This window comes from Gasterosteus aculeatus, chromosome 12 (assembly GCF_964276395.1).
Source record: "Gasterosteus aculeatus chromosome 12, fGasAcu3.hap1.1, whole genome shotgun sequence".
NCBI lineage: Eukaryota > Metazoa > Chordata > Actinopteri > Perciformes > Gasterosteidae > Gasterosteus > Gasterosteus aculeatus.
Window position 1 is genome coordinate 17575885 of NC_135700.1, and position 72089 is coordinate 17647973.

General features: G+C 41.9%; 1 protein-coding gene across 5 annotated transcripts; it reads left to right on the top strand.

Annotated features, from left to right (window-relative positions):
• The first annotated feature begins 23510 nt into the window (after positions 1–23510).
• insyn1 (inhibitory synaptic factor 1) lies at positions 23511–59070 on the top strand. Of its 5 annotated transcripts, none has more exons than XM_078085618.1 (4): positions 23511–23690; positions 23997–24088; positions 24568–26225; positions 58118–59070. In XM_078085618.1, exons 3-4 carry the CDS (start codon positions 26082–26084, stop codon positions 58940–58942), a joined length of 969 nt encoding a protein of 322 aa, XP_077941744.1. In that variant the 5' UTR covers positions 23511–23690; positions 23997–24088; positions 24568–26081; the 3' UTR covers positions 58943–59070. The 5 variants fall into 5 exon arrangements, with proteins under 5 accessions (XP_077941744.1, XP_077941743.1, XP_040020583.2 ...); XM_078085617.1 differs by having other exon boundaries at positions 23997–24060; XM_040164649.2 differs by lacking the exon at positions 23997–24088.
• Positions 59071–72089: the final 13019 nt, after the last annotated feature.

Sequence of the window (72089 nt, forward strand, 5' to 3'; positions counted from 1 at the left end):
CTGGAGGATGAAGCGGAGGGGGTCCGTGAGGGTTTTCAGGTGGGACAGGACTAGCCGTTCAAAAGACTTCATGACTACAGAGGTAAGGGCGACGGGCCTGTGATGCTGGGTTTCTTAGGAACAGAGATGATTATGGAGGTCTTGAAGCAGGCTGGTCAGTGGCATGTCTCCAAGGAGGTGTTGAAGATGTCTGAACACCGGAGACAGCTGATCAGCACAATGCTTCAGGGTGTGGGGGGAGACTGATTCTGGGACAGCTGCTTTGTGAGGGTTTTGCCTTTTAAAGAGCATGTTACCGTCTCTTTCCAGAATAGAGATGTTTCGTTGCTGGCGAGGGGGGTGAGGGAGGGGAGGGTGATGCCGAGGCCAGAGCCCCTGACGGGCTGGGAGAGGGATGGGTGGGGGTCGGAGTCGTGACATTGACTATTCATTCATACCTCAAATTCAGTCTGTAAAGTGAATGTATACTTGCATAATTAAGAACCGTGACCACTGTCACACATCAGAAGACCACTGAGTGCACTGGTTGATTTTAGCACGTGCAACGTTTCATGGGGAGGACCCTCATGACTCCAAACTCTACAGAACTGCTGTCAACTCTATGCTACAAATGAGTTACTTCATTTGTTTGCCCTCGAAGAAAATGTTGTATAAAATATGCCATCGGTCGAGGTTTAGCTCACTCTGGAATTGAAAACACATTGGACTGTATATCAGTCGAGACTTTTCATATTAAACATGATTTGTCATGGGGCCAAGGGAAAATAAAGTCAACAAAATAGTAAACAAATACTGCATGAATTAGGTATGGCAGTCTGGACCATAAGCTTGAGACGTGTCACATTTTCTGTCTACACCAGTAGGAGGAGATATCGCCTGAGAGGAGGGATTAGGGTTGTGAATCACTGATGGAATAAAAGCCCCTTGTTGTTGCTTTGTAATTGTCTCTGCCATATTTACATGTTAAAAAATGGAAATCTTTTGTTGGGTGCTGGCATGAAAAACATTCTCCTATGAGTCACTAGGGACATTAAATATTCATGACTTTATGTGGAAAGCAGCATTTAGGTCCAGGATTCCAATGAGAAGTGAGCAAAGGCGCGGATTAGGCGAGGTGACAGGGCTGATGGATACAAACATTTAGGAGATTATGTTTTTGATTGGAATAATGCTTTCCAGGCAGATTTATTTGGAGCATCGGGGAATGATTAAATTTCCACCCACCATCATCCATACGGAATTTTGACACGCTGTGTACGCCGGCTGCGCAGAAGTCGGTTGGCATTCAGTTTCCTACCATGGTGGAGGAATTGATCCACAAGGTGACACCCAGTTTAAGACCTGTCAATAGAAGTCAGGAGCTTTTTACTGCCAAGCATACAGATTGTGCACATACTAACCCTTCGGAAGATAACAAAAGAAACGCACACAACAGACACATCAAATAAGCAGTGTCCTCTTGTATAAAATGTAAAAGTTGGTAAATTATCCTCAGGTCTAACTCTGGATCCCTTAAGTCTGATACGCACTCAATAGTTTGACTGACTGTTTTGAATAACAATTAATTAACAAATTAACAAAACACAGCATGGCCAGATGTCATGCTTTATTCTTTATATTATGCTATGATGCTACCATGTGCATCATTCTGTAATGTATGTCTGTATGTTTTGAATGCAAAGCAAATCATCAATGTTATTATTTTTTCAAATGAACAGCTGGCCACAGCAATAAAGGCATCACTATGATATTGCAGCTCTTTGGAGCAATTGAAATAAGCAAGTAGTAAGACACAAAATACCTGCAATCATTGCGAGCATGTTCACAGAGTAACACCTTTTGACAGTAGTCTAGCCCTTTTGTGTTCACAGTGTACACGTTGTGCTTTTGTGGGCAAGTCTGCTGCTAATGCTGCTGTCAAGTTGCATTCCCTGGTCCAGCTGCTGTGGTCATTGTGTAGATCACAGGTGGTTTCCCAGCCCTGCATTTGCTACTGGTACATTCAATAATTTACCTCAGTGTTACCTTGAAGGCAAAGTGAACAGTTTGCTTTTAAGTTTAGGGTAGAGGAATAGTGTAATGGAGTACTATATCAATATTAAAATAAATGAAATTAAGAAGATTCAATTCCAGCGGACTATTCACAGCCAAGTCCACCAACAAAAGTCACCTTATCATGACAAAAAAGGAAAACAAACTCATGAATAAATGCAAATGGTTTTAAACATGCACATACATCAGCCAGTCCCTGCTAGTCTGAGGAGAAGAGGTGGTTGCATACAGAGCCTCAGTCTTGATCCATTGCTGATGCACTGTTGAGCAGGACATCCCTGCTGGCCCTCAAAATCACCCAGCTGAACATCAGCTCCATCACCAAGAAGGCTCAGCAGAGGCTGTTCTTCCTGAGGCAGCTGAAGCAATTCAACCTGACTAGGACGATGATGGTGCACTTCTACACGGCTATTATTGAGTCCATCCTCTGCTCCTCCATCACCGTCTGGTACGCTGCAGCCACAACCAAGGACAAGGGCAGGCTGCAGCGTGTCATCCGCTCTGCATAGGGATCGGCTGCAATCTGCCGTCCCTCCAGGACTTGTTCGCTTCCAGGACCCTGAAGCAAGCTAGAAAGATCGTAGCAGACCCCTCTCACCCCGGACATAAACTGTTTGTGCCCCTTTTATCTGGCAGGAGGCTAAGGTCCATCAGGACTAAGACCTCCCGCCTAACAAACAGGTTCTTCCTGTCGGCAGTCAGGCTCATCAACAGAGCCCTGCTCATCAACAGAGCCCGGGTCCCGGTAATAAATGTGCCTGATTCCTGAAAAAGACTCAACTACAACCTTGGTAATCTAAATGCACTCAAGGAACATTTGCATCTCCCTTTCTCTGCTTGCATTGCAGTGGTAAAAGGCACCTCTGTATTCTGACAGTAGCAGGGCAATGTTTTGAACTGTACACCTTGTCTTTTAGACTGACAGCGTTGTTTGTATGCAGAACACTAAGACATCAGATGGGGAGTATCTGGGCCACAGAGCAGAATATGAAAGTTCAAACTCGCTAAACTACAACTTGATGAACAAAGAGGGCTTCGTAGGAATAAACACAAATGTCCCTGTATTGCACTTACTTATGGGGATAACAACATAGGGTAATTTATGTCTAAGAGCAGTCTCCTCAAACTGTTTAAGATCAATTGAAGTAAGGCATATATATTAAGAAAAGAGAAATGTAATGTCATTAAAACGACAAGTTCAATGTGTGAAGATTACCGACACGCATGAAGGACACAAGAGCTTGGCTTCATCTTCAAAAGCAACAAGGACTGTCATAGTAATGAGAATGGAAACTAACAGAATTATTTGGGAAAGTGGCTGCCAGGCTCTCGGCCAGCGCTCCAACCACAGAATGAGGGGAAGAGTGAGGTTGTGTTGGCTGCTGCTTCGTACACTATCATTTTGTGTCTGTGGGGCATCAAAAAGGCCACCGTCAGAGTGCCAGACAGGGCACCGACATCTGTTTAGAGGGCATCTCACTTTTGGTGCCTTTCACTTTAGCATGGGGTAAAACATCCCAACAAATACTGCTCGGTGTGAGAACTGAATACCTTATTTTCAGTCAATTAAGGAGCCTTAATGTGGTTTCAAAAATCTGATCCAGTTGTTGCACTCATTTGCAGTGAGTAACTTTCCTGTTGATTTCTTATTGGGTAATCTTTGTGCTATTTGCAAAAGTACAAAAGACAAATACAACATACAAACTGTAATCCTTCATCCATTAACAGTCTCTTGTTTGCGTTAAATGAAGTATAAAAGTTCTGCTTACGGTATGTGTTTATAATTCCTCTTATTGTATCACGCAAATGGGTCATATGTTCTGGCTTTTCCTAATTGTGTATCATAACTTTGTGGCCAGAATAAGAGGTGCACAAATCAGACTTTTTCAGTCCTCATACCCATATGGATAACCTGGCTGTTACTGAGTGTCGACCCGATAGCTCTCCTCATAACCTCAATTACCTTGCTGTGTGGATGCTAGTGGAATCTTTCTTTGAGGCATAAGGCAACATCGTGCTTGACTCAAACATTGCTCTTCGGTGTAACAGGCTCCAAACCACCCAATTGAGAGTAACAACAATTTCCTATTGACTTTGCCCGGATTTCCAAGGTCCTGAACCTGTGTGGTCAGATACACAGCAGAGGAAATTCAACAATTCAGAAGTATAACTGTTGGGGAGATTGAAACACCAATCATCCTGTCAATTGCACACTCCTCTTACGCTCACTTACAATTACAGTGAACAAGACATACTACAATTCACTTCAGGCAGCGACTCACCCGAACCCAGTGCTGTGGACCGGACTTATGTCATTTGTATTTTATTTGTATATCAGTTTCCAATTAGATACAGCTATGTGTAAAAATGGTCCTGCTGCAACGCCCCTGCAATTATAGATACACTTACAGCATGATCAACGTGGGTTGATTTGTTTTGCATTCAAACAGCAATTTAGGAATTACTTTGGAATTGTTTTTAGACTGTGTCTGGATTCTTATTGTCATTTCTTTAAGATGGCTCACCTAATCAGATTACTTAGGCACAGGTTTGCCCTGTTAACAGGTTTGATACAATGCAAATTATTTTCATTTCACCCGGCCAGCCTGTTAGACAGCTCTAGCCTTGCCTTGCTGATTGGTGAAGTGCTCTTTAATTAGTTTAAACTTTGCTCTTGCGGCTCAGGGATCTACACATTTAATTTCAGGAAAAGGTCAATATCAATAAATCCGATGCTAGAAAGGGGAGGAAGGCACAAGAATAGAAAAAAATAAATCTTCTGGCTTGTGCTGACCACTGGGAGGGGGAAGCGAGCTGACCCTGGTAACACGCCGAACCAACACGGTGCTCAGAGAAGATTAGAATTTGAAGCTCCATCGGCCCACCCTCTTGTCAGGTGTTTATTGCCCACGACCTCTGCAAGATGAGGTCAGATTTTCATATTATCGCAAACCAACTCCTTTGGCACAATTGGTTGCAGTATATTCAACAACAGAATAATGAAATGGCCCAACAGGAAGAGGAGGGGCTGCATCAGCGAGTGAGGAGAGACGTACCGGGATAGGTAGTGAGTCTTAAGGGGCAAAGTAGTAGAGACACTGGGCAAGATTGTTTGCAGTGCGGAGCAGATGCAGAAAGAAGGAGAATGATATGAAAGAAAATCGACACTGTAGGGGCTTTCTTGTTGCATCAGCTCCTCTCCAGTGCTTCACTAGGCCCTGCAGTGGCAGGCATGAGAGGCTGCCGTGCTTTGCACCCTCAGGGAGGGGGGTACCCACGCTATATACTTGCCCCTCAGGATTTCACTCACCCAAATGGATAGATGAGCAGTCCCACTGATTAAATGTCTAATACGTTCTACGGCTCATCACTCTCTGAAACCCAAGTGGAGCGCTTGCAGAACACAAAAAACCCACACTTTCTCACACACAAGTATACAGACAAAGCCATAATCACCATCACCCTGCCCTATCCATCAAGAGATTATGTCACCTGTCAATCTAAGGGATGGTTAAGTATTTCAGTGGACACTCACACAGATGCACAATGAGCCGTGATTGTCCAGATAAGAAAGAAATGAATTGCCACTGCTGACATTTAGCTTTTCCTAATCTGTCAGAATTAGGTGGTGGTGGTCATGGCTTCAACAACGCCACAGCCGGAATCTTATAAATATTCAGTCAGGTCAACATGTTTCACTGCTCACGTGAACTGGGAGAAAGGCAACACCAGCCAGAGGGGAAGAAAAAAGGACAAGAAAGTAAAAACTAAATGTATTCTACCACTGTAAGAAAATCAGGAAAAAAGAGAATGGATTTTCTGGCCATACTCAGTTATCTGCTGGCAAACTAAATAATATATTTGTTTATAAATCACCTGTCTGCCTCAATATATATTCGGCCTACGATGCCATCATGCAGTAAAATATTGTGCAATGGATAATTCATGATCCTTGAGTAAAGTCACCCCTGGTATCAACCCTATGAAAATTTGTGCACGTTTTTCTCTCAAAGTCGACACTGTAATGAATGGATCATGATAGCAAGTATTTTATCATGTAAATGTAATATAATATACAAGGAGTTGTAAAATAACTATCTGCCCCAAAAATAGGATAACAAAACTGCACAACTTGGTTTGCATTAAACACCCCAGCTGGACCGCTCCACCAACAGGTGATTCCTTTTGAGACAAAAAAATAATAATTTCATCATGGGGTGCTTTGTTAGCTTGCAGTGCCGACCAAGTATTTTGTTGCTGAAGCAATGAGGAGGATCAAGAGACAGCTGTGTACCACGTTTTCTACAGCTGACCGGACATGGCTTTCCAAACCATCTGCAGTTGTTCTTCAAAACTAATGACTCTAGGAGAAACACCCAGACTGCTACCCTCTGAGCCTTACTTGATGAACGCTTCATGAAGGCGTGAAGGAGACTGGGGATTGGGTTTTGTTGAAACCATGCCCTTCCTCCTCCATCACCATAATGTAACACAGGATGGGACCGAGGTGCACAGATTTTAGCTGCCAGAAAGAGGGACTTAGCGTCGTCTCAAGCAGCGATGATAATCCATGCTCACCTATCCCCGATCAGGAGATGAGAATCTGTAATGACAGGCCCCAATAAGCTTGAACCTCGGTAGCTAGGGGCTAATAGCATTTCATGTACAATTATGATAGTTGGTGCATCTCCCTGACACAGCCTCTTTTCTGTGATAGGCAGACTCTGATGGAGAGGGAGGAGAAATGCCGCTCACTCGTTTGACAGGCTCGGTCAAAATCAGCTCTTTGGTGGGTTAAGTTAGGCTGACAGTGTGTCTGCCTTCCTGTGGAACCGAGCTGAGCCCAAAGATACAGTGCACGGAATCACAAAACAATTGAAAGTGATATTCTACTTTTGAAACAATAGCCGAAGCATCGTTTTCACCACTGGAGTCCATCTTAAAGCTTAAATGCCGAGGTGCATTTCGAACCAGGCTGGGAAAAGTCAGTAGGTGGGATGCCACTGAAAATGCTTTGATAAAATGGGAGAGTTGACCGGTGAGGCGTATGATGCAAATTAAATTCCTCTAACGGAGAATCGGATTGAAGTCAGAGAGGAACTGACCATGCTGAACACAGACCTCACAAGCTCATCATCCCAGCCTCTGGCTGCTTGGCATGTAGCAAGATCTACCCCCTGTAGCCAAGCAAACACAGATGTGGCGGCCTCATTTAAATACCTTGCTCATGGGGCTGATATCTCAAACATGTTTCCACAGCTGGCAACTAAAATCTCCAAAGAAACGGAAATTTCAGCTTTTAGAGTGATTGCCTATTGTTTCCAGTTGCTGATTTTGATGGTTTCATTGTACACAAATATGCTTGAGTGACTGTCAAGTCCGTTTTGATTTGTTTTTAGAAGGGAGAAGAAGTTGGAGTTGGAGAAGCAAATGTATACAGTGGCTGAGCTGAGGCATTGCTTTGTTCAGAAGTAGAGAACCCCAGTGATTGTCCAAGTATCCAGCACAGTTATACAGATTCCGTTGCCCTGTTCTCTATGAATAAAAAAACAGTAGGGTATATAACTAAAAATCAGTACGCTTCTGCCTGATGGAGCCGTGTTTGGTAGATAATGCCCATCGCCAAGCCCCTCAGGTACATTAGCAATGCTTACTTAAACAGCTGGGCTGAATATTTCCCTTTTAAAATGGAATGACGTGGTCCCATTAGCGGGCCATGAACTCCTTGCACTTATTGTTTCCTACTGCAGTAAAACTCTCTCAACATTAAAGGAAAGTTGATTGATAGTAAGTGAAGCTGAATGGGTGGTACGGAGGCAGCAGAACAAAGTAATAATGCTTGAAGCTGGATGGAAAAGACAACCTCTACTGCAGTCATACGGAACACATTGAAACCTCAACCTGTCTGCCCTGTCAATGCACACCTTTAGATTTGTTGACTTATGTTTTAGTTATTGATGTTTTCCGTCATTTTAAAAGAAGGGACATTTTGCTTTCTTGCATTCACTATCCATATTATAAAATGAACAACGTATCTCTATTGCTTTAGCTCTATTGACCATATATGAGAACATAGTACACAATTACTTTTTGTGTTTATAATTCTATTTTGAGTTACAAGTACAAAGCTTGAAACCAGACATTACAACAACTCTTAACTTAATAGTATAGTAAGCTACTTTGATTTTATAGTATAGGTGGATTGAAGATCATACCTTGAGACATACTGTAAGCTCGATCAACAGGGTTCTTGATTGGACTGTAGGCTCGACTATTTTCCATTTTAAAGCAATAAACTAGATCATCATATCGTAGAAAGAAATCTGGTCATTTTTAAACTCTGTTATTGGCAACGAGAAGAACTGCTGCTACTGGATAAGTAAGGCAAGGAGGACACTGACTCACTGAGCTGCAGGCAGAGACATGGTTCTTTATAGAACACGGCTTTGTTATCTTGATGCCTTGTCCGTCGGCACTAAAGAAAAATTCTGACATCCGGCAAAATATTTTAACTCATTTTGATGGCCGACAAAGTGTGTACTGCCCAACTTTAGTATAGTGCACAACAGAGGACAGCGGCTAAAATATCAGCCCTACAAACCAATATGTTTACATAAAGAAAGCCAAAAATGATTTTATTTAGGTACAAAAGAAATAAACCCCCAACTGTAAATTGACATAGCAACATACTTTTTTTTACATGAATACTATGCAGAGGTTGGAGAATGTGTCTCTCTGAAGCATGGATGGTTTGCCAGCTGAACATTTCCTAGACCTTTGCTGTCAGTCTTTCCAGGGAACTATTCTTTTTTCAGGTCTGATTAGGTTGACAGTTCTCTATACCGAAATGGTCATTTCCTGGAACAATTGCATGGCTTCCTGCAGAGAACCCTTTTATATCCTTCCCTGCCTCTACTTTAAATTAATGGGGTGTTTTTGGACAGGAAATATAGCAGTGGGGCATTGTGGGTGTCAAGTTGGAGCCAATACTCCTTCTGGCAATCACATGTCAAGTATGAGGTGTACATGAGAAAGACAAGTGAGAACATGAATGGATATAGGTGGTATGCAGACATGGGCTTGTGTGATGAGGAGTTCATCCAGGACAGCACTGTTGTGTTTATGTGAGGTGGATGTAAGGAGAAAGGTTATTAAGAAAAGGCCAGACAGAGAGGAAGTGCAGATTTTCATTTTTGTCTCCTCTTGAGATCAGAAAATTGTTAACAAAGCACACTGGTTTTGCTTTCCCCTTTGAGCTCTCAAAGCAGCATGCAAAGGAACAAAAGACCAGGGGACTGCTGCATTTCTTTCAGTTTTATAAACAATTTCCAGATAGATACATCAGCCAGGCATGCAAACATACAGAGAGTCTGACAATAGATAAACAAAATAGATGGGAGGGACAGAAAGCTATCATTGCATATTAGCTATGAGGAAATATAAAAACCAAATGACAACCTTTCCAGAAAAAAAGGACATGGTTTAAAATATTTTTTAATAAATTATTTGGACTTTTCTTTTAGCAATAGTTGTCTGACTGTTATTTAATGGTATAATATAATTCATAATAATAAGAATAATTGGAATTACATTTTCTTTTACATTCATATCTTAAATCACAAAAACATTCTAAGCAGCAGATTGCACAACTATAGCATTAGCTATGAATAAAGTAGTCTGACATAATTTTTTCAATATCTTTAGTTTAGTTCATCATAATTTACATCTATGTTGGTAAATATAAATCGTAGAGCAGACATCGATGTTGCTTTAACCACTTACTATAATTCCCCTATTCAATGTGGTGATTAGAATAACAAAGTTAGAAGGCAAATCGGTATTATCACTAAATGTGAGATAATGGCCTGACTTGGACACAAAATCAACACACAGATTGAATGTTAACTTCTAAATGCTAATGTATAATATTTGTTAGTTGCAGCAGTTAGCACTAGTGAAACTATGGGGTGTAGTGGAGTACTCTTTAAAGAGTGATTTAACCCCCCCTTCCCAGCCTTTTCAAAGTCGAACACTGCACAGTGATGCAAATTTTCCTAAACTTCATTGCTCGCCATCCAATCGTCACCCAACCCTCAGAGCTCTGCCAGTTCATGTCTGGAGGTTTGGCTGACAAAAAGCTGTCTCCAGATGGATACGGATGATATACTCCCTTCTATGCCCCCCAGAGTACTCCAATCGGCTTTGAGAAGAGCGAACGATAGAGGACATCGTTGTCTGTTGCTTGGCGTTTCAGCCCTGAAGGCCTCAGCGCCTGTGTACCAAGGCCAAGCGTCTCGCTGGCCTCACGCGATCCGGCTTGTGTGAGGCGCGATCCGTTTTTGGTGCCCCAGGGAGCTAGCCACTGCTGGAGCTCCACAAAGTTTGTGAAGTCATCCCAGACCCACTTCTTTCATGTCTAGATGTGTCAGCGTCTCAGCAGGATTCCAGGACAGCCATCTGTAGAGGGGAACCCTTCTCAAGGCGGTTGTCTTTCTTCACAACAACTTTTTTTTCCTCTGACTTTACCTGTCTGTGCAAAATGGAACCATTGAATTAATGCGCCATTCGTCTACCGTAAAAAGCTCTGTTCTTTTTATTGAAACTTCCGAACTGCCTACGCTGCTCAAATTAAGTGTCTCATAAACCTTCCACTTAAATTGTCCTCTAAAGTGTATGCAAATGTATTGCAGATTCTTCCATTAAAAACTGTATCAACAATTCTCTTGGCTTTTAAAATCTACACTGACTTTTAGAAATACACAATCCCACTTTAATGAGGAAGTGGAAATACAGAGTCAAAGTCCAATTCTACCACCAGCAACCTGTATCCAATATTCATTTTAGAATTAGACTGCATTTTATTCACACATAGTGTTACTTCGTGTTATATTTACCATTAACAACACTAAAAATTGCACCAATGAGAGGTTTGCACTTCATCCACTGGCTAGATGTGGGTTGTTTATTTAAATAATTCCTATTTTGCCAGTTCGCCAATGCACCATGCTTAAATGTAGGCATGGTTATTCTGAATGAGGATTTCTCAACGTATCTTTCCTCACAGTAAATTGTAAGCATTGCACTTATGATTATGATAAGATGGAGTTGCATTAATTTTCCTTTGGCACCTGGGAGACTCAATAGATTCAACTCATCTCATGTTTTGGCCGCACATAACGAGAGGGATGTATCTGATCAATAATCACTGAGGTAAATGCACATCATCATTCTGTGAATACAAAGGCTTTCACTTTAAATTGCCATATTAGGTTTAGCCAAATTATCTTTCCATATATGGATGTACATACATTTCACCAGGGGGCAAAGCGTAGTTCCCGTTCTTAAAATACTCAAATAAAAATGCACATGTTATCAATTTAAGGCACTTTAAAAGAGACTGCGGGAAACCGAGGCCTGGCAAAGTACATTTATGTTACTGTTGTCAAGAAAATATGTAGATATGAGAACTTAAAATGATCATTTGAATATCAACTACTCATCTTAATTAAAGATTCTGGGTTTTTGGCATCCCTCCACTATGAATGGAAAATCCCACAACTGGGAAAATTCTTGATAAACAAATGCCAAAGGAGGCCAGAACATCCATTTACAGACTCCCTGAAGCATAATCTTCATAAGTCTCGTTTTTCTGGTCATCGGCTTGGCGTGAGCGTGAGACTGTGGTGGCGTAGTTTTTTTTTCCGTTTATTATTTTATAACCTGACCTGAATATACTTTTTTCTTGGAACTTGAGGTGCGAGGAGGGCGGTGGGGGACGACGACACTTTAACACACCTCCAGTTAACTACAAGGTTTTCTAAGTTGTGTGTTTTTAGCTGGCTTCCTCATGTTGGTGTTAAACACACACAGTAGGAGGGTGTGCCTGAATTTGAGGACTGGACCGCTATTTATCAAAACCACACATGTACCTTAACCCAAAACAAGGTGGACATTGAAAATGATTGTTTGATTTAAACTTGAAATGCAAAAGGTTTGTCATTTCATCCCAGGGGTGGTGGGTAGAAACCGTCTGGCCTACAAATTGCCACAGTCGCTCGGCACGACTTGAGAAGCTGATGGATGTGAACCTGCATTTTATTGTTTATTTTCTCATTGACAGGTCAATGTGAGTGGTGGAGTATCAAGATGAGGGACTTTCTACTCCCATCCATGGCTACCTGTGGGAGTGAAGATGAGGCTCAGGCAAAAAACAATTAGTCACATATTCACTTTAATGTGTTAACTTAAATGTGTTCCGCTCCTTAAACGCTGTTTGTGTTTCAGGGCTCTGATACTACTTTGCGTGGTGACTCAATTCCAAGGCTGTGGCTTAGCGCGGGGCTGTCCTTGGCTGTCACTTCTAATCATTTGCCGGTCGGGGAGACAGCTGAGCAGAGGGCAGCGTGTGAGCAGTGAAGGGGGGGGGGGGTGGGGGGAGGACTGCTGAGTGACAGACTGTGGCATTGAGTGACTAGGACCCCGGTTGTCTTCATGGGGAACCCGACCCTTAAGTGAGTGCATGAAGACTGGACAATAATGTTGCACGTCTTTGGCGCGCATCAACGCACTCGCACACAGGTGCAGCAGATGCAGAGGTATTTGTATTCATCTGTCGAACTAGGTTTGCATGCCTGCAGAGACCAACGCAGCCACAGATGCAAAGGCAAAGACAGAAATGAATGTATCTCAGGAGTACTCACACATAAACGCCCATCTTCAATTACAAACACACAGAAAATCAAACTGCTGTGCCCCCGCTATTGATATTCCCCACAGCCTTCATGCACTTACAAGTCATTATAGGTTTCCTTCAACCACCACGTATAATAAAAAACACAGTGGCACTTCAATCCTTTTTTTCCCCCCTCCTTGGAATCAATCTGAATGCCATTTATGCATATATTCATGCACTTGGGAACGCAGTGATAATAACGTATAACTACGTTTAAAAATGCAAAACTATTCCAAGAAATACAGACAGAAATACACGCCCATGCATTTAGCACATCAGCGATACAATAAAGCTCCTTTAAACTAAGGACCTTCAGCCAGAGAGGTCTATGATTAATGCAAAGCATACATAAAATGTGCAGGGCGCTGTAATTAATGGTTTTACCCGTTGTATCACCATGATAGCCCATATAGCCCAAAAAACATCAGCATCATCTGTGAGCGAGACGTGATACACAGAGGACTGTGAATGGGAAAGGCAGCAGTGCCTGTCAGAGATTCATCTGTTAGTTTGGAACACCAACAGCAAGAATATTGAGTATTTCATATTCACTGCACTATCCAGTATGTGATTGGTAAGCTAAATTCAATGAGCCAATGCAATGGCTTTTTCAGATATTTAAAAAAAGAAAAAAAAAAAAAGGTGTCACACATAAAACACACACCAAAAGGAAACTTAAGCCTAGTTTATGCTTCTGCGTTTTCAGAGCGACGCAGACGCAAGACCCCCTTGCGTGTCCCTTGCGTCGCTTTTCACACCTCCTTGCGTCCTTGCGTGTGTCGAGACATTTTTCTAGGCTTGCGTCGAAAGCGACGCAAGCAACACAAGCCTCCCGCAGCGCACAAGGCTGCGATTGGTCGGCTAACTACATCCTTTACGGAGTCTCACATTTCCGCTTTCATAGCCCGATACCGCCATTATTAAAACGAAGAATGTTTACGAGAGAATGGAGCAGATTGAAGAACTTTTGTCGGAAGAAATGCGTAAATATGACCGCTTATACAAGCCGTCATTGGCGGGTTGAAACGAGTGCGTTGACGCAACGACGTAGAAGCATGCGCCAGCCTTAAATCGACAGTGACAATTACCACACCCACTAAGATAAGGTAACATTGCTATACATTAGTGGGGAAATATATAGGTATATATTGACTCGTGTGTGTATATCTGTGATTAGACATACATTTTTGGTACAAGAGTTCATTTTTTGGAGGCTGAGACCGTGTTGGTGAGCCTTGCAAAACCCTCTTAATAAGTAATTACATTTTAAATTCTGCCTTGAAATATGATTTATAATTGAGGGAGTACATTCTCAGTGGAACGAGGTAATGTCACCTTCCCCCCTACCAGTTACTTTGGTAGTTTAAGAAAATTCCCTTTTAAAATAAGTCAAGGCTTCAAGATTAATTTTGAGGAGAACACTGATAAGGGTTTGAGTGTTAATGTTGTCATTTTGCAAGCGGCGTGAAAAAATTCTCCCCTTCCCTCATGTTTCTAAACCCTATCCGTTTATCTTTATTCAAAATCTGTTAGGCACAGGCTAATCAAATTGTGACACATTTCAAAAAGACGTTACTTTGTCAAGACAAAATTAAACATGCCTTTTTCACCCTAATAAAACGCAGCCCTCATAGTGTGCACCTTTTTCACCACACATGCTTCCAAATAGACTTTTGGCTGAAATTGGCACAAAATACCAGATTCCCTGGTCTGTTCATTGCAAATTAATTGATAACGGCCAAGGATTGGCAATGCTTCCGCATGCACCGGTTATCAAAAAAGATAAAAGAGTGGCTGCCTGACTACAGATTCAGAAGCTGGTAAAAATCTCTCAAATAAGTGAGCAGAATAACAAAGTAAACAATGTTTCTCTAATATACTTCTGGCTTCATCAGTGGCATTCATTTGCATGCTGTTTGCTGCTCAGCGGACTTTAAGAAGAAGTCCCACGGTCCAGTGTCCTATAATATTTAACACTCCACGTTATCCACGCTCTCAGTAGCACTGTGGTTTGAGGCATTAATGTCGGTTCCATGCATTTTATATATTTTACATCTCAAACCCCAAAAGACAACACACAGTGGGTGCTACGGTTTTAGTCTTTTTTTTTTCACTCCGGTTACCTGCTGAGACAGTGTGTGCGCAGGTTTTGCATGAGTGTGACAGAGACAGAGAAGGTGCATCAGAGGAAGCGGGTAGTGCACGACATGAGAGCGCTTTCTTTTTTTGTCCTAAATCTGCCAGCTGTGAGTTTCTCAAAACAAGATAAGTGTTTAAACACGAGTGCTTTTAAGTAGATTTAACTCGCTGCCAAGATAAAGCGTGGGTGCGTGACGTTTATTGTCAGGACAACTAATACTCTTAACAAACAGCCAACCGGGTGTGTCAAGACAGGAAGAGAGCAAGCCGCCACCTGAAACCAGAGAGCCTTTTAGTGCACAGGCACACAAAAGCCAGGTGTTGCCAGCGCTGCTGATTACCTCAGGTGTTTCCACTCTCTTGATGACCCTCTGCCACACCCGCCTGTAACACCCTGATGACCCTCTGCCACGCCCGCCTGTAACACCCTGATGACCCTCTGCCACGCCCGCTTGTAACACCCTGATGACCCTCTGCCACGCCCGCCTGTAACACCCTGATGACCCTCTGCCACGCCCGCCTGTAACACCCGGTGAACCTCTGCCTCGCCCGCCTGTAACACCCTGATGACCCTCTGCCTCGCCCGCCTGTAACACCTACTGGTCACACCGTTGCCTCATTGTACCTTGAATTACCTTAATAATTAAGTTTGTACTCGTGGCTTGGGGCTCGTGGGTAAAAAATTATATCTAAATTTAGTCCAGAAAAGCAAACCTATGATATAGCAAACATGTGACGCACAAATGTTAGATTTATTTATTTAAAGAACCCAACATCACGTCGGCACGTGACTCAGGATGACAAATCTCCTCTCGCTATCTACGGCCACACAGCTCTCCGCGGTGTGTTTCCCTGCCTCTGTGACACACAGCCGAGCAGCCTCCCTGCTAAACTACCCTCGCTCCTCAAATAGAGTTCTCATTTTCAAGGGGAACGGCTGCATGGCATAACGCACTTTGTCTTGGGAATTACTTTTTTCTCTGCCTGTGTGTCTCTTCGGGATGGACATGGCTTGCTGGCTCCGGGGGGAGACAGATGGAGGCCGCTGGCTAGCCTGACACGTGTTGAGAAGTCGTGATGAGTCAGTGAGGGGGGGGGCAGTGCACTCCATCTATGTGATGTGTTGATGAGAGTGGGGAGAATCGGAGGGCAGAGGCCTCACTTGACCTGAAATGTGCTGCACCAATGCGCCGAATTGTATTTGCACTAACCCGAATAGCGAAAGTTATTACAAATGACATGAAGTGCTGATAATATTAAAATAACAATGGTCTTTTTTTTCAAAATTTCAATCCCTAAAACACACCAGAAATATCTTTTATAATTATATTTCATGTGTGCCTTGATAAGTCCACAGGCATACCAGCGGCTCTGTTAGGCTGCATTTTGGTCGAGCAATCAGTGGTCTAAATGTTCTCAGTCACAATCTTTGTTAAAGGGTTAGCATGCTAATATTAGCAACTAATGCTAAACACCAAACCATGGTTAATAGATAGTCATTCGTTAAACTAAACTACTTCATAATTGTGGATTTTTAAAGCCCAAACCAAATGTTAACCGAATATACAGTGGTACTACAGAAACAAGCAGAGACTTCCCAAAGTCACTATGATCTATCTTGTGCAAACCATGAATCTCTGTCACTAACATTGTGTCAATCCATCTAATAGCTGTTGACCTATTTCCCTAAAAGCCAAAATGTAAACCTGTTGGTGCGGCCTGAGGAAAAATTGAGGGGGCTGTCAGTGGGCTTCCAATATGTTTTGAAGGGTTGTATTGCAGACCAATTAACAATAATCCAGAAGTGGGCAGTTTGCATCATCTTCAGTGATTTTAACTGATATCACTGATATGCTTCCACTACATAAGCCTTCAAGATCACTTCTGACACCAATCTGTGATTCCCAGAGTAAATACAAATCATGGGAAAGCATCATTTAGTTACCACGCAACAAACAGCTGGAATAAACTTCCTGAAGATTTAAGACTTGCCCCAAATCTGACCACGTTTAAAACAAGACTGAAAACTTTTATGTTCAGCTTGGCCTTCTGCTAAATTGTATCTACATTGCACTTTTAACCTCTGCCTTTAATTAAACAATTTAAATAAGATTTTAATTTATAATTTTATTTGCTGTTTTTAATTGTCTTTTAATTCCTGCATTTTTTTCACTTTATTGTATGAAATGTTATGAAGCACTTTGAGTCTGCCTTGTGTATGAAACACGCTATACAAATAAAATTGCCTTGCCTTGCCTTAACTAAACAGATATTTCCATGGGCAGCAACTTTAACTTAAATGACATGAGCTTGAGATCACGGAGAGCCATGCCGTTGGTTCATTTGTAGCTGGCAGCATTCTTCTTCTCGAAGGCGATAGCAGTAGTCCTTAATTTTCTTCTGCTAGATTCAAAACCAAAGCATTGAGAGAAGATCTCTGGCGGTCTTTAGTGGCATCAGGGTCGAGTTAAATTATGGATCACAGAACATTTTCATATTCACATTTTCACAGGCACATTTATCGCCTCCATTGCCTGAATGTATCTTTCTCTTCAGACCCCCTAAATATCCAAATCAACTAATGACCTTCTTGAGAATCTTGAGAGATTAAAAAAGCATCATTAGGATTTTGTTGATGCTATAAAACCTTCTCAGGGGTTGAATGTGAATCACAGAAAGGTTGTCTGCAGTAAGGACACCAGGCGTACATTAAATGTGCAGCATTTCTCTTATGATGACACTATTGTACTACACTACACGGATTAAAGATGATTACAATACTTCTCGCAGTTGGCATTCCATTAAAAACACCACACAATGCAAGAACAGCCAAAAGATGACGGACATTTATATTACTAGAGCTGCACGACAATAACACACATAACAAGTATAAATAATGCTTTTCATAAGTCCATCAAATAAGAGGCAAAACATAGTAATAATACATCACTTTTTTTCATTTGTCGCAACCTTTGCATTGAAGTTCTAAAAGTAATATATGCCCAGAGCACACAAAGGATTTGGAATATTGCACAAAGAATCACAGCTTTGACTCAAGAAAAATGGCAGCAAATCTTAAAAGCTTTCTTTCAACATTTCTTCCCCACAAATCTCATACTTTGAGTGCTCAATTCTAATTAAGCTGTTTGTTGTACAAATGACAAGCACATTAGTGAGGGTTTTACCTTCTCTTTGAGTGACTTGCGGGAGAATACGTGTTGTACGCTTTAATCACTCGCACAGCTGAGGCCAATAACGCTCGTCAAACGGGCAACAGGTGTGCAAAACAAAATAAGGGAGAGCAGGAGGAGGAAGATGTGCAGGCAGCGGATATGACCCACATCGGTGCTGCTCGTTATGAATTCGCAATGATGCTGCTGGGCTTGTTAGCTCACGGGGGAGCCAGTGGGTGATGGCAGATGCACAGATGTCGGCTATCTCGGCCCTTTCTATCACACTTGTTTATAGCTTTTGGCAAACGGCACACCACTACTACCAATAGTTTAGCTTCTGAGGAAAGGGCGGGGTCAAAGGGGGACGACGACTTACCGTTTTCACAAGGAGACAGCGAGGGGATCCAGAGTTAAGTGAGCATGCGGGGGAAGTGAGGATAGAGGACATTGAGAGATACGGATACAACTTTTATTGATGCGTGGTAAAAGGACAAAAACAGGACAAAATCACTAACGGATTAAATGTCATGGATTATGTTTGTTTTTTGTTATCTTTCTGTGAGTTTGAACCTGGATGGCCTTTCCCGAGCACAATTTGAGAGGATTTGCCAAAATCCCCCTGGCCTGCATGAATATTGAGATCATTTTTGAGTGACATTCACATTTGGTGCCAGTTTTACATGAGCAGTGACAGTGGGCACCTCTCAATGCAGAGTTGGGTACACTGTGCTTTTTGTTGAGCAGAGTGGGGATGATAGTTGCACCTGCAAATTAGCAACTGTTTTCGAACCCACAAACCAGCAAAAAGTGTTTTTGTGTATTATTATTATTATTATTATCATCTTGTGACCTGAGCTGCAAAATGGACTCAAATATAATTTACGTGTTTCAAAATGGTAGACCTTGTTTGGCTGTTATCCACATGACTGCTGACCCACAGGAGTTAACAAGGTCTCCATAGAAGCGATGGAGATGTCTATGAATAATCTAAACTTTGGCTATCGGCATGATGTTGAACAAACTCTTGATTGAACTAAGTTTACACTTTACCAAAATAAAACTATGGGGCTACCATCTGCACTTATTGTAAGTCCCCTTTTGTCTATCTGATTAAAATATGGATCTTGCTTTAACATAATGTATAATGGATGTTGCACAAGTTCTATCACCTTTCATACTGCGAGGACAAGCACTTTTCTGCTTTAAAAAAAATAAGAATAAGTACTTAGCAGCTCTTACAGAACCATAATCATTGCTAATAAGTCTATCAATGGAGCCTAAAATGAATGCAACAAAACGATAATCATTTTTCTTTCATTCTCGTCATAGTTTAATATCCAGGTCTAAAGTTTACTTTTTAGACCATCATGAAAAACCTGAAAGTGTTTTTTCACCTTTTTGTTGAACAATTTATCAAGCAAAATAACCCAACTAAAATGGATTGCCGATATTAATCACGGTAAGCAACGTGTACCATTTATTAGCCAACTTCTTTTCTCTGCTTGGGTGCATATCCTAAAAAGTGGCACAGCACCCTGAAACTTCAATATTGGGGAAAAATCGTAAAATACTACATTGCTACAATGTCTTTGTTATGTGTCCCCTGCCAGAATGTCCTAATATGACCACACTGGTCAGATAATTTAGATCCCCCAGCCCTGCCGAAAGCATTTTTAAATTAGCCTTAATTAATCACTCTGCGCTACATTTCCAAATTTTGTTTTGCAAAGCCAACTGCCCTGAAGCATCTCGCACCTCCCTCCCATCTACGCAGTTAGAGATTTATCAGTTATGAGTTTCATTATACATGTACAAAACTGCAGCAAACTTTTATCGTTAGCTTTTAGCTACAGGGTAGCCAAGCACGTCATACTCTAATTAAAGAGGCGAGCATTGATCCGCAATAAGGAGACTGAGAACTATTGAGTCATTTTCCGCTCAAAAACATGTCTTGAATATGACACAGGACCACTCTTCACAATGGGACCACAGTCCCTCTGTGACTTGGGGCTCCAGTTCAGCTCTAAGCACTGCCCATATTTCTACCACTGGTGAGGAAAGTAAATGAGAAATCAATCAAACACTTAGGCTTCATTTCATTGTGTAAGAGCACTGATCCATCACGGGGTGCTATGGTCTAAAACAGCCGCCGCTCCTCTGCTTGACTGCAGAAAGAAAGAAAAAAAACACAGACAAATACAAGCACAAGACTGAAATATCAAAAGGTCAGTAGACAGGCAAGAGAAGAGACTGGTGTTATTGTGAGACCGGCTGGGCCTCTGGGATCTCTGTCCCTTAGTGTTTGTGTGATATCAAGCACAACTGGGAATTGTAAACCAGGCATGATATCTACATTTGGCTGAGCATATTGCACATGCCAGATGTGTCTTTCAAATCCTTTGGTCCATAAACCATCGTCATAAATCCAAACATCCAAGCATGGAATTATGATGGGAGAGATTACGTATAAAAATACTTAAGCCTTTCAGTGGGAATGAATTTTATCAGTGGACATAATTTCGCCACACATACTTATAAATACATGATGCCAGACATGAATTTACAATCCAAAGATCTCTTGGTTTAATACTGAATATTTGTTGAATGTGCCTTTTGGTTCTGCACCATGTTATTGTGCGATTTCAAACACACAATTGTCATGTCAAGAAAGACGTAATATTTCAGTGGATTAGTAGAAAAACAAAGAAGATGAAACTTTTAGGCCTGTCCACCATTTTATCCTCAGTCAGAGCAGAGGGAAAGCATCACATCACAACTGCACCACAGTGCCACGCAATGGCCAGGAGAGGAGACGCATAATGAAAGGAACAATCCTGGAATGGTAATTTGTTTCTCAACAAAGTGGGAAAAATGTTGTGCCTCCTTTTTTTGTCTGTTCACAAAATATCTATGTACTCCAGGGAAATTACCTTTTGGATCTAAACAATTCAGGATTACTGTTGTTTATTTGACAATGAAAGCTTTAATTGTCAAAACAATTTAAATCTAATTTAAATTTGTAACCGTTTTTTTTTTTTAGGTGCAAAACCTGCAAATGGAGCATTGCTTCTTTGTCTGTTTCGCCTTCCTCTAAGTCACGTTCAAATCAGTCACTGACCTCTTGTCCGAAGGGAAGAGGACATTAAGTAATAAGTACGGCTAAATCAATTATGCACACTGTATGAATATCTGTAAGACATTTAGGCAAATGATTTCAACCTTGAAGTTGACTAATCTAGGTCAGCTGATGAACGTGGTTTTGTTTTGAGAGCAAAATCCCCCATAAAAACCAGCGAAAGTGTGTTCGCAGCTTTTTAAATCCGGGGTATTGAGGGCTCATCAGTGGAGAGGAGAGGGTGATGTATTGCTGCTGAAGGGGTGTTATTTACTCTTCAAGGTGGAAGGAAATATTGTCCGGCACAGATTCTTCACTACAAAATGAAAAACTTACCTGTAGGTGGAAAGACAACTTCTGAAATTAAACAATTGAAACCATTCACACTTTAAATTGAAAACATTTTAAAATAGTTATAATATTTAATAACTTATTTAAATAATTTTCTTCAAATATGTCATTGGGGATTGGCTCCATCCTTTTTATAAGACAAACTACAAGAGATCTTCTAGAGATGTCAAAGACATCCAGAATCAAAGGCCAGTCATTACATTGGCATAACATGGCCCACCATGTCTACTTTTTCAACGTTAACTGTAACTTCCATTGAAAGGAGCTGATTCTTAAATATGTTTCAGACAAAATTCAGTTTTGTATTGAAAAGCTAAATGGAGTTTTAACTTAATTCTACACTTGAAATTATTTGTATTTTTAAGGTTGAGCAACCACTTTGAGCGCAGACTTGCTGCTTTAAAAAATGCCTTTAAATGTTCTTTTTTTTGTCTGTGTAATGTAATCTAGCGTTTGCAACAGCCAGGTCTAGTCTATTAGATATCCAATTGACAGTGTGGGAAAGGTTGACAAGAAAATAAATGATAATAAGACAGATCCCTACTGTTTGAAGTAAAGAGTATAAATCGCTTATTGGGAAACCAATTCAAGTCAAATAAAAGCTTTGTTCTTTAGTTCCAAGTAAAAATCACTGGTTGGAATAGCATTAAAGAAATATATATTTTAGAGGGAGAAATAATCCAATTCCCTTTCAATGAAGGCATCACTGACAAGCCGCTATCTGTGCTATGCACCTGGGCCTTTCTGCCAAGAGGTCACTTAATATACATTCCCTATTTTAGGGACAGCTCTATAAAACACCATAAATCTCCAAGCAAAACGGTATTTTGCAATGTGAAGAAAAAAGGAAACAATGGCAAGAACGAAAAATGTGCCGGGAGCTGTCGCTGTGTTCTAAGAAGGTAGCCTCCCATATGTGCAGATAGTGGAAGCAGCGAGGCTACAAAGCAAACTGCTCAAGGACACCTGTTTCTTGCAGGGAGCCGTTTCTGAGCAGCATCTCGGCTGTGCAAACTGGAGCAGCCATGTGTAGATACAAGGAAAGGCACAAAATCCCATTGCAGTTCGGCATGTGCTCACAGAGCCACCACGTGCTTTGGAATGTGACAGCATATTGAACATTTCAATTATTTATTTATTTATTAGTCCCAACAGTGACTGTGTACTTAGAAATGGTTACTATTGAAAATGAAGCATATCATTCATATATTCCTTAATAGCCAAGCTTGACTATTCATCATACTGGATAACATAAACTGCAGCATGCTCACTCAAAGAGCATTAACATAATTATTGTGATGCTAGTGGCAAAAACCATAGAGGACCACAGAAAAAAAATCATCTGTATGGAGGATTCACCTGACCTGAATCCACTCTGCATTTTTCGTAAAACAATTATGTTAAGGAATGCATGCAGCCTCTGGCTTTTCAGTACAGTTATCTGCCAAAACCCGGCATTGCTCAAGAAGTTGCTTCTATGAATTTGCTTCGCTGTTACATTATTTCCTTCGGAGAGCTAATTTCATATTAGGGTAACTGCCTCTGGTGGGGTTTCGCAGGGCTTTTTAGTGTTGAGAAAAAAAAAACGCTGATGAGGACTGGGGAAAGAAAAAGTCAAGCTGGTTCTCCCTCCCTATTTCTGTCCCTCAGTCAGATGAGGTCATCAAACCCCAACCTGCCTTGGATATTAATGATGTAACAGCCAGCGATTGTTGGACACCTCTTCCCAGGAGACTGCTCGGCTGGAGGCAGAGGAAGACTTCATCTTGATTTAAGAGCGATGCAACACCCTCGATAGAACTGTGACAAAGGCTAGATGGACAGCGTGAGAGGAGATAGCGTGGGGTGGTGGGAGGGAGGAGGGGTTGTAGACGCCAGCAGAGAGGAGACGGCAGGAGAGCAGCGAAGCTGAGGAGGGGGACTGTGTGATGCACTGTGCCTTTAAAAGCACCAAGCTCCTCCTGCACAGAGCGGAGCAGAACAGCCGAGTGGTGCTGGTCGGAGCGCGAACCCCCACGATAAACTCTGGCATCAGCTTCCCTTCACCCAACAGTCAGTGAGGACACAGTGAGGGGCGCAGGGGCAGAGAGACGGGGACGGAGGAAGAGAGAGCCAGAGTTACAGAAAGGTGAGGGAGGGAGGGGGAGAGAGAGAGAGAGAGGGTGACGAACAGGCAGAGAGGGAGAGGCTCTAGTCACACAGCTTCTTTTTCACATCTGCTGCCATCCCGGCGCAGGCGAACGCTGACGGGTGGCGTGTTATCCGAGTAACGGTAACAGCGGCGGCAGCATCACAAACGGAAGCAGGACCTCTCCTCTCCGCTCTGGCTCTTAGTCATCCTCAGCGTCCTCTCTCCATTCTCAGAGTGCTGTTAGGGCCATTAATCGTTCCCATCTCATGCCTCCTGCCTCCACCTCCTCCTCCTCCTCCACAGCTTCATCCTCCACTTCTACTCCTCCTCTGATGAGCCACAGCTTTAGAGTGAAATAACCCTGCTGGTAGGAGCTTTTTTTCTCTGTCAAGACAGTAAGTAGGAGAGAGGGCGATAAGTGCAAGTGTGTGTGTGTGAGTGAGAGTGTGGAACAAGGAGAAAAAGAGCGAAGAGGGGACAGTGAAGATGTTAGTGGGTGCGACAGAGGGACTGCTGAAGAACCAGCAGGTTTGTGTGTGGCTTAAATGATCCTGCTGTGCGTGGACAGTAAGCTCTGGGCATAGCAACAGCAAAGTGATGCACTGGAAAGGTGTGTAGGTGTGTATCCTGGTGCGCGTGCGTGTGTGTGTGTGTGTGTGGGGAGGTGAGACAAGTGCTGCTGAAGCAGGAGATTCATTTTGACAGCAGCTAAAAATCCCCATTTCAGTTAATTCCTTTCCCGCTCTGAGTCTCCTTCACTCTATTGTCGGTTGCCTTTTCACACTGACGTGACTTGGAGGGAGATCGACGAATGTGGAGAAAGGTGTGATAAGACTATGAGAATAAGTGATTGGTTTTCTTTTCCTCTGTCCAGGTGCCATGTGCGATTGGCCAGCGCACCCCGTGGACGTGGCATCGCCCTGGATTTGGCGAGAAGCTCTCCCCGCTGCTTGTTCTCCAGCGCTCCTCCGGGAAGCATTCGTGGGATTTATCTCTTTTCCTGCTGGATGGCACTGAGCTCTCTGCCTCTCTGAGGAAAAAAGTCCAGAGAGAAGATACACACTACACGGAGAAGAAGTAAAATAATTATCCAATCGCAGCACAAGAAGGCAGACCAGGTTCCCTTAGCAACAACTGAAGGAGAGAAGAGAATCCTTCTCTGTTTGTGCTCCCTTGGTTTTTGGGCACACCCCGGAGGACTGCTGTGGGTCAGTGTGTTCTGAGAGGACTTAGAGAGCGCCGTTGCATAAGACAAGCTGCCACCCAAATTCCAGGAAAAAAAGGTGCTCGCTTCTCCTTCCAGCCTCCTTTTTAAACTGTGTCTCATCGACACCATGATTTTTTTGTTATCCCTCCACAAATTCTCATCAGGGGTCACGTTTCGCCGGCTTGGAAATCAATTCATCCTGATCCCGAGCCACCTGGAATAAGCCCTGCTTTGGGGTGGGGGGGGGGCGCTGAGGTGGGGATTGGACGCTCTTTGAAAAGACCCACACCTGCCGTCCTCCCTTTCACGGACAGGAAAACGAAGGAAAACATGATTAAGTCATCATCTGCAAAGAAAAGGGATGTGAAGCCAAGTTTATTTTGACGCGAGTTTCTACAGAAATTCTTTTATATATTTTTTCCCCTCGAGGGGGAAACGCCACACGGCAGAGAGGAATATCCCCTTTTTCCAAATAGGATCTGTCCGTTCCCTGTCTAAAAGACAGAAGCCCTCACTGAAGGACTATATTTAGATCAAATCTTGTCCCCGCCGGCCAACAAAAATATGTAGAACACGATCATTTGGAAAATCAAGCCAAGTTCTATTTTTCTACAGACGTTGAATAGCTTTCTCTATAGAAAAGTCTTAATATGGACCCCTTTGATGATTTTCTTTTGTATGTTGGCCTGCCATTATGTCTGTGTTTCACAAGTAAGAAAGGTTGTACAGGACAAGTGGAAGAGGGGAAAAAGTGTATTCCCTGTATAGACAGCCGTTTTAAATAGCATCTCCTTGGGAACACTTTCAAACGTACACACTGACACATGCGATGAGTTGGCTCAACACGATTATGTAAGAGTTTCATAGCCCATGTATTTTGCCTCTTCCTTTTCCATGGATATACAGTGTTTGACTTTTCCCGTGCTGGTTCTCTCTCCGTTCCTGGAAGCATCTACCAGAGGGCATGGATGTCAGAGTGTGACCCTGGGCCGAGTGTGCGAGCGAGGCGAGGTGTTTTTGCTGCCCGGGTGCTTTTAAGATGTTGAGGTCTCCCTGCGTGGCCGGGGCCCCTGTTCGGATCAGTAGCACTGAGGCTCCTTGCAGCCAAAGACATGGACCCCGACTCGGCTCCCCCACGCCCTCAGCCTGTTGGCCACTGGCCCCACGCCGCCCTGTAAAGGATGTCCCTCAGCAGAGCTCCGGCCCGGGACACCTCTGAGACCCCCAGCCCGAGAGAACGCATCCGCAGCCACATGAAGATGGTGATCGACCAGTTGGACGGCATACTCAAAGAGCTCAAGGATGTGGCCAAGGAACTCCGGGAGGTGAGGTTCAAAAGCTTACACGTATCAGGCTTCTAAGGGTGGGTGTAGAAGGGAGAAAGGGGCAGGGGGGGTGGAGAGACGGAGAAAAGGAGAGCATGTGGGTGCCAGGTGGGTGTGCTTTTCAAGTAGGCTGCGTTTAATGAGTCTAAAATGATTTCGTGCAGCGTGGAGATTTTGATTAAGATTTGAAAGTGATGGGATCTCACTTTTGTGTTCGGTAGCAGGAGGGTTTTGTTGATTACCACCACAGCAAGGCTGTCTTCCTTTTCCAATCAAACAATTGCTTATCGCCCAATGCAAATGCGGTGTCTTATGGGAGGTAAAGCCGATGTGAAGGGCTGTTGAAAAGAAGCAGAGGTGAGCCGAAAGGAAAAACACAAGGAGGCCGTGATAAGATACACGACTTGATGCCGCAATAGTTATACAATCATTTTGTTAAGGATGAGCTGGATTCCTACTGTATTATTGCAACTGCCATGGTAACACTGGGAGATGTGCACGCATGTGTGTGTGGAGAGATATCATGCGCTCATTCACGCCACTCAACAAACTTGTGTGTGGTAGCTGATAATCAGATTCGTGTGTGTGTGTGACGACAAAATGGACCTGATCCTCCTTTTACGATCTTAGGATTTTGCGCTTTTCCCGCAAAGCTCCTCCAGAGAAGGCGATGATGGCAGAAAGAGAGACGGAGAGACAAATGAAACTTGAGCAAACAGTTGTGTTTGACCCATCCTGTATCACCCTAGCACATTGCGCGCTGAACCTCCCACCTGCAGCAGATCACGCATGCAGAGGTGGTGTATGCTTGCGTGGGCGGTTTTAGCAATGTTTTCTGACAAATAAAAAAACGGGAATCTTAACCCGTGTGATGATCCGGAGGAGGTGTGTGTGTTGAACAGCCGGGGTGAAGGTGCTGTAACTCACTCTTCACCGGACAGATCACCCCCTCCCCCACCCCCCACGACAAGCTATGTTCCGCTCACCAGGCTCTACTTTATGTACTTGCCCAGTTGGAGGTGCAAGGGCACAGCTTACAGCGCGCACCTTTCTCTCTGGTGAGTAGAAGCCGGGCTGCGCGCAAGAGTGATTGATGATTATGGGACGACTGCAAGTGGAATAATTCTGGCTGGAGCTATTTATAAACAAAAACACAGCCTGTGCCTCTGCCAGCTTCAACAAATACTACCTTTCTTATAGCAGACTATATTAGAGAGGACTCTGCACATTGGCTCAAATGTCATTTTTTATTGGTAAAGCATAATCCAACATATTGAAATGGCTAAGAAAACATATTAGCTGCAGTGGCAGTCATAATACTAGTATTAATATCTTGCAATTAACTGACCTATGAGATTGCAGACGGAATGTAAGGGAGATGAAGAAACAGAGTCAGTGTAGCGCTATCAGATGGAAGCTTAATGTTCCATAAAATCTCATTCTTTACCACATAGAAGGACAACGTAATAGATAATAACTGTCATAATAAAGAAATTATGAATTGCCGTCTCAATTTAGTGAAATAAATAACTGTGTAGGAGCAGTAATGACTAATTATCACCCACAAGGTATTTGGGGATCTAGTGATACTGCAATGCTCCAACTGGTCAAAAGCTGAATTCAAGTACTGCAGCACATCATTAATAAAACTGCAATAGCATCTGACTAGATTTAATTTTCTGATAGTCCATTGCCCCGAAGATGCCTGCATTGGATATCACAGTTTTAATTTTATCCATACCTCGAAATGAATTTTAATGTCAAAATGGGGGGAGGTTCCATTAACCATTAAAGAAATTTATGTTGCACAGATTTTAATTACATTTCGAGTTTTTATTCAGTAAGTATTTTAAGCTCCATGGAAATTTTAGGCCTCTCAAAATCCACCAAAAGCAAGTAACAAAAAATACAGCCCTGTTTTCTAACTTGATTTGCTTGGCTTGGTTTGGGGAAATTTATCAGAGTGTCTACTGAGATTTAGGAGGTTTCAAACATAATGAATGAAGAGTGAAATTTCTTCACCACATCGTGGATTGGAAAACTGGTCCAATCACAAAAGTGATGAAAACAGTTAATGGCATGAACAGATTAGAAATACTTCACTGATTCCACCCCAAAGTGGCTTTCATTTTTCTGAAAAACGCTTAGACGTCTTAAATGGTCTTCGTTACCGTCAGATTAAAATAGCAGCCAATAACGTAACAAAGTAGTCTCTGATTAGCTCTCAAAAAACCTGCTTGAAAACTACAAATGGCTCTTTGGTCTAAAGTTTCTTGAATCTGGCAACTCATGTCACGTGGTTAACTACCCCTAAGATATCAGCTACACAATTCCAATATAGGTTGGCTAAACAACTATGCATTAACCACATTATGCTGATCAAATATATATGAAATGTAAGAATAAAAAAGTTAACATTTAAAGCCTCTCATTTGCTTGCTGTTAAGTCTCAGTTCATGAATGTCCTTTAAATTATTTTAAGAAAAAAAGCGCAAATAGTTTCCCCAGATTGCTTCCTTGAAAATTCAACCTGTCTTACCTATCAACTTCACTTGAGTTCATGAGAAGGAACTGCAGGAAGGACGTAAAATACTGATAAAGTGCTCCATTGGTAATAATACTACTGGCAGGAGTGGTTAAGAATAAATCATTTAGGAATCATTTTAACTCTGGAGATGACGTGTTGGGATAAAAAAAGTGCAAATATTTTCACCAAAGACAGATTGCCAAGTAATTGTGAAGCGCTCGTGTTAGTTATTGGAGGGACAGGTAAATAAAGACTAGGCAGAGAGGTTGACTGGGGGAAAGGGGATAGAAAGTGAGCGTCATATCTTTGTATGCAACCAAAAAAGGAACGATGGGCTGTTGTTTGCGGATGCAGTCATTATGGAGAATCCTACCACGAGCTGCCGATGCTGCTCGTCTGGAAACGGCTCAAGACAAATGAACACAGGACGACAACCAGGGCTCGTCGAATTAAAGCTCCAAATGAGAGGAGTGAATATAAGCCGGACAAAGCGCAATTATCAGTAGCGGAGTACAGCATGTCCAGGACACCGGCCTTTATCAGTCAGCCTCGCAGTAGTTGTCTGGACATGCCCTTCACAACGCCGGGGACTGGCACACACTTTGGACTCAGCTAAGGTCCTTAAAACAGACGAGGGAGGCCGCAGGAAAACACCACTGTCAGGTGAAAACTGCGTTCTTCAAATGTCAGCTTTTTAGAAATGACTTCCGGAGTAACAGTTTTATCTAGGAGACTGGCCTCTGCACAGTTTAAGAACTATGTGATGAATGTGTTTGATCTACCGAAAAATTACCTGCGAGCAGGACTAAAAACCTTTTTGTGTTGCAGAGTTTTGGTCTCGACTAGCTTAGCCCACCACTGAATCTCCAGGAACCCATCTCTAAATTTGAATTTCCAAAGAAACGGGGCGGTCTATTCAGTCTCTATTCATCACCAAAGCCGGCCGCATGATCCCATTGCCCTGGCTGTCAAATTGAGGCGTTTGTGCAAAAATGGAGTCCATCAAAAGAATTGAAAGCTTGTAGTATGAACTATACAGTGAGAAACTTTTGCAATGTCCGAGGTATGCTTAAATGCTGTATTGTTAAAGGTCGGGGTGGTACCCAAGCAGCTGGCTTCAGATCAGCCAGCCAGAAAGCCGGCGGTGTCTACTTATCGAGACTGTAACCAGTTATGACACGGTCCCTTCTCTGCAGAAGCTGCAGCGCTCAGCACTGAACCGAATCTCTTCCAAACCCAGAGGCAGCCCAAGAGAGACCAAAATCAAAAGGACTGTTTTTTTAAATTTTTTTTTTTTATTCCTGCCATGGCCGTGTCCTCTTCTCTCTCTGTATTTCCCCCTGCCGAGTGCTGAGCAGGACAGGGAGCATAAAGCTGCCTGGCAAGAATAATTCAACGTTTAACCATGAGGGGGACTTCAATAATCACTCGCCCTTTCGCTCAGGGAGAAGGACAATGTAAAGGATGTTGGTAAACACTCGGTAAAATAATTGATCCTACTACTGGGGAATATTTTGGGGAAAGTTTAAGGGTATGACAACGGAATTGGAAAGAAATTAGATGATTCTTGTTGGGGGAAGAGGCACGTTCCACAATGGAATACAACATTTCTAAATCATCGTATTAACATAATTTGCCACTAACATGGGAGGAAAACAACTACTGTGCTTTTGCATGCAAGTAATTACATTGGTTGTAAGCACCCAGTTAAATCAACAATTAATGATGAGTTGATGTGGATAAATACCACACAATCTTGGCCAAAGATTGTGGTTCAGTCTGTAAGATGACTTCAATTGGCAATTACAATCAGTCACAAAGCTGTGTCACGGTGGATCATTTCCAACAATGCAACCGTTTTGAATTGGCCCCCAGAGTTGTGGGTATACAGCCAGTCGACCACAGCCCAGTGATCTCCATTTAAAATGGCCTGGTCTATTATGCACCGGAGGGTCCATTTAGTACTTCCGACTGAGGTAGCTTTGGCTCGGTCTCGGACCCGTGTACGCGTCGACCAGCAGGCCGACAATAACACTCTGTGGGCGGTGCTGATAACTTTACAACTAACAGGAGGAAAATACTCTATCTCTCGACACTCCTTGGCTGAAAGGTTTCTTCTCATTAAAAGCTATTTGGAAGAAATGACAAGTACCTTGCCTGCTGCTTCTGTCACTTTGTTCCTCCTTGTCTGACCTCTTTTGTGTGTGGAAATTAAATTTCTAAATTAAACTTGGTGACGTGCCTCCAGCAGAGTTCTCTTTGCTCAAAAAAAAACAACAGGAACAGTGTACCTCGAGCCCTATCTATTCTTTGCTGAACATAAAACACCTTGCCACCTCGACACCTGTGTTGCTGCCTTGAGCTGAGCTCCACGTGAATTTATCCATACTTGAATGAATCAGACGCTCAATTATTCTCAGGACTGAATAAAATACTGCTTCAGGGTTAGAATTGAAAATGTCAGATCGTCTCTTGAACCAGTTTTTAAATCGATTTTGACATTGAGTCATGTTCCTGTTTACTTCTAAGAGACCCCCACCGATTAACAGATAATCTTGCATAAATATAGTCTATCACTGCGGTACTGAAAGGAGAGGGTATTAAAAAACCTTGTGCATTTAGCTGATGCTTTTTCCAAGACTAGCTTGCAATGGCAGCAATATCAGAATTCCCTTCTTGGATCCCCATGTTGTAAAAATAAGCAATGTTGAGGACTGAAAAGTGAAAGGAGGGAGGGGGATCGGGGTAAACAATGGGTTAATACTTTAGCGGCATCTAACCTTGAGTGCTGTGGAGAGAATAAGGCGGCATCATGCAAAGCATTCCCCTGAGCCTCTTTTACCTAGCTGTGGAGCTCTAGCTTCTTTAAGATGCAGGCCCAGCATATTGACTGGCCCATCATGCCTGTAAAACCCACTGGATTAGCCGGCCGTTTGAGCTCTGCCTCCCTGTGCGAACTCGGCACTCAGCACGGACTGTAATGAGGGCTCTGTGTTAAAACTCTGCTGACGTAAACTATTCCCCCCCCCCCCCATCTTGCTCATTCATTTTTGTCCATCAAGCCTCTAGGCGAACTAAAGAAAAAGCAATGAACCTGTTAACTATGCATGTTTGTACTTTGGGAAGCGCCACAAAACCTTATGCTTGACCTAAGGCAAGGACAGAGCAGAATAGGATGAAAAAGGGGCGCCGGGGCACTAAAAACAAAAGACAGAGACAAGTTTGCGAGAGGTGGAGAAAAAGGGTAAGAGAAAGAAAAAGGCTCGATGGAGATAATGGTTTTTCCTGCTGCACAGAATTGCGACAGACTGGGTGGAACAGCTTAGATCAATTGTTGCAATTGTGCTCACTCGTGGGCGTGTTTAGGATTGTTTTGGCCCATCTCTGGGCTGTGAATAAAACCAGTAGGCTGTAGTTAATGGTGTGAAAAATGGCATCCATCGGAGTGCTCAAGCAGCCTCCGAAAACGGCTACATCATTTGGTTGTCTCGGAGCATACTGTACGCAGAGGGACAGCTTGCTCTCAGTAAGTTACGCTCCTTTACCAGGTGTCGACACGCATTTTTACCTAGACGCACGTACGGAATAATGAGGGATACAAAATTCATGTGAAGCTGATGCTATTTCCCAGCCTATGCTTTCCATAGGCTGGGAAATTTCTCAGGGCAGCGTGGGCCATCCCACTAACCATTGTTGCAGCTCAAGCCAGCTACAATCTTTAGAACTGTATTTTACTGAAGGATCATCAAGAAGTCCCCCCCAATTGCTTTATTTTTAGCCGTAGACTGTGATGCGTCATAAATCACCCCAGTTTCCAATGAGATTGTAAACCAGCAGAAATTGCTGAACTGAGCTGCGACATAATCCATCCTCTATCCTGTAGCCTTAAAAAATGTATTTTTAAAGTTGAGTTCTACATTAGTGTAGACTCTGGTGCTTTATTATCAAGTACATTTCAAACCGGCATAATCTGTAGAAAAAACACACACACACACACACAAAAAACAACACTTTTTTCTTACTAATTGTGCTGCCACCCAGACCGCAATTTGAAAAATGCAAATATTTTATCTTTGAATAATGAACACTACGGGGGTAAGATTTTAAAAGATGTTACAAAGCAAATTGCTAGATACTTATCAGACAGCCCGAAAATGTAACTGCTGAGGCATTCAGGATGCTGGTGACGCCCCATATTGTCTTCATAGAATCAACCCACATGACCTTATTCACGGCGGTGTCTTAACCAATGGATGCTTTTGCAATAGATCTTTTTTGTGTCTGAGATCAAAAAATTAAATAGCTTTTTGTATGGTTTTGCTGGCAGCCACAATCACCGTGAGTGTTTCATTTGACATGTGATTTGTCTGTTACAGCAGCAGCTACAACGCATAAAGCAAAGATTGTCTGCCCACAAAAGGTTGGACATTAAAAGCTAGCAGCCAACAGGGCTAACAATGCCAAAAACAGTAACTGACAGTACAAACAATTTATAGCTTTACTGGAAAAATTTCTGTAAAACTTGCCAAATAATGCAGGGAGAGTTGCATTAGTTTCTCTGTATGTAAGATCACAAAGTACTGGAGGGAATAATAGGTTAATATGGAGATAATGCACTTTGCAACAGGACTTTAGAAATGCCAAAACATTAGATTCCCTGACCGGAATTTTTTCTAATCTACCTAATTAATGCCAAATAGACAGAGATCTATTTAACATTTAAATGTCATTAATACCTTCACATTGTGAGGATCCTGTCTGTCTGAATATCGAAACAGGTTGTCTGAATTTGGCCCAAGGTGTCATGGTTAGCCTGTATCCTGGACCTGTCTTTTTTAATTAATCAGATAATTCAGTATTCACTTGCTATGCATGTGAAGATTTGATTTCTACAGCGTACAATATTGGTTCAGTCTAAAATCCACCAAGCTTCAACAATTAAAAGTTTTTGCTATGGATATTTTTGTACCCTGCAGTAACGCAGCCATCTGTGCACTCTAGAGCGGACGTATGATTCATCAACAAAACAGTGAATCCCTGGAGGACTTATCATGGACAGGTGTACTAAGTCTGTGAATTAGAACATTCACTTGGAACAGAGCCAGGTAGAATGACAAACCGCTGAATCAATGCGTATTATCTGCTCAACCACGAAACCATTTTTTGCATAAACAAAGAATAGCATACTGTGACTGATGATTGTTGGTCCCTACATCTCAGAGCTTCTGTCCACCATTTCTTTAGTTGCTGTCCCCAGCGGCTAGTTGTTGACAAATTGGATTGTTGGGGTGGGCCATCTATCTCGTACAGTTAGGTTTCTGTCAGTCAGTGTTGGTGGCATATAGGTGTTGATGCTGCATGGGAATAAATTGGCCACGTCAATGAGATTTGAATTCAGCTGTGGTTGTAGTTCCCCCTATTTGCTCATCTTACAGGTGACATTTATCATGAGGTTTTTGAAGCACCGCTGCAATCTCTGAGTCTATAAAACTACATGAATTCCTGTAGAGCATCTTCAAAGACAACTCTCCATGTTTCTGGGATCTCCCCTCCCTTTCTCACGTTGCATTGACCTGGCGGCTCACACTCTGCCAGTGGCGCCGCCGTCAATGTCGTGACAACGCACCATCTAACGCAAGAGACACGGCCTGGAGGACATAACATGTCCACAAACTGTTTGGGTGATTCATATTTATTTGTCGACCAGGCAGTCACCTGGGCAGTTGGCAGGTTAGGGCCATAATGATGCAAAGTAGACAGAACAACAAGGTCGACACGGGATGGAAATTATAATTAGACTTTTGGTCTGCTGTTATCCTCAAGGATATTAACTCGGGATGGGATTGCAAGTTCATGTGGGCCGCGTGCTGCAGGTTCTGATTAGAGAGGAAAAATCCTAATTATGATTATGCAAAAAGAAGATTGGAAAAAAATGAATGTATTCATGAATTTACTGATGAACGTGCGGCAGCGAATTCACAGTGTTAATAACCTTTTAGACTCTTTCTTGCCAAGCTATGATTCCACAATTGTAACACTATATTTCTAAGATTTTTTTCTAATGATACATGTTCGAATAAACACTATACATTACATATGCAGTAATTGTTAGCCCTAAATTCAGCATTTTACCATGCAGATCCTTTGATTTAACTTGCTGGTGATTCTCCCATATGAGTAAAAAACTGAGCCAGAAGCCAGTAATGATGAGTGCAGTGCTTTTTTTCCCCATTCCGTTTCTGCGACGTGCCTAAAGACAAACTATTTGACCTGTCCTTGTTACCATGGACCAGAAACATGAGGGTGGGAAAGATGGCGCATAGTTTGAGCTGCGATGACGACCTACACTGTGGTTACAGAGGTCATACCTGTAATTCCAACTCTGTTCATGTTTCCCAAATAATACAGCTTGATGGAGTGGTTTGCTCGCAGTCAGGACTTTCCAAACAGGTGAGGGTGAAGACACTCCGGTCATCCATTGCTGGGTTTGTGAGGAGGCTTTTGTCAGCACAAAACAAATAGGACAAGGGTAAAGCACAACAACAGGGCATTCGGTGTCCGTACAGGGGCCTGTTTGTGTGTGTGGGGGGGGGGGGGGGGGAGAAGGAAGAAAAGAGAGATCTGCAGTCGGAGCTGGAGGAGCTTTTATTTTTATATTTTATATTTTTTAACTTCCTTTTTTTCCCCACTGATGCTGAAATGTCCAGTCCTTTTTTTCTCCATGAGAAGCATCGGGTCCATCCATCTTGCTTCACTATTGCTTTGCGGAGTGATTTGTAACAACCCAAAATAGCTTTGGTCTACATTTAGTCAATGACATCTGCTATGACCTAAATGGAGGCAATATTAAATGGGCTGCGAGTAGCTAAAAATGTGGCACACAAAAGGAACTGTGGCCTCAGTACATCTTTCTGTTTAAATTAAGAAAAATTATGGGAAAAAAATGTCACTTCCAGGGTCAAAAACTACAACTGGAGTCTCCTTGATATTCTAATAGCAGTTGATGTCAAAATGTCAGGGCACATTGTCATTCTGGAATATACAGAAGATGTTATATATCTATGCATATATTTAAAATAGAACATTACTTATGGGATGCACTTTCATCAGTATGTACATATGAACATAATAACTTCATGAAAGGAACACAGTAATCAAGTCCTCAGCAAACAGGCTACCCCAAAACGACGGGTATGACTGGAACCTGCTATCATTCTAAAATTGAGTGAAATTGTTTTATTAAATAACACATAAATGGCATTTTACTATATTTTTAATAATATACAACATTGAAAGTAAAAGAAGTAAAATAATTTAAAATGAAGAAAAAACTCCTTCAAAGATCTGAATGAAACATGCACACAGAAGAGCGGGTAGGCAACGTTTCAACTCTTTGTGCTGAATGATGTCCTGCAAGACACAATGAAATTCCCAAATCAATCAGGAAACTCTTGGCAAACCTGTGAACAATAGCCGAATTTCTGCACATTTTCTATGTAAATTAAAATCTAATTTCCATACTTATCACACCACTTTGCCCAGATCAATGTACCCTCTACACAGCTACGTTGTCATTAGATTCCTCCCAAAAAAGGAATCCCATCCTCGCAGAGCTTCATGTCTTAGTTGGCGCTGTCCTTATTATTCCAGAAACATCAGACAAAGCATAACGTAGAAACTCAATAACTAATAAGAAGTGCTTTTTAGACTTTAAGAGCTACTTTTTTGTCATTGAAGTGCAAAATAATAGCATGCTCTCTGGGGGAGTTGTGTGTCTCTCCAAGAATTAAATCAAATAGTGAGACATGAGAGGGATTGTAGTGTCAAACCCTTTTGTCAGTACTTCACTTTGACACAAGCAAGAAGAAGCGTGACCTTTGCACAAAACATGGCTGTACATGTAAATCTCACACAGAGCATCTCCAGCTCGAATAATTGATGCCTGTGATAAAAAAGACGGAATAAAATCTGCTGTTTTGACACGTCCGCGTGAAGGCTTAGTGGCACTCGTGGATGAGTGCTCCCTCAGAAAACTTGTCCACTCTGTCAAAAGCCTTCTTCTCTGCCTGACCAGATGCGGCCCATCCGGACAATTGCAGGAGGGGAACACCATTAACTCTCCTCCAGCCTAATTGCATGGACATAAAATTGGCAGTTGGGAAAACTGCTCCGAAGCCAAATTCTGTGGGAGAGAAACCGGCGGCTTGATGCTCCGAAGCAGTCCCCCCCTGATTGACAGATTGATAAAGGTTGACTCTGGTCTCCGCTCGCCACAGGGCACTCACGGCTTCTGCCCCGCCTACGCCGGCCTCCAGCATGGGCGGCTTTAGGGTTGGGAAGTGGGAACAGCCCAGCAAAATACTTTAATGTGTGATTTGAATGTGGTTATAACTGCTGGTGGTCAGGCAATTAAATACACGCGGTGCAAAAACACAGCGTCATGCTGTTCTCAGTCCACAGCTGCCTGCCTGCCTCTGCTCTGTACATATGTAGAGTGTAGCAAAGCAATTACTGCTATGCTTTGACTCTTGTTATTGTATTTCATTTTTACAGTTATTGTTTCAGTATTTGCCTTAATTCTGTTGCTAAATGTATTGGTCCTTTTTTTCCAAGTTATTTGGAAACATTTAAACCTATAATAAACATAAAAAGGAGAAACAAAGGTCCTGTTTTCAAATGATGACATGATTTATGATTTCTTTCACAGTAGTTATAAAACTTCTGATCCATCACATTTAGGAATTTGAATTAATTAATTACCTTGAAAAAAAACAAAAAACTGGCAAATAAATTCAACCTGATATTGATAACCAAAAGAAAGACAAACAATTGGAAGTTGCTGTGGATATCATCTTTTTGGGGGCCGCTGAGCCTTTTAAAAGGCAAGCAAAAGTTTCAAGGAATAAAGGAAAAGGCAGAGCTGGCACCGCTTACAACATCGTCACTCAGCCTCACACCCACTTCTTAACTGTCAGAAATGCTGGACTTTGTAAAAGCCCCATAAAGAAAGAAACTATCTAGCATTGCAGTTTGATTTAAAAAACACAATATAGTTGATTAAAGGTGCAGCCCGGAAAGCGTTAGCAACTAATAACAGCGAGACTCCATTTTGAGAGAGTGGAGACTTTTTTGGAAGAAAAAACTTTTGTGTTTTTTGGGGAGAGCCAGTGGCTGTATTTTCCATCCATTTTATACGATATTGGATTTTGCTATTGGATCTGCTATTGCTGTATTTAGTGTTGATGATTTCCAAAGGGAGGGGAAAAATAGGCCATCAAATTCTCTTTATTCACCACACACACACACACACACACACTCTGCCCTTGTCATTTAATTGATAGATGCATGCCGTTTCTCTCTCCACTCTTCCCCGCTCACCACAAAGCTATCCATTTACTGCCACTTTCATTACTCGGAGCGGAATGGTGAGTTTTTGAGATCAGTGGCGGGTATCTGAAGGCTAATGAATTGGATGGACCGCAGCGATTGCAGGAGCGTCTCTCTGAGCAGGAGGACACTTAGTAACATGTTTAGAGTGACAGTAGAAAGGCTCTGGAACTAGAAATAAAAGCTGCTGCTGCCTGACATGTTAAATAGGATTTTTTGTGTCTATCCTCATATATTCCTTTACTAGTGGCCAACTGACCTGGCTACAAAGGGAGGCATCTTAATACAAACACTGCATTAAGGTGCTTTTCACACTCGTGTTGAACCACATGTTTATTCACGCAACAAACTATTGTTTAAAATGCCTCCCTGACACCGAGCCACTTAACAGGGCAAGATGTGACATCTCTGATTAGTATAGTGACCCCCTCCCAGGAGAATTGTGTGCAGAGGCAATCAAAAACACAAGCATCGGTCCTCCAACAGGTATAAGAGCAGTTCAGGTGTGATTAGTTGAATTCAGTTCCTTATTCTTTATCGGTCGAACATATCCTGGCTGCAGATAGTCCTGATTAGTATTCTTCGTTTCACACAGTTATGAGCAACATTTAAAATATCTACATTAAACTCATTATAATGGAATTCCAATTTTCACTACTGGACTATCCAAATAATGTGTGACCCACTAAATGGAAATTTCTGTACACATGGTATCCATTGTAGTCTGACCATCCCGGAGTGGGATCCCTCCTCTGACGTTTTCCCTGAGGTTTCTACCCTTTTTTCCCTCTAGGAAGGATTTTTTCCTGTGCCGATGTGTGGGTTTTGGGACAGAGGATGTCGTATGTGTACAGACTGTAAAGCCCTCTGAGGCAAATTTGTAATTTGCGATTTTGGGCTATACAAAATAAAATGAATTGAATTTTGATGGGTTATATCAGAAATACTGCTGACAATACCCATTTTTATTGTCAAACACTAAGATTTCCTCCCATTTTGCATACGTTGGGATCACTTTTAAATAAATGATTAGGTACGTATAGTGAGTGCAACATTTATTAATATTGCTGATGTAGACACACTTTTATACAGGGTAGTCTTCATTTGTGATGCCTGGTAAATGGACTTCCATTCCTACATCGCCTTTCCACTCCACCTGAAGCGCTTCACGCTGCAAGGTTCCACCTGGCCTTCACATGACTAAACTAATCCACATTCACATCCATTAACACACTGATGGCACATCATTTGGGAGCCATTTGGGGTTCAGTGTCTTGACCAAGGACACCTGGGCTTCGACTGGAGGACCCGTCAGTCTTCTGATTGGAAGACGACCCGCTTAAGCTCTGAGCAGGAGCCAGCGTGTAATTAAACGGCTCATACATTGAAAGTCTTTTTAATCCAAAATAGCATATGGATTCAGACATTTATACATCAACACATGGCTAGTTCACATTCCAGCAATTACTCACATGGACGCTGGCTAATTCTGAGCGAGCATGTTTGTTTTTACTCCTCGTGTCCGACCAACATTTCTGTTCATCCACATCCATAACACAGCTCTGCTGCAAAGATCACAGGAAAAGTTAGTTAAAAAAAAAAACACTTCTTGATTCTTGAAATGAGAGCAGATACCAAAGGAGACCACTAAACAGCGTAGCACCAAATTAAGAAATATCTTTAACCAGGACACAGCGCATGAATATTTAGATCAACTAAATATTTACATATACATATGTACGTTGTAACCCACAACGTACATATTTTAGGTCCTTCCAGGTCAAAGCCATTACGCTGCACTGTTTTAGGTGTTGGACATCTGTAAGTGCACAGTATGGCGGTGCAAGGTAAGAACTGTTGACAACGTGTTTTTTTTCTGATAGATGTCAGGCGGTTTAACACGAGGCATTGGTCTGTGTCTGCTGTTGTCTCTTTCTCCACATTTGTCTTCTTTTTTTTTTTTTTTTAATAAATCTCTCTCGGTCCTTGAACTCCCCTGAGTCAACCGAGCCACTTCACTCCCGGCTCTAAAGTCAGGGGGCCACGGAGACGGTACCCAGGTGTCAGCACTACATTTGCTTTGGCCTTAAAGACAGATAAAGAATCGGTTGAGGGTTAGAACGAGGGCGCGACGACGATGCTGGAGACAGAAAAGGAGGGAGATTCGTGGTGCTTCATCATCTCCCGTGACAACTGCACACAAGGGGAAGCAAAGTACATGTCCACTTAACAATCTGCAACCTTATCCAACGGGCTCCCAGCTAGCGGTCACCTCGCAGACGTCTGGCCAAGCCCATCTATTAACCCGCAACAGCTGGCCACTTTCCTGCTTGAACAACTGCGCTTTTTAATTGTGCCTTTGATGCGGCGCAGGGGTCTTCGCAGCGATATAAACTTACATTTTGATCATTACCGATGAGTCTCACCACAGTGCGATAACTATCCCAAGGCTGACCACCTGCCACCTTTTTAAAGTGCAATGCTTTTTGGCCAAAAAACAAAATGGTGTGGATCTTTTTTTTTTACTTTAATAACCTTGAGCGCCCAAAACTTTCAACACACATACCTCAATTACTGAATCCTGTCGATGCTGCAGGATACAACAGCATCTACATAATACAGCAAAACTAATTTCCCCGTCTCCTGCTACTCTTGAGTCCTGAGAATATGAAACCATTCATTGCCGTTGTCCTGAACACAGCATAATCATCAAGGATTTATGCTTCCAGCTTGTATTAAATTAATTGTGCGTGTGAGTGAGGAGGGTCGAGAGACTCATCGAAATGGATATCACCATGTCGTCGCACAATTGCACAAAGTAAAGCTATATTCCATTTTCCTCAACCCGGCAAAGTCCACACGGCTGCTACCTGAACGAGAAAACTCAATGCAGAGCGCCGACACGGTGCGGTATTACACGTTAGCTCATTTCCAGGCCTGTCAGCGCGGTGTGGAGAGGGACGGCATGCGTGGCATTTACGTTGAAACGGTTATGCAAGCCCACGTGAAGAGGCTACTGTTTGAGGATTATCCCGCAGACTTCGAGTCCCCCGGTGCAAGTTGTCATGCCTCAACACTTAATTCACAAGGTGAAACTTGACACAGATTCAATTGATAAAGGATAGTAAAAACCCGACAAATTTAACAAATACAGTCAAAGACTAAAACAAAAATGTGAGTACCAAATCCGTGATCAAATGATTGAAAAGGGGTCCAATGAAGCTTTGAGTATGGTGTATTAAGATTGCCAAAAATCTATATGGAAGTGCTCCTGAGGTGTGTTGAGCATCTTGAGGTTTTCTTCTGTCTACAGTAACATCCTTGTTTTTTGGAGTTCATCTACTGAATAAAAAGACTGCATCCAAAAGGGACCAATAATGGTTTCAACATCCAGTTATGCTGCAGAACGTTTGACCGAGCACTGTTTGGATACCATGAATTACACATCACTTTTAGTTGCATCAAGTCATCTTCACATAGATGTAACTTATGTCTCGATTATAATACATCATTGGAGCCAATGGGGATTCAATTCATCTCTGGAGCACAATTATGAAAGCGGATGATGTCAAATAAAAAAGAAGAGTCAAATAACTCATTGCTTTGGCATGGCAATAGCTTTATAACCTTAAGTGTAGGGCTGAGAAGGTTTAATAAGCATTCATGATCTTCATATTGGTGTTGTTCTGTATAAATATAATTTTTTATTGTTGGCCAAGAATAGACTGACATTTCGATCTGCAGACATTAGATACTATTTCAGGAAAAGCAAATGTAACTGGACTTGTATTTACATAGCGGTTTGTCAGTCTTCTAACCAGGGGTTCAAGGCTCAAACTACCTCAGATTCGCTGTTCATCTTTAAAACTATGATGACGGCTGAGACTATTTCATAGATTTGCACTATACAGATATAAGATCAAAGGTCAAGAGATATCATGTCATCTGAAAGTCATGCTTAGACAAAGTAAAGTCAGTTTCATAACAGCGGCGCCGCGTACTTAGAAGGATAACAAAGTTTTCATAAAGGATTGTATAGTGCAGTAACAAAAGAGCGGAAACAGAAGACTTAAAGAGGGAGGAGTTGACAGTAAACCCTGTAAATCCATTTAGGTTTTTCCGACATAGAAGGAAAACAGAACTGACAATAGCTTGAGGGGCCAGTGCTCCACGCAGGGAATACCAGAGCGGAGGAGAAGAAAATAAATAAAGAATGTGTCACCTAGTGGGAGGAGGCACGGAGGCAGAATCTGTCAGAACTCTGCTGCTGTCTGCAGATTAGATCTGGGGCTATTTAAAGAGGGAGCGTGCGCCAGAGCCCCCGACGCCAGTGTCCACACTGCACCCGCCGCCGCTCCAACATCATTGGCAGCCATCACGTTGTGACAAGAAAATAAATAAACATGAAGCACAAATGATGGCTACAAAGTGGGTGTGGGGGGCTAGAGGGGGGGGTGGTGACTACCTGATCCCGCTGCACATTCTTTGCACTCTGTAGATTCACCGAACAAAAGCCAACGTCACACGAGAGGGAATTTCTCTGATGATGGCAGAGATGCAGTTCTCCTTTTTAAGTGGTAGTGGTAGCCTATTAATAAAACTCTCCACCCCAGAGGTTAGACCTACAAGCTGCCATTAGAATAATCACGTTTTCCCATCGGGATCAAAGTAGTATGAGCCAGCCTAGCAGTCAACCTGATTTGGCGTGTGCTGTATTATATCCGTTGCGTGTGTTTTCATTTCAGAGGGAAAAAGAGCTAGAGTTGATACATGTTTGCGTGGGTGCACTATTATCTGCCAAAAGATGATTGTGTACAGTATTTTGAGGCTGCCCATTGTAGATTGATTGGATAGAATGCGGTTGGCGAGGCCCGACTGCGTGTTTGGTCATGTCACTCTGGATGTAGATGATGTTTCTCTTCACAACTAAATCTACTTTAGCCCAGTCATGTTTGCCTCCGAAACATGAGCCAAGGATGAACAAGCTTTGTGCACAACCAAACTGAAAGGATCCACTTAGAAGATTCTTAGACACTTACTGCCTCGTTCTCTTCCTCGAGGCTACAGCGGACGGACTCCCTGGCTGACAATGACTCAGTCGGTTGCCGTCAGTTATCTCTCCATCTAGCCCTTAGATAGCCCCGCCCCTTTTTTGTCGTCAATCAAATCTCAGTTGCCAAAGAAAGGGAAAGAAAAACGGAAAGGTGTCAAAACAGCAACTAACTAAGGATTTCACTTATGTATGCTGCTGCGACATCTACGTACGCACACAAAGTGCATGGATTATTAATGCGGCCTTTTCAGATGTTTCCAGGAACCTTATAGAAAAAGCGAAGAGCTTGCGTCAGAAGGTGCCAAGGCAAAACACCAGTTTATTGCATCATGCCGACTGGCAGACAGGCCCTATGTTAGGTTAGGAGGAAGTGATTTGCAGGCAGGCTGAGCATATAGGGGAGAGGTCACAGAGAAACGCATGTTCCCCACCTGACGGCTCGACAAACTATCCGTACTGTAACGCAACTTGCTAATTATATCCTCTGCCTGACTTCACACTTCCTCTTCTCTACAAATGCCAACTTTATTGAAAAGATGAATATGCTTTACGTGGAACTATACAGCTCCCTTCCTCACACCTTCCAATTTATGTCAACAGCGCAGTACAATGGGCCCACTGTTTATGGACCGGCAATTTAAAGCGTGAAAGAAAGATGAGAATAATTGCCTCTCCTGTCCTTCACCTTCACAGTACATTGCTTATTTGTGTGTGGTAATTGGCCCTTTTAATGTTTCTGGAGAATGCAGGTACAAAACCCAACTGTGTTATGCATTTTCTAACAAGAAAACAGAGCAGAATGTAGGAGACGGGAGGAAATCTGATGTAGGGGTGATTTATATTACAATGAACTACATTCTCCACCAGCCATCATGAACCTGTCATTTACATCTATATTCGTCTAGTCTGGAGTTGCACATGTTTTCTTTTCACTGGGGAGACACTTGACAACTGGCTTTAGTTAAATGCAAATGAATTGAGTCACACATTATATTTTTTATGATTATGCATATTGATGATGGAGAAAGTCATCTCTTTGGTATTAGTATGGACAACCACATCCTCATATAGTGGGGGCAAGAACTTTCACAATCTAAAAAGGTGCACTCAGTAGAGTGCCGATTGACTATTTAAGCCGCCTTCAGTTTTGGCTTTACAGCCTTGTTGCACATCAGCTACACTTAAGCAATAAAAGGTCTTAAAGAAAGTATGGGTCACTTCAACCAATATATGCCCTTGAGCGAGCAGGCATTTTCTAGTATACCACATATTGTGTAGTTTGCTGCAGCAGAATGTGAAATTAGGCGTGGACAGACCCAAAGGTGCACACTCACTCACTGGCTATAAATCACATGATCTTCCTGGCAAAAACAATGAGTCCAGAAAGGAGCAGAAAACACTCATACTGGACTAAAATATAGCTAGACCTATCTGACAAAAATGTTTAATCTTACATTGGTTAGATTTGTTTACCAGGCTTCTCTTGCCAGAAGGGCTTATGTGAGTGAGGTAGCGCTTCTCAACAAACCACCATATTTCCCTGCCAACTCTGCAACCCACAATAATCAGTACAAACACACACGCAAACATTAGAACAAAAATCAAGAGAATTGTTGTGAGGAAAATGTGCTGTAGTATTGCTCTGAGCAGCACACATGTGGTTTCTCTGCAGATTTCAGGCAAGTAATCAATGAGTGTGTGGTTATGACATATTTAAATATTAAAGGAGATGAGCACATTGAGTAATTGTTCTCAGTATGAGATTGCTGATGTCATCCATTCCAAAAAAAGGCAAAGCGATAGGGTCTTGCAGCTTCTTGATAGGTAGCCGTGACAGCACATTTGGATTTTGATAAAACATTTAAAAATCAAAGACGTTTTTGGAAGTTTCACTTGTCACTTGTCTCAGTTGTTGTGAGAGGTTGTGCGTTGCTGTGCAACCTTGGATTGAGCGTGACTGAAAAGAGGATATGTTAAACCAAGAAATATGAATAGTGAGGCATTATTTTGTGGTCCTTGTTTGCTTAGGTGTAATTCCTTTCGACATTTTAGCACTAAAATCAAAGTAGTTTTTTGCTGTGAGGCTTCTTCCAGCATTCAAAATAAAGTCCCTATGGACCTTATCAAAATGCAGCAAACACCTGACTCCATTGCACGTTCCGTTGTAAGCTTTTCAATGTCATTCCCTCACTCGAAAACGCTTGTTCAACAACATAATACCAATGATCAGAATTCAGCCTATTCCCCTTTAGGGATTACACACCAATTGGTTTATTGATAAGTCTGATGATGGACGTCTCACATCGTCAGAAATTCCGTCGGAAACACCCAGCAATCCAAAAAGATCAGATCATGGCCAGTACCCTGAGCCCAGTTCCTACAGCACACTTAAGGGCTACATTGTATTTTATAGCTCATCCTAATAACTAACACAGCCAAGTTGAAAATAAGCAAAGAGATCAGATAATGCCAAAGAAGGTCACTATCTCTGCAAGGTCTGGCAAGGAGCCGGCTGATTGCCGTCGCTAACAATAGAAATAAACAGACTGTTAGGAAGATGTTATCCACACATTACGCAGCGATGTGTTGACATCTGTCACCCTCGTGATTGACTGCCTGAAGGAGATTCTTTAGTTTGTTATATTTTTGGTGCTGTTTTACAAGATGCAATGTGTGGGTGGGTGGACGGGAGCACAGCCTATAAATAGAAAAGGCAGCTGATAGCGAGGGAGTGATGGAAGCAGGTATGTGTGGCAGCCAGATGGTGCCTTGTGGGGAACGTCTCCCAGTGATTTTGTTTGCAAATAGGTCTCTGTAAAGTCACCGACTCCTCTCCTCCGACTTGCATGCCGTTATGGGCAAAGCTTTGGGAACTGCCATATCTGATAAAGGTGCTGCAGACTTAAAGATGTCCCGCCGCTTGCCGGGGAGAAAGTGAAAGTGACGCACTGTGACAGGTTTTGTCACTCTCTGAGAGGACCGCCCTACAGATTGTCACAGATAGAAATGGCATAAGCCTGGAAGCATTGACAAATTGTTTGGAGGATGAAGAAGTTGGAGAGAGAGTCATGCCCATATTTGTGGCCTACTTTAGTGCGGCGGTGGGTAAGGAGGAGAGTTTGCCATCACTCAAGATTGTTTATGAAGGTGTCATGACTCCTAAGACAGAAAAAACAGCTGATTGGTAAGATGTTTGTATTATTAAAAAGCGGATCAATAAACAACAGTAAGTTAAATACCTGCACGAATTCTAAAGACAGTTTAGTGGACCACTCGTTTTTAGAGAATTGTATAATGTATGTCATTGCATTTAAATGTTTTCTCATTGTATTGGTTTATTTGATACGGGACAGTACACATCAATATAAAACATTATTGCATATGCACCAAAAGGGTATTTTTCACCTGTTGTCCCAAGAGGCAGATTATCTGTCACGTATCAGGGGTAGCGGAAGTGAGACTTAAATGCAGATGTCGTGAACAAAAATTAATATAATAAAGATCAAAAAATGCCTTGGGGCAAAACGCAGAACAGGAACACACTGACATGGGATACACATACAAGGGACCAACCGGAGACATGAGACACACGGTGTTTAAATACACTGGAAAAGTGCAGGTAATTTGGACATAGGTGGAAACAATCACAGGAGATGACAGGGCAGAAATATAAGTTAACCCAGGTACAACCAGAGAATACAATACAAAGAATACAAAATAAAACTGGAAACAAACCTAGAAAGAGTTTAGTGTTGCAGCAGTGCGCTGATTTTAAGTGCGGACTCTGAACGTCACTCTATCCGAACATAGCCCTTATGTGCAAAAGAACATTTCGATTATTAGAAAACATAGAAGTCTGTAAAGATTATTTTCATGTCAGCAAGAGAGCAATCGTTGATCTGCTCCATTGGGTGAGTGCGAGCACCACGTCGTGAAGCCAGGGTGATTTCACGGAGATGTGGACACATTTTCTGGTTCGTAAATGCTAGCACCGCACCAGATAAAGCTCATTTGAGTGTGCGAGCTCAAACAAACATTGTACGAGAACACAAATCCAATTTCCAAATTATTGTTCAATAAAGCAGCTTTAGGTTGGTTTTATTTTTCATCTCCAGAAGTCCTCCCTACTTCGAGCTTTTTTGCTCTACCATCTGAAGCTCAGGAGGAACTGGCATGGGATGAAAATGAGTATAAAAAATTGGATTCATGATTTGTTTTATCTCGTTAAAGATTGCAGAATAAACTTACTTTGGAAATTTGTATCTACTGAAAGAAGTGTGTCTTTGGCTCCATCCACACTAGCAGCACTTTTTTTTAAGAAATACCACATGAGAATGAGTTGTTGAGTTTAAAAGAAATAAAAAATAGTATTACAGTAGTCTTTGATAATGAGGGCTCGTGCTTCGTATTTAAAATCTCCCTCTAAAATATCTGTGTGGATTTCATGATAGATGTGAAAAGAAAGGGAAAAGGTGAGTCCACTTTCAGAAAAAATGCATATCAGTAGTGGCCTAAGTGAGGTACTATCATTTCTATTTTTCTTTGGAGTTGTTTTATAGTTGAGTGCAGTGCCTTTGGCGTCACCGTAAATAGCATATCAGTTACCTTAAGGTAGGATGGCCTGCTTATTATGAACGGCTCACTCCTCCAGACAGTGAGTCACGATCGTGGGCCAGAGTGTGAAAACGCTCTGTTGATGAGAGGTCAGAGGAGACTTGTCCAAGCTAACAGCGTGGCCACAAGTGCTTAGTGCAACAACAGTGTGAAAAGACGGATCTAAGAATAAACACTAACCACCAAACCTTTCGTGGAGGGCGAATGTACAGCATTATGAAAAAGGTAAACCACACCAGGTACCTGTCCTTTGACCCATATGCAAGAAAAGGCCTCTCTTGGCTAGTGATGACCATATCATTCAAAGGAGTAAGTAGCCTTAACAGCTGAGAATAGGGGGATATCTGTCCTTAGATATCTACCTGTATATAAGTTCCTTAATATGTGTTCCCCTCCAGACATTATTTTGTTCACAAGGATTGACAAAACCGCCCCACGAGCAGCAAAAAGAAGGTTAAAAATAATCACAGATTGCATTTATTTACCGGTGTTTTCCCTTTTAGCAGGGTAGATCCAGCTTGGTGAGTAATGATATATTGGTTCACACAATACAAAATAATGGGAGCATGTTCCCATTTAGATAAGCACTGCAGGCCGAGGGAACCTAGAAATGCCAGTGGCATATTGATTGCATGCCCTGTATTAATAGTAGGGTTAGCTGCTGTGTTTCCAGCACAGACATTCCATCCAAAGTTGAGGCCCGACTACAATTAGAACAAAAGTTCTAACCAAATTGAAAAAGCGCCTTCCAGTTGTCTTCCAGCTTAATGTTGATTCAAAATGTATTTGTGTAGATCGGTTCTATATTCTTTAATAATACTATACATTACGTGTTTCACCCTTTGTTGTTATTGATAATACATGTGTTGACACAAATGAAACAACTACCATGAGGACAGACAGACAGTCAGCAAGTGGATGTTACAGGAGACTCGCTTTAATGGCCTGGGCTTAAAACGCACCTTTTTGTGAAGTATCCTGAAAATCCCCCAGCAGCCAAATATGAGTAGGGTGCAATGATTAAAAAGTAGCATTGATCATCAATCGCTAATTACATACATATTTGGTGCCAGCATATTAGGATCAACTATGAGAACGCTAATACAGAGAGTTAGCTGTTCTGTCCGGTACAGTTCAGAATACACGGTACTTTCTGTTGTTGGCATGTCGTTGATGGATGCGTCTTACTTACTGTAATGTGTGAACATGTGCTCTGTATGTGAACAACCCAGACAGATAAATTGTAAACCAGTGCAGCAGTAAACCAGTTACAGCCTTCAATGGCAGATTCATGGCTGCCGTTTGAATAAAACTGGAGTAATCCATAGCAGAGGTAGAAGTTGTTTTACCTTCACTGAAAGTTTTTCGAAGGCGTTTGACAAAGAATGCTGACAAAATACGTGACATTCAGAAGACACTAAGTGTTCACTGTTTTGTTCTAAACTGATAATTTGATTTATTAATAACTGGCCGAATGTTTATCTATTTAAACACCTTTCAGCATGGGGCACTCATGTACTGCGAAGCCATAGTTGCTGGTGACAAGCAGTGACAGTAAACAGTGTGAAGCCGACACCAATGTCAATAGAGAAACCATTTGTAACGTGATAAAGCCAAACAAACAACACACCCTCTTCAATTACTTCCTCAGAAGTGGGGGGTCCAAGTGTGACTTATTAACATGGGTGATAATAATCACAACAACTGTAAACAGTCCAGCAGCTGTCATTGATTGTTACCAGAGTGATTAACACTAAGCTAAATTAAACAGACGTTATATTTTACACATCTGATCCAGCAGCAACACACTGTACATTTAATTCTCCTTTTTTATTATCACCATCGGCAGAGCTGAGATAGTTCTAACTACGTAATACTGTAGCGTATAATTGTATAATGTTAAAAAAAAAGCCTTTGAGTTTTTATTTTTTATTTGTATTTATGTGTTATTCTAGTTTTTCGAGGGTGTGTAAATCCATTTACGCCCTTGGAATTGGGAAATAACACTCATTGCTGCAGTATGGAAACTGTCAAAATGCAATATTACCTGTCCCCAGCCTGAGAGGACAGACAGTGATATGGTGCCAGAAGAGAAATTTGGAAAGAGATTTTTAATTACAGAAGGAGAGCAGGTGATACCTTTTGCATGGCAACACCAGAGAGATATAATTTCTCATGCAACCATAAATAGAACATTCTTTCTTGTTTTGGTTTTAAGAGAAGGGATACTGCAACATGTTTTTTGCTGAGTGGGTGCATTTTGCGCTTCCATCCTCACTCGTGATGAAACCATTGATCACTATGTCTGACTTTATATGAGTAATGATGTCCACGAGGTGCAAATCAACTCTGATGTTGAAAAGAGGTTGTATTATAGATTTTCATTTTTTTGCAAAGTATTTTAATACTAAATTACATGTGGATGAAGATGATTTTCCAGCCAATCCATCAGTCTTTTGCCTGCTGCTTCCCTTTCTCCCTACGGTGATCCCTCATCTTTTTCATGTTCTTTCTTGGAATAGTGCTTTATGACTGTGTCATAGATGCATGCTGTTTTGTTAAAGTAGACAAATAAATGGAAAGACGATGGGTGTTAAGTTATTTCCCAACCAAATCAACAATAGTAAGTGATTTACAACTGAGACAAAAAAAACGTACCCAGAACTGGTCCCCCGATATTGACCAAACATTTGCCAATTGTAACTAAATTGGCTTTTTGAATCTGGTGTTATAGTTTCACATGTTTCCCACTACACAGAGAGTATCATTGGTCAAGAAGCACAACAATGAGATGATTGATTGATTGAATCAGAGCTCAAAGCTGCCACCTGCTCATTAGGATATAAAAAGCTCCTACACACACTTGCCTGGTGGACACTGGTTTAAGGACTGAAGGAGCCAGAGAAAGAACCACTGATCTTCCATTAAGTGGTCAACCTGTTCTGCCTTCTGAGCCACAGGCGCCTCACAACAGCCTTTATATGTAACTGTATCTTGTAATTTCTTTTTTCTCCCTCGGTGTAAACTTGTAGCTTCCTTTTCTCAGGGCACGCTTGCCGCTTATCTGCCTACTGATTTGACCCGTAGACAAAGTGTCAGGGTGAGGGATTTACTACTGGATTGGGTTGAGCCGGTTCCTGCGGCGTTGCATTCTCTCCTGCTGGAGAGATTCTCACCTTTTTCTGGAATAGGTCACCCGCCGACCCACCACACACATAAATAGACACATACAGCAGCAGTTAAGAGTCTCTGCACACTTTCTCATTGAATTGAATGAGAAAATATGTGCAAACTTGACTAGTACTCTACATTTGCCACATTTTCACGAACTGTAATCATTTCCCTTGGCCTTCTAGAGAAAGACGCAATGTTGTTATTTAAATGGGTTAGTGTGGCCCAGCTGTACACACATGCACACCTATTTTCCTCTCATGTGACCAGCGTGACCCGCTTGGGCCTAATCCGAGCACTATCTCAGGGAAACAGACATACTGAGGGGCCCCGTAGCGTGGCGCTACCATCTTTCTCTGGTCATTACCTGCGCTCGGCCGCTCCACGCGTTCAGAAGCAATGAAGGAGAACTTCAATAAACGATCGATGTGCTCTGCCAGCATCAACGCATGCTGCATCTGAGTTACCATTTTGCTCCCTAAATGTAGAACCCACACACTCTCAAGTATTATAATATAAACCTTCCAAATTCCCCATGAAGCAGTTGGAGGAGTTTGCCCAGTCTAATGACTTCAATTTGGCTAAGGAAGTGGTTGATTCCCCAGACCTCAAGGACTGCAGAAGCCCACCTCTCATACGGCCCCAAAGGGATAAATGAGGCCCATTATGCGGTAGAGTTTGTAATGACGCTTTTGATTAGTGAGTTGTCAGGAGGTATTGGCCCTATCCTCATCACAGCGTTGTTTAGCACTTTAAGGCTTCCATAAATATGAGGGGTTTTTTTTTTATATTGGAAAGACGAAAAAGCAGCGGGCATGTGCCTAATGAAGTCTCAGGCTTATAGTCCCTCTTATGACAGGATAATTACACCAAATGCTTCAAGTGAACACTTCAAAGGATACTTCATCCCTGAGCCAACACCATGCAACACAACTCAGCAATCAAGATGGCCTGACCTAAATCAGGTCCCTCTGGCTTGTCTGTAATATCATCCGCCCACAGACCCACTGGACCTTTGCAGACTCCACGGCGGCACAATCTCAAATGCACTCAATGTAATTGAGGAGTAGAATTTGCACAGAGGAATTTGTCTTTGTGGCGCTGCTGAAACAAACCTTGATGAATGGGATTATGAAGCCGAATGGTTCAAATGTCCAGGTAAACCACATCTATTGATATTTCTACATAGCTATGAAACACTTAAGTGTTTTGTTTGTTCGGCCTAAGGCTTTATAGGTAAAAAAGCAGGGACATTACGATGGAAATTCAGAAAAGCTAGGAGAAAGAAAGCATCAAAGTATTTAAATAACGTTTGTTTTAAACGTCTCGATGCTCTGCACCCGTCTCCATCTTTACACATGTTGAGATTATAAGCAGGCGTGTTCATCGGTCAGAGCACCCGCCTCCTGCTTCACAAAGCCGCCCTGAGCTTTCATGTAATGTGGCCACAGCGTTTACGCCAACCGCGCTGTGCACATATTGCACCGCTCTACATGTTGTTCACACACTGCTGGGTAATATTAAGTATGTAACGAGAAATCCAAAGTGCTCCCATTGTGCTGTTTCATCCAATTGTGTATAAGATGTCTAGAGGAGATTGCGCACGTTTACGAGTCACTGGACAAATTTTTCTAGTGAATTCAGTAAAAGCTTTTTTTCCAGAGGAAGTTGGGATGACAAATTAGCTTCTGGGGGATAAGAAAATACATTTCACCATATTGTGAGTGGATTGCACGGTCTCCTCTTCACGTCTTGAGGGGAATTAAATTGGGAGGAAGTAAGCATGGGGTAAGGAGTAAGAAGAAACTGAACAACTGCGGGAGCTAACTGCATTAAAACAATGTTTGCGAACATATTTACTTATGAAGCCAGCGTGCGAGGCTATTTCGATAATTGCAGAGACTTCCTAACTGGCATAAATCACTTCCAGCGCTGGAAGTGCGACACGGGGGCAGGCTGGATATCTATTGTGACATGTTGAGAGAGAATTAACCCTCCAATGTGTTTGAATAGCTCCACTGAACACATTTTTTTTTGAGTTTCCCATGAAAAAAGCAAAGCCATGCTAGACATCGGATGCTGCATAATTAACAAACAAGCACTGCAAACTTCTCTTCAGTCTTCTCTAAAAATGAGTCCCAGAAGAACGGGTGGCACAGAAACAGATGGAGAGAGAGGCCACTTGAACACAGCGTAATGAAGCGATCCAAGATTCACTCATACAGCGTGCATTTCAAATGAACCCAGTGAGGGTGTTATGTCTCATTTATTTTGGTAACCCATACCTGATGTATTTTTTTACATATGTGGAAACTGCACTGCTAAAGATGCCCTATTTCACAGTGATTTTATTTGATGATAAATACAAGAATATGGAAGATGGACAGATTTAGGACAAACATGTTAAAGATGCACTTTTACATAACTTTCTTAAGACTTAATTGATGGGAATCTTCCATAACAAAATATGTTTCAAACAGAGAGCCACCAATACACATCAAAACAAATGAGCTATTCGCATTAAGGTGCGATTGAATGGACTTCCTTCTCTCTTTCTATCGTGGATCGGCCAAAGTCAAAACAGCAAAAAACAAATATTCAGTTACTTGGGTGTCAGTGTTGGGAAATGTATGTATGTATGTATTGACTACTGCGCTGTAGCAAAGCGTGTGGTATTTTAGCGGTGACACGGCCGAGTGCAGACTGCCATATTTCCACTGCTGATGCTACATGTGTTTTAAATGTGTCTGCCTGATGTCAATAGTTGTAATGTAGTTCAACCACTGCTGGAATGAACGCTGAGTCGGAGATGCAATGTCATCTTCGATTTCAGCTCGTCTCCTTGGCCTATGTAACTAGGAAACCTGCCTTCTGGTTCACACCTGCTTTTAGAAGGCAGAGAATTTCCACGGGCGGTTTCTGTACATACCGGCCAATATGTAATTAGGCGCAGTTTATGCATCCCCTCCCATCTCTTTATGGGGAACTCCCGCTTTCCCCTTGACCCTCCCGTGAAAGCCTGTGCACGGCAAGGAAAAGCGCGATTTGCCTTTTCCAGCTTCTCAGTGCGGCTTGTACATACCTCGCCACGCTTTTACGCGCACATTGCGAAACAAATACGCCTGAAGTAGGCATAAAATGCGTTGTTGATTATCAACAGAGTGCCCAGAACATGTGGTAGGTATTCCCCTCGTCACCGAAGACAATTTCAAGCCCACATGTTCTCATCTTCTCATTTTAGCCCCAGACTGCAAACGTTAAATGTCCGCAATGGAATAAGTTATTCCAGCACTTATATTCTAGTCCATTTTTTTAATTAGCATTCATAGAGAACAGGCGCTCGCTTGAAGGAGAGAAACGGGTAGCTACTCACGATAAATAAATCATGATACCAGGTGGAGTTGAATATTAGAGAGAAGGACTCTTGTAATGATAGTGGACACTATGGAATATATTTCCCCCAAATTACCCCTCCGCCTGAAGAGAGGATCTTCTGAGGTGTCTTTTCCATCACTCGAACATTCTTTAACAGACGAGGCTCCAAGTGCCCTCTTCCACTGTGACCCTCAAATACCCCAGCCCAATCATCCCAGACAGGTGTTGATGGAATAAACCCTCGCCTGATGCTGCCTCTGTTAAAGCACATTAGAGAGCTCTAAAATGACTTGCCGTTGATCAGGTGCAGTTGACTTGCGGTTGCAGGCTGACAGTGTGCAATGAAAAATAAAAAATAAATAAGGTACCACTACAGCTCATTGCTCCGTGCCGACTGTACGAACATGACCCAAAGTGCTTTGTGTTGGCTGGTTAATACGGCTTTTATTGTGTTCTAAAACATTATTGACATAGGAAAAAGAAAATTGTTTATTGCTATAATTTGCAAGCTTGTAAGTCAGACAAAAAATCATAGATATCGCTATATTCATCATTATAGTTTTTAGTAGCTGCCACTAAACACCACTTACAGTAAAGAAAGTGAGTTAAGTTGTCAGCGGATGCATTGAGAGAAAATTAAAGACTAAGATAAACCCAAATCCCCTGCACTTATATCCACAATGCTTTACAATTCACCTCTGCTTAACTGTGTTGCAAATGGAGTCTTTTCAGTCACAGGGATGTGCCATCACTGCACCATAAACTTTGTAGAGCCATAAAGTCCACGGGGGATGCACAGCCCAACTCCTGAGGTTTATCACGGCCTCAAGCTGCATGAAACGAAACCAAACAAGTCAAGTATTTAAGTATTTTACATATAGACCTACAATTCAGGCATTGTTAGAAGTTGTTTGTTGTCACAGAGGCTCAACATGAGCTGGTTATCAAATACGAAAAGCATCAGGCTTTTTGTGTTTAACTTGTGTTGTGTTATGTCATAGCTGTACTGCAGAACCAACCGAAGAATAATCGCAGTATCAACACTTTCTTAGCAGATTTTCAGGTAGTGTGTAAGGGGTTCCTTTGTAAAAAAAAACTGTATATATATTCATGTTAAAGTCATATTACGTACCTCTAGTACGTTCATAAAACATGATGTGCATATTATTAATGACTTCTTCCCAATGTGTTCATTCGTCCTTTGTGCTAAGGCAATCAGCTCCACTAATTCACTCTACAGCTCCCTCATAACACATTCTCTGACTGGAAGAAAAAAAGACTACAGTTCATTGTTGCTGCAAAGAGCGTGTGCTGCGTTGTGACCTCGAGAGATTGGGCAGAAGCCTTCAATCAGAGCCACTTATCAAGCTAAATGAGCTTCCATACCGCAGGCAGGGGTCGGGCTAAGCAGCGGTGGAAGCGGACGCAGATTACCTTTTAGCGGTTGGGAATGCTTTGTAAAAGAAAAGAAAAAAATTGGTTATGAATCCATTGCAGGGAAACAATAGCAACATCCAGCTGAGTTTCGGCATTAACAAAAATTATTATTATTAACCACCCCCTTAAAAAGTCACGATACAGTTAGTTTAAATTGTTCTGACTAAAAATATAGATTAGATATATTTTAAATAACTCTCTGCGATATGAGCTCAGCAGCCAAACGGTCTGTGTTGGTGTCATAGCGAGCTTGTGAAATACAGTTGGCAGAAGTCTTTAGTTTGCTTCCTCGCTCCTAGGTCTTACATAAACATGGTCTTGAGTAAAAAGACGTAAGAAGTAATTCAAGGATAAGAGGATTCACACAGCCGAATTCCCTACGGGCAGTCAGCCATCGGAGAGGCACGCTCCAGGTACTTATGACGTTTACGACGCCACAACTGGCAGGTCTGTAGCGAAGGTCATTGACGGATGAGCCAACGCTATTCATGTAGACGTATGCACCCGGATATGAATATTTAAAGACAGAGAGAGTTGTGTGAAAGGCAGGAGGGAGGGGGTAGCAGCATCTAGTCTTCTTTTGTAGTTTTTAGCAATTAAATGTGCAGCTGGTAATGTAAGTTGACGTTTTATTTCTTATTCATTTTTTATTCAAGGAGTCAGTGAGCAAATTTAATATCACAATTTAAATCATGAGACATTGTTCACGATCATCAAGCTCACAGATGTCAGTTGGCACGTTTGCACTGAGGATCTTTTGAGATTTTGGTGGGAACATTATCAGTGTGTCTTTGTATTAACATTGTGAGACTCTTAATTGATCTTGAACCGTTGTGCATAGAATGATTTTAGTTGGGGGGGTTTCTACAGCCAGAGAGAACATACTCATTTGTAGTCATACGAGCAAGGAAGGAGCAAACACAGCAAATAATTACAAGCGTAAAGAAAAAAAAGGATTATGTTCCACAAATCTTAAAAGTCTAATTACACTCTCTATGCTATTCAGCTGTAATTATGTCGCAAACTCATGAGTAGGTTTCTAAAATAACTTTTGGAGAGCTCAAAGCACTGGGATTAATTGCTGAATGGTTTAGGGAAATGTATGATTTACGAGCCGCGTGGACGGTGAGTGATTTTATTTTACAAAAGATTGTTGTGCAGAGCAGAACATGCTGAGTAAAGGTGCTGAAATGTCAAGTATTGAGGGCCCGGATTTTTGATGTTGTAAGCAAACCAGTGTGAATTCAGCTGAAGTGCTTTCTATTCATCCAAACACTCACCGCTGAGGCCGCTGACGGCGGAAGCATTGCGGTTCATATTGAGTTTAAACATTTTATTGCATACATGTCTATGTATTATTGTTATTATTTAAAATTTGACATTGACATTCCAATAGCACTGGAATTAAAATGACATCAATGTACGTGGATGGAATGTTCTGGGTTAAGTGTTTGTGCCGTATAGTTGTAAGTGTGTGTCGTTGTCTTCCTGGTAGCTGAAGAGCAACATAAAGGCAAAGTTAACAATCCCCTAGATTGAAGATGTAAAGCTTTCCTCGCTCGTCGAGGAGCATTCTTTATTCCTTCTCTCAGAGCGGCAGAAGACGCTTTGATGAGTAGCGACACGTCTTTACTGCTAAAACCTCATTCAAGGAGAGGTCTAATTTTGTCCAGATGTAGCGTGAAGCTGATTTAAAACATTTGTCCACGGGAGATCTTGGTAAAAAAAAAAAAGTGCAATCATTTAAGGATTTATGGATGAAAAGTATTGTAATGGCAAACTGCAAAGGCAAACACAGATCTATTAACAGCTGTGAATACATCTTAGCTTTTGTTAAACTTGCCCGTAGGGGAGAAATCAGTGCGACTTCAAGCATCTGGAAGTTGCATGTAATGTCTGGTAAGCGGTTAGAGATTTAGATTAAAGTGAGCTTTTTTTCCACACTTTTGGCATTAGAGTGAATCTATTTACATACTACAAAGTGACGTAAGATCAGTTTGCATTTGCAATGCTTCTGAAAGAACCAAAATATGAGTAATATTGAACCCCACTTAAACATTTTAGGGGCTGGGGGGAGTTTTCCTGTAAACAAACCACAACACATAGTGTGTATCTTTGAGGTCTAGTTGTTGTCGATATCTCAGTGTAGACCAAAGTTACTGACCGCCCCACCAAAAGAAAGACTGCCCCGTCTATCGAGCCACGCCGTTAAAAATAAACACACAAATATCTGGATCTGAAATGAAATCTCTGTCTGGCCTAAAACGTGTGTTCTCGACAACATCTCATCAGTTCGCTCTCTCTCATGCTCTCCCTTTTCCATTGCAGGTGGTGGGTCAGATCGATAAACTAACGTCCGACTTTGACTTTGACCTGGAGCCGGATGACTGGACCGTGGCCACGGCCAGCAGCACGTCCAGCAGCGAGCGAGGTTTAGGAGACGCCTTTCGGCTGGACTTCCTCAATGCCGACGTGCTTTCTGACAGCTGGGAGTTCTGCAGCTACCTGGAGGCTGCCGGCGCTGCCGCTCGCATACCCGGCGAGCAACTGGGGGATCTGCGAGCGGAGCTGGGCCGCAGGGCCATCCCCACCCAGACGCAGACCCCCACCCCGCCCCCGTCCACGGCTTCCGTCTACTCCCAGATGAACGGCGGGCTGCCCGTCCCCAACGGGCCCCTCATTATTACTCCAGATTCGTCCAGCGAGGAGGCCAGTAGCTCCACGACCAGCCACAAGACTTCCCGCACCTCGGGCACGAGAGAACGAGTTCGCTTCAGTGACAAAATTCTCTACCACGCATTGTGCTGTGATGATGACGAGGAGGAGGAGGAGGAGCAGGAGGAATTACAGGAAGACCAGAGTGACTGTGCCACACCAGATAGCGATAGCGAAGCCGGTGTCCCGTCTTGCTCTGTGACCCCCAAACGTTCTTCCTCTGAGCACTCACTCCTCCATAACTGTCTGGACCCCTCCTATGTCTCCCCACCAATGAAGGGGATGAAGGGAGCTCACACACTACCCAGGAAAGGTCTCTTAAACCCTGGCTGCCGCAAAAAACTGTTACGAAATAGCAGCACACAAACTGTCTCTGACAAGAGCACCCAAACTGTAATGCCCTATATTCCAACCAAACAGAAAACAAAGGACCACTGAGAAAGCTCCTGGCTCATCATACATCTCATGAAGAGGACTGTGCATTATTTAATATTAAATACATAGCTCATAGATTAATACACAAATAAATCAATTACTATATAAATAAATGATATATGGGAAATCAATCGACTACCTAAAGTTCTTCTGATGCTCAGGGAAAACACGTCAAATGAAGCAAAGCAGATCATTAAGATGAAACTTCCCGGCAGAGCAAAAGATGACTGCCTGTTCTTATGTTGGAAGATACACCGAGTAGATTCCCTGTGTGTAATAATTGGAAAAAAATGACAGATTATAAAAGCAATCGTTTTTACAAGAACATTTAAAGTGGTCGAAATGGGAAGCGACGTATGAAGAGGTCCTTTCCCCTCCTCGTACAATAGTAAAGGTCACGCTAAAAAAAAAAGAAAATGCTTGTTCCTATAATGTAGATACAAAACGCTGCACATTGTGTATTTTGAATCTGTATAAACATTGTCTTTTTCATGTTCCAGTTATTTTGAATGTCAAAAAGGGTCTGTTGCTTTCAGAGGGATAATGTATCCAGACGCACGCACATGTCAAGCCTTTTCCTCTTTTGATGTCAACAAACAAAGTCCGAGCGAACAGCCACACAAAACTATTCACCTGCCTCTTGGTTGTTAGAAATCACCCAAATGTGATCTCTTCTTGGTCTACTGCACGAACATAAGAGTGGCGGGCAAAAAAAAAATCATTTGTGACAAAGTCATTTGTGCGGTCAACCAAAATTTCCATTTTTTCTTTTTCTTTTCGTGCTTGTCTGGAGGTGAAGTCATTCGACTTGGGATCCGGGCTTAATGGCGGTCTACAAAAAAAACCCAACTAAAGGTTTTGTCTCTATATTGAGTTGCCCAGTGGGGAATTGAACTCAGCAGAGCAGCACTTTATTCACAGGGCTGACGCCAATAGCCATTCCTGATCAATACGTTAGAGGGGGGTTGCAGCGAGAGGTCTCTCTGCTGAGCATGCATGCCCCTCTCCGGAGATCTGTGAACAAAAACTCACAGTCGGACCTATTTACAAACACCGAGTGAAACAGAAATTAGTACTGTGGCCCTAAAGATATGACATTTAAAAAAAAAAGTTCCAGGAGTGAGAGATTATGGCGGAAAGTGAGAGTGTTTCTGTTTAAAAGGTTTTCCACCGAGTAATAATCGACCCCGGGGAACGGCTTTGTGACACCGCTCCGCATCACTTACCTAATGTTTTGTTCACGTTTCAAAAGCAAAAATGTCAGTCATAAAGAAGTAACTCCATGCTGTTCCTGTGAAGCTGACTTTTGTGCCTCTGAACAAGCAACAGGGCTCAGGACTAACTTTTCCAATAATAGCATGGGATCTATTTGCATTTCCTTTTTTTTCATCAGTGGCGGAAATAAGCTAAATTCATTTATTGAAGTACTGTTCCTAAGCACAATTTTGCACAGTGCTTCTTTGTCCTCCAACTGATTTCCAAGGGAGGTATTGTACATTTTACTTTATTATATTTATATATACTATATGTGAAATGCAATGCATTTGTATGTAGTACATAAAACAGCCTAAAGTATTGAAAATAATTAAAAAGCATTAAAGCTCTATTGGAGCCAGTTACAACAATAATACAAATAATACATTATATATGTATCAAATAAAGTCTTCTTAATCAAATACCCACATACATTTATTTTGCTTTAATGCAGAACTTTTTTTTTTCAATTGCGGTTCACTAAAGTAAAATATCATAATATTTCACCACTGGTGTTGATCAGTGACAACGGCTTAGTTGGACCCTTCTCGCCTTTATTTGAATCATTAGGGGCGTCTTTCTCTAGAATCTTTTGTTATGTACCACTCCCCACCAGCCACTTCCTGCCTTTCCTCATTTTAAATTTAAGTTGACCTTTGCAACTTTCGGTGTTGTCGATGGAATAAGTAGTCCCTAATGTCTCTGCTACAAGGATTAATGTATCATCATGCTCTAGTATAAATGGAATCGCGTCACACAAAGTTTGAGTCTGAAACCATTTTGGTTTGCTGTCAAGAGCCCTGCAGGGAATCTTACTCACAAACATACTGACCCTATTTAAAGGCGCCATGTGTTCTACAGTAATGCAGATAGTTGACCACACTGTGAAATCTTTGTAGCCTATGCAGTAAAAAAAGAAAAAGCTAAAAAAGCGATCTTTCTACCTCTAAAATACAATTTTCAAAAGCTACTTTAATCTATCTGTAAAATTATCACCACATTTTTCATAAGTAGATAAAAGTGTCAGTCTGCAGAAATATGCTAACCGATGAAAGCAATACATTGAAATCAATACACAAAACATATTATTATTAATTAAAATACCATGCAAACTACTCGAATCAAACCACATTCAATTTCGCTGTAATGCAAATACCATTAAATATTTTATGAATGTAGGTAAATTGTAGTAAGGTCAATCCTTGTGGAGAATGTGGCACAATGTATTCTAAGTTAATATTCAACACTAAATGACTGATGCTACCATGGCAACCAGTGCTGGTATTTCTGTGTCCCTCTCCTTCCATCGTGGCATTGGATGAGCCCAGTCCTCCACAACTGGACACTGCAACACTCTATGCACGATTAGGTACTCTGGAGAAGCCCGTCCATAACAGCCCCCGTCTTTGTTTATGTTTGTGTGGTCATGTATAACAGTTATTGCATAGTGCACTACTTAGGGGAATTATAGCTATGCTGTTTAGGCAGCATCGTGCCTCAAGAGCCCGATATCAGCAAAGCAAAGTGAGCACTTTTACAGTGGGCAGCTTGCTGGAAGCAACGCAAGCGTCTACTGGCCTGAAGCTGATGTTATATACATGCCGGAAGTAATTTTATGATTTCTTTTGATTTTCAATCTTTTGTAACGTTTTCCTTTTGCCTTGCTCTGGCTCTGTTAATCCCAAATACCTATGAAGAAAGAGGCACTGAAGAGCGATCAATGGCTTACTCCCCAAAGCATCGGCTGCCATTTCCCTGCTAGATTGGAGACCACCAGGTCATCACAACCATTAGCATAAACAAACAAAGCGCTGCCGCCACACGGGCAAAGCACCAATTACGGGAAAACAAACTAAGCCCTTATTGTGATGCCTATACACCCGCCAGGCATTACAATGGGAGTTGGATTACATTTCTTTCCCTTTTTTCCAATCCGAAGATTATATATGTCATATAAGCAATGAAATAATATCTTTAAATATAGAGGTGCCTGGCACTGCCACAGAATACATTATCCTCAGGGACAGACTGGATAGTTAGACAAAACATTAGCAATGTCTTTGGCCAACAGGTCCATTAGTCATCTCTAGTAGGGCAGAGCCTTGTCCTCAATTCCTTGTAGGACATGGATGGAAGGTATCCAAATCATCTGCTTACCCGCAAGATCATTTGGTGATGCCACTGCATACAAAACAGATGTGCGTTGGTGTGCGGCATCTTTGTTTTTTACATCAGGAGTGGGCATGTATTCTTTCAAGACCATTATTATTCCGCTAATCACTCTCCGTTGAGTGACTGACAAAGAGTGTTGAACAAAACCAATATAAAAAGTAAATTATGACACTAAAGCGCTCAATTATATGCCCCCCACCAACCGGTTGCATACACACACACTTCATATATAATTACCACACTTCATTCTCACTGTCCCTTGACCCAGTCAGTGTGCAGAGAGGAAAACAGATGACAGATCTTTGTTTTCTCTGCTGATTGGTGAGAGTCCGTGAAGCGGAGAGCTCAATGCAGCCTCACTGATGACTATGGATTTGCGGCCAGGGCTACCTTAGGTTGATTTGTTTCATCTTTGTGCCATTTATACCCTGCTCCTACTAGAACAAACTATTTATATTCCGTCTCCCTCTTCCTCCTCAGACGTGCAATCTCCTCTCACCACACATCGCTTTCCATTCATTACATCACAGGTTAGCCATTGCCCACCTTATAAAGAGATCGGAGGACAATTTCACCTCTCAACGTGTCAATGATTTGTCTTTGAGCAAAGATGTACAGTACTGATCAGATCACTTCTTGAAGACTTCACTTATCCAGATGATACAAAGCCACAGCGGAACAATGTGTCAAACTTCAGGGGGACATGGAACTCCTTGTAACCCCCCCCGAGGTGTTCATGCAGACAAGGGTCAGAGCTGGTCACGGAATCAGGAAGGCATTGGTGCCCCAGCCAATGCGAGACCAACTCCCAGCACGTGAGGGATGGCCGGACAAGGCCACGTCCACCATCGAACACCATTAGATTTTGCCAGGAGTGTGATTAATGAAGGGCCAAGCAACGGCCGCAGATAAGATTAGACCTTCGCAGGTGATGAAGGACAGGGCCTTTGGCTGCGAGTGCGGGGCAAAACACCGCCTTCAGATGACTTGGCACACAGTAATTATAGTTAAAGAATGCTTTCACATACAGCATGGTATTGTGATTGAACATTGTGTCATGCGAAACAAAGAGGGGTAATAGAAGAACACATGGCGGTGATCAGATATAGATAGTTTGTGTTGGGGAAACCTGTGTCTGTACAGGTAAAATAGCTTAAATGTTGTTGCCCTTACTTGAATGTGGTAAACTCTTCTTTTGCCACCTATTACCGGTAAAAGGGTACATTTCTTGTGTCGGCTAATATTAACTGCTGCAGTCCTTTGTTAAACACAAACTTAAGAATCACCAAGAGTCACTGAAAAGATCACGTCAATCTTATAACACTACACCCAGTGAAAAGGACATAAAGGCGATGCAGTTGAAATTATGACGTGAGCAAGCACAGCCGAAGACATTTCTGAGTGAGGGAAATAGGCAGACAGAAATAATTGCAGCGGAAATGCGACAAGTCCTCCAAATTGAACCACCATAGAGATTTAACCTTGTTGTATACCACATTGAATTGCACACAAATGATGTGTGTAATGACATGCTCAGCTGAGCAAAGAATACATCCGCAGACAATTGAATCAATCCAGAAAAATACACAATTACACAAAACATCAATCACTCAGATTGCAGCAATGCGTGTAACACTTTTCAGTCAAAATATGTCACAGAATTACGGGTCGGAGAGCGTAAAGTCAAGTGAAGAATGCCACTGTTAAATGAATTTGCATTTAAAGGTGGACTGTGGTATATAAATATTAAATGCAGTGCTTTGCTTGTACGTCTTATTCTCACGATACATAGTGGCAGGACACATAGTCTCTTTACAGGCAGCTCAGGTTTGGAAGCCTGTCAGCATTTCATGGCATTTTTACAGATAAAGGCCAGGAAGGTAGGGAATTGCTGACAGTTTAGTAAAACCATCCAATAGGAGTTACATGATTCGGCTGGTACAATGTAGAAGAAGAAGTCCCCAAGTGCCCCTTAAAAAGAATTGTCCTTATTGCTCGTATACACTACTTTCATCTGCGAGGTCTATATGCTCCATACTTTATTTCTCTTTCGCTGTGTCCCTCTTTCATACATGCACCTCCTCCTCTATGCAATCTATCCCATGCACTTCTCTTCTCCGGCTGTAATGATCTCTCCACTCTCCCCCAGAAAGGTATGACCGAGGTGTTCATCAAATGCAGTGCAATTCAAGAGGGGGCCAAGGACAGGTAAGAGTCATTCTTCTGAGTATCCACGACGAACAGAAGGGAGTGGAATGAGGTGAAGTTAATTTATGGTTCAGCACTGAATAATTGATTATACCATGGATTGGTCCCCGCCTTCAGCTATTCTGTCAAATACTGTCTGGACTCTCTGATTGCAATAATTGCTCATGTAAACAACTTGCTCCAATTAGTGGAGTTTTTGGGAGATTTTTTTTGTGGTTCAACAGCTTCTTCTATATTTTTACGGTGAAGTGGGTCATGAGACGGATAAGGGTGCATGAACGTTATTTTGTGCCGCTGTGCATTTCCAATACATTATTGTAGCGATCATTCTCGAATGACTGCAATTAGTCAAATGTCAAGCTCGGTTTGCCCTCTCACGGTGGCTTGCTGACAAAGTAGTTCAGAGGTATGTCAAAAGATTAATAGCTATGGGATTTCATTAAGTCAGGTGCTTGAAAGAAACAGCAGGAATAAACATAGATTAATTAAAACGTCAGTTCTTTCCCTTAAGTATAATCCATAATTAGGCACTGAGGCTCCAACATTGATCTGGTCCACACATTCATCACACTTTACAGTCGCAACTCACAACAGCTTTTCAATACAGTTATTGTGTCATTTAAAGTTTAAATCATTTATTGATTGTAAAAAGGATACTTTCATCTGAAAAATAACTGTTTTTATAGCACCTGTCATGCAAAGTTGCAGCACAACATGTTTAATGAAACACAATTAAAAACAATATTAGGCATACTAAATATATTCAAAGTCACAGAGGGGTCAAACTTAATTAAAAACGTTTGGAAAAATTTGTATAGTGTGGAGTACAGTAGTTGTTTTTGAATCGACCGGGATGCGAATCTGGCGTACAATTTCAATGGAGCCAAGGATAATTGCTCCCAAATCCATATTCTCGTTGACCCAAACTGATTTATAGAAAGGATATAAAAAAGGACCACATAACCAGCAGCATGGGACGTGTCATCACTTAAATTCCATTATAACAAATGTGACGTTACTGAAACTAATCTCAAAACTGAAAGTCTACGAACCAGTAATAAAATATTATATACCCCACCAGGTAAAATTATATAGTACTTTTCAAAAAAGTAAATCAAACATATACATCACATACTACTATCACATAATACCATAGACTGGAATACACACTCAATATCAGACTTTGAACAACAAATACAAGACGTCTGGTGCATTATATTGATAACATGCAACATATTTGCTCTCAGACTAAATTATAGATCTCCTTCACATTTAATAGAAAGAGTCCAAAGATTGTAATAATTTCTAGTCATTTAAATCTGCCATTAATAAGATTGGACTATTATTCATTTCCATTCCTGCAGATGAACACGAGAACTCCTCTAACACGAGTATTAAGCAGCTGTCAGTGTGTTATATAGTGTGTGCTGGTTGGATGCCAAGTTACGTGACAAACAAACACCACGGTTTTCCCTTTTACAATTGATCCAACGGCTTAAAACGGCCTGCATTGAGCTCGGATAAAAAGCAATCATGCTGCAGTTTTAAATTATGGCATGTTGGCCTTGTCCAAGTGGTCAATCAATGTTCTCTTTTGCTTGTGTCCTCAGTGCATCAGCATGGGCTATAAAGCCTAGAAAGCGCAGCTGTTAAATGGCAGTGTGGGCCCTTTGCTAGCCTGGTGTCTGGCAATCTGGCAGGGGTTTCTGGCACCATCGGTATCGGACCAGGACTTAAAGAGAGCGTAAAGTTTAAATCTCCCAGCTGACAGACTGATCTCTACTGGCTCCAGAACAGATTTACAGATTTTCACAGAGCCATAAAAAGCATGCCATGACAACGTACATATTACAAGGAAGAAATATTAGAGAGTATGGAAATACTTTTACAGATACTAAAAGCAATGATAATTCACAATATTTAAATCTATACAATTTGCAAAATTTTTGAGAAAATAGACCAAATTGTCTAAATTTAAAGTCAGAAAATTACTAGGGATTTTAACAGATTAAAAAAAAAAAAATCTAATTGATCAGATTTTGAAATTCATTAATCCTGATTAATGGTGATTAATGAAGGTTGCTGTTGTTTGTTTTTCTTCTAAGGACTAAATCTTAATCTAAATAATCGCTTTAGAAACTGTGTATTTTAGTCACTGTTTGATTGTTAATGTTATTTTAAACACAAAACTACAAACATTTTGTACATTTCTACATCATCTTGGAGGCAGAATTCCACCTGGTGGAAAATATTGAACTAGCGACTCTTGCTGCTGTCCTCGTACACTTTGCTCTTGACTCAGCATAATATAACGGCTGTGTTTCTCAACAATCTCCTAACATTTAGCCAGAACGTTTTTAGGGACAGTGTCCTCTGCAGACTGTGTGCCCCGCAGCGTAACGTTAGATGTTGAGATGGAAGTAGCATAGCAGGTAGCTTAGCCTAGCAGCTAGCTTAACATAGCAACGCTTTAAGTGGTCCGTTTGCCACTCACCCACTTCTGTTTGATACGTGGAGGAATTCCTCTGCACAGTTCTCCCCTGTATGTCACGCCTGTTTTATTTTATTTACAACGCAAAAAGCTTTCTCCATCTTGATGTAGTAGTTAGCAGCCGTTCCGTTTCCGCGGATTAATGAGTTTCTGAAAAGAATGACCTTAGCATAACCAATAGACTCTAAAATTTTACCGTTGTGTGGAATTTTTTCTCCACCAACAGTGTATTTTTGAGAACTTTTTTGGGGTGTTATTTGTGTATTTTACCAAGGAGACCCTGATAGCAATATTTGACTGATTACGGCGAGGGAATCTTAAAAATGTTTGCAGACTTTGCATAATTCTGAAATAATGATAATCTCAACTACATTATATTTAAAAATCCCTCTTATCATCCTTCAGTCAGTCTGGTCTCTCTAGGTCTTAACCCACTGGCAATGCGTCACAGAGAGGAGCACCCTGCTTTTAAAGAGTTGATTTGTGTTTGCCCGCCATTGAATCCATCCCCCCAACACACCCACTGATGATGTACTGTAAAAGAATGCTCTTGATCACATCCGGTTACACTGCACACCACTGGTTAAGGATGCTTCAAATCAATTGGCAACCGATTTTTATTGGCCAATTTTCATACAGAATGTGTTGATTGACTCTTTGAAGTGCACTCACGCATCGATTCTGAATGAAAATGTTTTCAATGCTCAATTTGCTGCTCATTATTTGCTCTGGGAGAAACACAGCCGGACTGAGACGCACAGTATCCGGTCTGAGGCTACAGCAGCACTTCTAGGTTAAAAACGTATGTTTTGCTACACTTACATTGAGCGTCCTCACTGCGCCGGCATTTTCGAACACCGGAAATGAATAGGTTTGGAAGCGCTCCGGCCCTTGACTTTTTTAGCAGTCGTGACGTGTTTTCCCCGGATTCGTCATGCTCCTATCACGTGACTGTGTATGTCATCTTCCTGTTTTCACCGTCACCCGTGTCCCCATTGTACGTTAATGGTCATGTGATATATGTTTGTGCCGTGTGGACGGAGACCATCTCCAAAACGATGCAGAAAGGTCCGTGTAGACTGAGAGTAGTCGTGTGGTTTTAGCTTCAAAAGCCCTCGCTGCCCACTCGTGGACCTGCACACTATCCGCAGCGATACTTTCTGCAACTCTCGGGTCGGTATTTATACTATTCCAAATATTTGTCATTTGCATCTAAAAGGGAGAGGGACAAGGAGACACATACACATCCAAAGAGCAGAATAGCTTGTGGTCCATCGCAGAGAAATAGTTTCAAACAGACCCTGTGATCAGCGCTCCGTGAAAGAATCAGTGGATTGCAATGGCCACAAAGAATCAGATCGGAGCACCCTGACCTGTTTTCATCCATTTTAGAATGATATTTCAAATTTCAAAAGGTATATCCATCTGCACGTTGTAGTCCCTGTATTCCTCTTGATGCAGACTTTGTATTTTTGGTCCAATATCGCACACTCCAGAGATTCGTATGAGGTACAAGGTACATTGACTTTCAACAGACGTGAAGATGATATCAGTTAAAAACAGGTAAACCATCCTTATCATTGAGTGGGTTTGATGCGGGCATTAAGCTCTTTCCATCCCCTTCCTTTCTGAAAGGAGTGACTGATATGACACGCTGAGAGGAGTTGAAGATCCTCCAAGAGGTAGCTAGTATTCCTGTCTTGATCTCCAATGTACAGAAAGAAAATCACAATGTCTGCCATGGAAAATCTGTCACATCTAGCAACACTATTTCCATGGAAAGCAGGTGCAGGATTTGACCAACGAACAGTCATATCATGCTTGAATTTGTCTGAACAAAAGTTGCCACGCTCCAAAATGACATGAATTCACACAACAAATGATTTGTTGTTTGATATTGTTGCATGGTGTTATGTTTGCCACTGCCGTAGTCCTATTTGTCTTGCAATTATAATAACAATGCTCCAGGCACTGTTGGGGAAACTGTCATATAACGATTGTAGTAGCTGTTTAGGTTTCTCTCATCTTTTAATGAGGGGAAGACACATTACTCACAGTATGATACATGCACAATGGACTTTGTTTTGATCCTCTCTCACGCATCCTGACGTGCTTCACTGTTGCCATGGTTGCCTAATACACATCGCCGATGGCTAGATATCCATTTAGTCAGTTTCTTTGTAAGACTATTTTGGGGGAACATAAAGCAGCACATGCATCTATAAGTTAGCGCTAATATCACATTGTCATGCACATAAATCAAGCTACCTGATGCTTGTTGCGCAATAATAAGCAAGCAATAAGCAAGTATGAAAAGGGAAATACCATTAAAATGTACACTGCTACTTTTAAATCTGAGGCCAGAAATAAAATCCACAGAATAGACATTTTCCTGCCAATTTCTAAGCTATAATGATCCAATCCAACTTGGGAGAAGTTTATCATGCAGATGGCACGCTATAGTAAGAATCTAAATTCAACCCATGCGTAAAGTCACACATGAAATTTATGAATACGTAATAATTGTCAACTGTGAATAACTCAAGATCATCTTGTGATGGGAACACATCAGCCGTGACAGCAAATTGTACCAGGTGAGTGAGTACCTTCTATCCCCCTTGGTCAGACATTGCAAATCTTTGAACTTTCAAATCTTTGAACTCTACCTTCATTTGATCTCAGCAACACACCTGTAATGTTTCCTGACTGCATCTTGTCCCGAGTGTGAGACTAGGTTTGCCAAAATCTGACAGTGAAAAATAAAAAATTGGGTAAAGTAATCAAAGCCGACTCACACCCATAAAGAGAAAACTATACAGACCTGTAGAGTTTTGTAATTCACACTATGGAGGATGGAGCATTCGGCTTTGCATTTGTTTGACCTTTTAGCATTTGATATACAGTGTGAATATCATTGACTGATGGAAGTGTTTACTGAAGTGATAAAGTTAGACAGCAATGGTATCGTCAAACAAATATGTTTACCCGGACAAACAAAATCACCGCTTCTTGAAAGCAGAATATAGAATGCACAGTGTATGTGCCATTTTTAGTTTACCATACAGATGGATATTAATAAAGAAGTATTTATCAAAAACTGTTGTGGATTTCACCTTTAAAGGTCATGCTTTACGAAGGAAAAGTTGTGCAGTCATAAATCCTTTTCCCCCTAAGCTTCCAATTCTCCCTCTGCCTTCTTTTTTATACAGGCAGCTGCTCTCGTACTTTTTCATTCTTCCACCAAGAACGAAGTAGGGTTGAGAAAAGGAATCCCTTTTTCAGGCCATTACCAACTATTTCCCTGAGGTGCAAACCCCATCACACAGTGTTTTTAGAGACTGCGAGAAAGAGACTTGGCAGGGTAGAATAATACATTTCTGCTTAATTAATCCCATTCCTTACTTTAGGTATTAAAAGGCAATGGTCTGTTTAACAACTTTCAGCGACACTAAACGGGTAATTAGTCACAGCATAATCATTTTTCATTCATTTTATGGGAATGTCCAGGGTGGGATTAGCTCCCTAGAGGGTCATCCCTGTAGCCACCTCACTTATTCCACACTCTTTTTACAGCTCCCTACCTCCACACGGTATTAAGGCATTTCCTTTCTTATTGGCAAGTTTGTCATTAAAACGTGTCCTGCACTGTGATCAGACACCCACCCTCTAGTAGTCTTTACCTCCCGGATCCAACCGCCTGCTTCTGAAAGCCTTGGACACAAACTTTCCTCAATGTGGGGCAGCTACAGATGGCCTGTGTGGTGTGATCTAGAAAACCGTTTTCTCCAATTTGAATAGGAAAAAGACAAATGAATAAAAATGTCAGTGGGAGCCTGGGCCCGACAATGTATGGCACCTCGACTTTCAGCTTGTGCCAGCTGTTGTGGGCAGCCAATCCTAAAGCTGAAAGCAATGTTTGGGACATTTATTCAAATGCTTCGGAAATTAGAATCACCTAAATGGGGAGAGTCGCCCACTGCCCAGGTGTAAATATGATTTCAATTATCCTTCCTGTAGCCCGATGAAGCACAGCTGCACTGAAACTCAGCCAAAATTATGAATTTGAAGGACATGGTGCAGGACACATCATTTTGAATATGGATCAAAATAGTGATAGATTTTATCTTCATTTTTTAATACACCTTCAGGAAAGACAATTCAGAGACAAGGAGAACTGTGTCACTTAAGAGTGAGAGAAGGTGGACAAATGCATGCCTGTTTTTTCGAAGTTATTACACATGAATAATTTAACATTATGAATTAAACGTCAAACTATTGGGTACAGCTACATTTGAACAAATTATTTAGAATTTCAAGAGGAACAGAATGCCATGATATTGTCACAGCAAACACAGATAAACCAATTTTCACATGAAGCTATTGTTTGAGAAGGAGACACCGCTATCAATTGTGTTTAGATATCGTAAATAATTTCATAAATATTCATTCACTTGAACTGAATTGCTTGCAGAAAAAGCTGAAAGGTTCCATTATCCCAAAGCTCCATGTGTGTTGAGCCACCTGGCCGCCCCATGGTTATGGGATTATCTATTGGCGATCTTGAGCAAACATAATTGGACGATATGATGCCCGATCGACCAACCGAAAATACCAACTGCTAGACTCCAGGGCTTTGGCCTCAACCGGACAGCCTCTATTAGACAGCTAGGGTGTACAATATGTGTAATCCACCTCTGGGTAGTAGTGGTCAGCAAATGCTGCTACTTTTGTTTAAATTTTCATCAGCCTTTTCATTGCCAATAAACAAACCAATATCCAATCCAGCCAATAATATAATGCTAACAAATACAAAAATATATCAGCCTCATCCTAGAGCCTGTGCTATTAACCCCTAAAACGCTGAGTGGTTCATACAACACAGTCTCATGCATCAAGGAGGCTCAACCCCCCTCGAGCGTATGTCATTGGTGCTAATGTCCCTTTGCTATGTGCCATCTAGAGTGACTTCAGCAGTTACACTACTATTGTTCATTCTTCACAGCTCTATTTCACACTTCAATGCCC

Coding starts and splice junctions, on each gene's coding strand:
- insyn1 (XM_078085618.1), top strand. CDS start 26,082: ATGTCCCTCAGCAGAGCTCCGGCCCGGGACACCTCTGAGACCCCCAGC. Junction 26,226..58,117: donor TGGCCAAGGAACTCCGGGAG/GTGAGGTTCAAA, acceptor TTTCCATTGCAG/GTGGTGGGTCAGATCGATAA.